The 72,089-nt window shown below is 38.9% G+C and overlaps 3 protein-coding genes and 1 long non-coding RNA gene across 5 annotated transcripts; all 4 read left to right on the top strand.

The window, feature by feature from the left end:
* Positions 1–18,910: 18,910 nt before the first annotated feature.
* jun (Jun proto-oncogene, AP-1 transcription factor subunit) lies at positions 18,911–20,876 on the top strand. The gene is made up of 2 exons (XM_059513113.1): positions 18,911–19,136; positions 19,290–20,876. The coding sequence occupies exon 2, from the start codon at positions 19,294–19,296 to the stop codon at positions 20,197–20,199; it is 906 nt and encodes a 301-aa protein (XP_059369096.1). The 5' UTR covers positions 18,911–19,136; positions 19,290–19,293; the 3' UTR covers positions 20,200–20,876.
* Positions 20,877–24,590: 3,714 nt separating this feature from the next.
* Positions 24,591–28,635, top strand: caiap (CARD- and ANK-containing Inflammasome Adaptor Protein). Its single transcript, XM_059513551.1, has 2 exons — positions 24,591–26,022; positions 27,426–28,635. Exons 1-2 carry the CDS (start codon positions 24,622–24,624, stop codon positions 28,275–28,277), a joined length of 2,253 nt encoding a protein of 750 aa, XP_059369534.1. The 5' UTR covers positions 24,591–24,621; the 3' UTR covers positions 28,278–28,635.
* A 1,049-nt stretch (positions 28,636–29,684) lies between these two features.
* LOC132106992 (uncharacterized) lies at positions 29,685–32,771 on the top strand. Its single transcript, XR_009424218.1, has 2 exons — positions 29,685–29,791; positions 32,027–32,771. It is a non-coding gene; the product is annotated as an uncharacterized LOC132106992 (long non-coding RNA).
* Positions 32,772–41,871: 9,100 nt separating this feature from the next.
* faslg (Fas ligand (TNF superfamily, member 6)) lies at positions 41,872–44,303 on the top strand. 2 transcript variants are annotated; one of them, XM_059513114.1, is made up of 4 exons: positions 41,872–42,505; positions 43,271–43,320; positions 43,420–43,476; positions 43,566–44,303. In XM_059513114.1, the coding sequence occupies exons 1-4, from the start codon at positions 42,210–42,212 to the stop codon at positions 43,970–43,972; spliced, it is 810 nt and encodes a 269-aa protein (XP_059369097.1). In that variant the 5' UTR covers positions 41,872–42,209; the 3' UTR covers positions 43,973–44,303. The 2 variants fall into 2 exon arrangements, with proteins under 2 accessions (XP_059369097.1, XP_059369098.1); XM_059513115.1 differs by having other exon boundaries at positions 41,874–42,506; positions 43,275–43,320.
* Positions 44,304–72,089: the final 27,786 nt, after the last annotated feature.

The following is a 72,089-nucleotide window of genomic DNA, read 5'->3' on the forward strand; positions in this document are numbered from 1 at the left end:
GTCAAAATGAGTCAAAACAGCTGGTTAAAAAAACATCACAATAATCCACAAGTAATCCACATGACTCCAGTCTATCATTTAACATCTTGTGAAGAATCCTCTATCTATAATGCTGCTTTACAGTAAAAAAAAATAAAATAAAAAAAGGAAAAAGTGTTTAGTATGAGTCAAGAGAAAAATATGCACAGATCAAACATTGTTTACAAGTGAAAACAATCCAAAGCAGATACAGACTTCCTCTCTGTGGAATTTGATCTGAGAAGACAACAGTCCTGAACGATGGATTTGTTTCTTAAAAACATGCAGGTTTTCACTACACAATATGTAAACTGATGGACTGGAGTCGTGTGGATTACTTGTGGAATATTGTGATGTTTTTATCAACTGTTTGGACTCTCATTCTGACAGCACCCATTCACTGCAGAGCATCCAGTGGTGAGCAACTGACGTAATGCTAAATTTCTTCAAATCTGTTTGATGAAGAAACTAAACTCATCTACAACTTAAATGACCTGAGGGTGTTCAAAATTTTAATTTTGCTGAATACACAATAAATGTTGATATGAAACAGTAAGCAGTCATATGCTAACCTGTTCAAGCTTTTGACATCATAATGATGGCAATTACTGAAGAGGTCTGCTTCTGCAGTCAGTTTCCATAAATAGTCTAGAGAGAAAGCGTGTGCTGAATGTGTAAATATGTCTAAATAGTACATATATCATATGGCAAGGGTGTGTATATGCATTTCTGTGTATGTCTTAGCATGAACTAACTGACAATAGTCACATAATGTCCAATAAGCCAGCCAACATCACTCCTGTGCAACACACAATAGATGGAATGCATCCAGATCAGGTCGCCGCTGGGTTTCATTGGGTTTCCAAGACACAATTAAGAACACGTAGCAACACAGATAAAGTCGAACTCTGTAATAAATGAATATGTGTTAAATGATACAGCCAGAAAGTTAGCCACTAAAAATGTTAACAATATTCACATCACAATAGTGCTTCAGTAGCAGTGAAAGGCACCGTTGTTTTAAAAACAAGGTTTTATGACAGTAAGAATGTCTCATTCTGCAAGGTGGGGCTGTTTGTATGTTCCTATGACTATAAGCAAGCTGTTCTAAGTCTGTTCTGTTTTGAATGGACAAGCCTTAAATACAGTGGTTGCTATATAGTTGTTTCCACCAAAATACCAATTATAATATTCTAAAATGAATAGATTTTAATATTTTCTGAAGAAATTGATGTTGCAGCTGGTTGTGTGGGTAAAGCCGTGGCTGTTAGGTGTTTTCAATTGTTTTTTAGAATATATATGCATTTTCCAAGGGTGTTGATGATGTCAGAATTTATAACATTTTTTAAAATAAAAAGTTATAAATGTCTTTTTAATTTGTATATATTTTATTGAAAATGTATTTAACTTTATGTATTATTATTATTTATTTAGTTTTGTTCTATTTTATTTATTTATTTATTTATTTATTCATTTATTTAGTTAGTTATTAATGTTTATTTTTATTTTTTACTTTATTATTATTTTATTTATTTATTTATTTTGCTGTGGACACCATTGTAAACATGATAAAATAAATGTATAGGCCTATCTTTCTGTTTATCCCTGTTGCCTACATACAGAAGGACAAAGCTTAGGATTGTTCTTCTGAGAAATAGGTGAGAGGAGATCATTGTACAAGACAGAGAACTCTCTCAGTGTTTATAGGGACGTCCTAAGCCAGAATGTGTGTCTGTGTGTGGAATAAAAGTGTGCTCCTCACCTCAACACTGTTTTCAAGTTCACTTCCAGGAGACAAAGACACCATTCTGCTGAGGAGAAGAAAAGAAGGGGGAGCAACGAGGAAAGAGGGGCCGAAGAGAAAGACAGTGGAACTTTCCAAATCATTTGAGTTTGGAATTTTGTTAGAAGGTGCTACATAGCTGCAAATATTTGTTGTTTCAGTCAGCATGGCAACCAGTACACAGTCCAGCGGTTTGATAATGAGACTTAACATTGAAACTGCTGCCTGAGATTCTTACACGCATACACACAACGTGAGAGGCTTGATTGTGAGAGATTTCAAGACTCCTCTTGCACGGTTTCTTTTTCTCTTGTTCTCTGGATTGCTCAGATTTCACTGATGGCATGCTCAAATGACAAATGTTGATTGACAACATCTCTCAGGTGAAACCAGTGACCAGAAATGGAAAAAAGAACAGAACAAACATCCTTCACTCAATTATTAATCTCTCTTGGCCTCTGGCCACTCAGGCACACACACACGCACATCCAACACTAAGGTGTATTTGAGAGTCTGTCCCTGGGAGTCTAAAGCCACTGAACCATTTATATTTCAAGCTAATCATTGAAGGGGCAAGCAGCTCAACAGTTACAATATTCTTATTAATATTACAAGACTAAATGAATTTAAAAAAAAAGTAATTTACAAAAAGTCATTTACTCACCCTATATCGTTGTTTTAAAAGCTGTATGACTTTCTTTCTCCTGCATAACAGAAAAATACATTTTGTAAGAAACTATTCAATTTGCACTTTTTTGAGATGTCAAAAATAAATGACAAAATAGGATCTTAAAGGAGCATAATAGATGTTTACACAAATTGTTTCTTTCATGAAGAATAGATACAAATTTTATTATTCATTCAAAACCTTGACATCTGCCCTTGTACTAGGGTATGAGAGGAGTAGTGTTTATAGACTATTTGATCCAAAAAACCTGGATGATTTCTTCAAACATTAAAAGTAAATGGTGTTTTACTGCCACTACAGAAACTGTAGTGAATTGTCTATAGGTACATCTTTAGAGCTTTGTAAAAATGCAAAAGGAGGCACATTTTTCCAATGAGCCTATGTTGCGACTGTCAGTGAAGAAAGACTGATTTCTTTACTGAAAGATATTTTCACAATGCATCAGAAGAAGCTTTTTTGGAAGCTTGAAAGCTTCATTCCCCATTAATGTAACTGGATGGAAAAGAGCAACCAGCATATTATTCAATCCTCCCCCCCTTCCTCAATAGAAAGAAATACAAACCATGAGGGTGAATAAATCTTAACTAAACATGTGGGTGAAATATCCTTTTAAATAAAATTGTCACACATAAGCATATGCTTAATTTCACAGAATTGGGAAAGTGGGTAAAATACATACAGAGAAAAGGAGAGGTTGAGAGAATAAAGAACACACAGGAGAAACGTAGATCTGGGAGGTTTATGTATGTTAGAAACAGATGCAGTGAAACAGGCATGAAATCTGATCACAGATCAATACTCAGCTCTGCTCCACAGAGACCAGAAAACATCAGATAGTGGCTTGTGGGGTGGAGCGGGGGTGTCTTAATGCCCTTGGCTTTGGTACATTGCGGGAGGTGCCCACAAATGCTTATCCAAGTTCTTAAAAGCGTGTTTTGTGCTTTGGGTGATGGACAAAATGGTGTAGCGATCTACTTCTGACATTTAAAAAAAAGAATCATAAATAAAAGCAAATGAAGAAAGAGAGAGAGAAAGAAACAAAAACAGATGTGAAAATGCCAAGTTAAAGCTTGGCTCCATATGCAATGTGGCTCACATCAATTCACCTATCATCTATAGCAGATGATGGACAAAACGTTGTGCACAAAGCCATTTGGGCTAATTACGTCATTAATTATTCATCAGTAGTTGACCAGATCGAAGGCAAACCAGAGCTGTACACATTAGACAGAGGAGAAGCATGATTATCTTTAATCATTGAATGCTTAGTGTCATAGTAAGATATGATGGTGGTCTTTTGTACCAGCCCTCTAAACCAAAATCAATTACATAAGTGGGCACACAGCAATAATTGAGTCACAGGATTCGTTAAATGGCCAAAAGTGTGCATGTGTGTTATGGATATGGTGGATGGTGTTATTTGATCACTCATATAATCATTTGTGAAAAGATACACTGTATTTGAGAAAAATACTCAAAAAATGGCTATGAAAGTTACACTTTGAGAAAAATGGAAAACATTGTTTCTGTTCTTGGACAGCTGGAAATTAGGACCAACTGTGATCATTTCTTTCTAAAATTATGAAACGAAACAAATTTCCCTCGCTAGTCTGAGGGAAAACTGCGAACCAGGAACAAGTATCACCATATTTTCACCCAAAGTACTATTAAGTAATGTTACAATGTAGATTCATTTGAAAGTAGCCTATGTATAAGTTTGCAAGAATGAGCAAGAATTTGCAAGAATAAGCACCTTGAATCCCTTCAGTAAATTAGTTGATCACATGACTGAATCAATTGTTTGCAAATGAGACCGATCTAGTTCAAACACTTAAAACGAACTTGAGTCAGTGGTGCGGTTCACTTGAGACTTTCACTTTATCTCCACTTTAACATATTACCCAAATATGTTTGGTTATAATAGAGTACATTTTTCAATAATTTTCAAATTTAAGCAAACTGGTTTCCCAAACACAGTGTAAATGGAAACTGGACTGAAACTAAAGTGGACGAAAAAGAGACATGAGTCAATTTCCAAGGTAAAGAGTAAAATCAAGTCTGTTCAGTCGGTTTGATTTCCTAGTGCGGTTTGTTTTATGTGAAAGCTGGTTGATTAACGTAGTTGCAGAGCCTCGGTCTTGAAGAAAATGAGATAGAAAATGTTACCAATGTAGTTATCCGAACTCAGTATGGTTTACAATTGATACGAAAGCAGTTAAAGGAAATCTGCTTTTCCTCCAGTTCACATTACTGACATATTTTCACAAACGCTGTTCTGTGCATCATAAGTTTTGGTAGCAAAACCAAAGGGACAAACACATGAGTAAAAACATGAAGTGTAAAACCCTTCCCATTTCTGGAGCTTTCCCCTCTTGAGTCATTACTCAGCAACAGCAGTAAACAGCTGCCACTAATGCTCACAGTGAAAGTCTAATACAGCATAATTCAGAGCCAAAATAATACAATACGAAAAGAAACCTAAGGGGGACAGCAAGAGGAAGTGTGTAGAATCAAACCTGCAAACCAACCAAGAGACTGAAGAAACAACCTGCAAGTTGGGCCATTAAAAAAAGACTTACGTGTGAAAACGCCCTAATAAACAATGACTCTATTTTTAGGCTGTAGGTTTCTAGAAAATTCTTCACTAGACTCTTTGAAGTGGTCTTGAAAGTCTCTTTAATCGTATGTCTGTTTGTCCATCTCGGTTTCTCATTGGACCGAGGACATGCACGTCCTTGTAGCTCTTGAACCACAGAGAGATAAAAACCGAAACTCTCTCCTTAGGTCATGCACTTATCCCTCACATCTTAAAGCCTGTAAATGTTCTAGCAAAAACCACCGAAACTGAGAAACACATTCACAGAAGCACACAAGCGCGAGAGAGAGATTTTCGCTCTGAGGTGGGGTCTGTCGAAGGTGCCTGCCACCATATGGGGTTAAATGGTGTGGAACAGGTTTGGCGCAGAGCGACACATTGTTGGGCACCTGTACAAACAGCACAGCCCATCTGAGCTCAGTGACTCGCTGCTGCCTAATAGCTATCGATCATACTCTTTCACCAGACACACACACACACACACACACACACACACATACACCTCTGTTAGAGGCTCTGACACAGGCTGGCAGTTAAAAAATCAAACAGGCCCTCTGAATTATAAAGGTAGCCAGTCTGTCAGATGTCAGATTTAAGCCCAAATGAGCGTCTGGATCTCAGCTGGACTTTTCCAGCTCAGTAGGCCTCTAGTCCAAAGAGAAGGAGGTAATGGGACTGGGGGAGGAGGTCAGGTTGAGAGAACATTCACCTGTAAGCATACGAACTGGATGGGGGCCAGTCGCAGAGGTCGTCAGATTCGGATTGGAGCGTTTGGCAGCCTCACAAAGCTCCACATTGTGGCCAAAAGAAACTGTTGTGTATGTGCGCGCATTTTAAATAGAGCCGTTGAAGTTTAAAATGCCACAAACATAAGGGTGTGGTGGATTTCACGTAAATACTAGTGGACATGTTCGGACTCATGAAGGAAATTAGCGAGACACATAACAGAGCAACATACAGACATGTACATTTAGACGTTACCCATTCTGGAGTAAAGCTATATGCTAAAAAAATTCCACTATTCTGGCAGTAACTGACAGGTATACAGGCCACCAAGAAAAATTATTTTCAAGGATTTGCTATTTGTTTTTTTTTTGTTTTTTTTGTCTTTTCCTGTATTTTGTGTCTCTCTCTTTTCTTTTCTTTTTCTTTTTTAACCCATAGAAAAAAACATTAAAAACATTAACACTCTTTAAAACATGATTTGTCTTCCACAGAAGAAAGTCAGAATGCCATACAGGTCTGAAACATAATTATAATTCCTTTACTTCAAAACATAATCTTAAACATTTTTTTCTTTCAGTAGTTTTGGCTTCTTAAGTGAAATAATTTTAGGGCATTTATTTATTAATGTGTTTAATTAATTCATTATTTTTTAGACGAAACTGATCAAAAACACCATTACCCTAAAGTCTAATTGCCTCTCCACATTTCCTTGAGATCCTGATGTCATAAAACATTTCCTAGCATAAGTTACAGCTCAATGAATGCATCACTGAACCGAAACAATCAACGAGAAACAGAAGTCCACAGCGTAACCCTGAGCCTCGATTAATCAGGATGTTTTAATGACAATTAATTGACAGCACTAATAAACTCACTCTCGCTCACCTCCTCTACGCCTCCGGGGAATCACTGCCTGCTTTATAGCTTTATTAATTAAAAAAAGCCTGCTGAGATAACTCCCAACATGTCACCAAACAGAGATGAACGGCAGCTCGCAGACGTTTTCTCTCGACCTGATGGAGAAGGGCGTATGCTGATGGATGAAAAGTCCTGCTGTCAGACAATACTGATAATGTAACACCACTGTCTGGGGCTATAAAGAGACATGAAGGTGACAAGCTGTAGCGCATCCATCCTGGCAATCCACACACACGCCAATGGCCAAATGATTTGACATAATATTTCAACCTTTTATGTCGCACAATGAATCAGAGATAAAAGGCTGAGATGACGTTTAAATCTGCTTTTTACAATATCTCACTGACATTGACAATTATAAGAAGTCCCAAGAATCCATTTCAAGATCTAAAATATGATCGGGTGTTTAAAACACTTATGTCAGATCATACTTTAACTGGTGAAGAGAAGTCTGCGGGGTCTATAAACCATGAAAAGAAATGTACTCTCAGCTCACTTGATTTTCATTTTAGTGCTTCAGAAAAAAGTCACGGTAAAATAACTCACAGAGCAATAAGGCGCAATCCACTGAGGTAATGCTGACCTTTAGACGTGGCAATTCTGTTCCAGATCTTTCTAAAATGACACCACCATTAACGCGCTATAATCGGCCTGTTTAAAAAGAGTCGGGCGACTCGGACCAGGACCGCTTGTAAGTTATGCTTCAAGGGTATCATCAAACACTGAAATAAAACAAACAACACATAGAGGGAATTAAAAAGTCATTTATTGCTAATTTGGTACTTTAGCAGATTGGTTGACAACTTGACACAATCAATGGCAGAGAAAGAGTCCTATTGGTTCAAATGGGAAAAACTGTTATACTAGTCGTTATGTTGTTTATGTTAATAAGACAGGTTTGGCATCGTGGGTCATTATAATCAGTTCAGGGTCATGGCTGCAGTCAACACAAAGAGTCGTTTCAACTGGGTGGAGGTGGCACACGTCACTTTGTGCGATGGGAACATTTGTCGCGCGTAGCGTAAACAATGCAAGTGCTTTGACAAATTGAATGAGGGTGAGTTGAGGTGCTAATTTCAGCCACAGGGTATGCTTAATTCAGCTGTTTATTTGAGCCCCCTTTGCTCAAATGAGTCAATCAGTTTGTCACTCTCTGCTACTCAATTAACACGTAGAGCTGTCTAGGTTTGTGTTACTTGAGGTTGGTGACACAGCTCTGACTGAAACACTGACATTTTAAGAATTTGTGCTTTTTGTAAAGTAGAAGAAACAACAGTGTTAACAAATTTTTTCCAGTTGAAATGCTGATGAAGGGACGAAATGGTAAATTAGAAAATCTGCTGAGACAGCAAATCTTCTGAGACAAGGTGATGGACTAACCTTTATTAATCCCTGTGCTTTTATGTTACTGTAACAGAGACTAGAAATAACCATTCTGTATTTGGAAAATCTTTGTAATTATAAGTTTGTCTCGATGAAGTAGCAATTTATTGTATTTAAAATATCTGAACTTTAAATATAATATCAAATAACGTACTAAAATTACAATTGTTAACAAAACTAAAATCAAGAACTGTACATGTGCAGTAGTATGTGAGTACTGTATGTGACATCTTACATCTTCTAAAAGCTGACTAAATAAGCTTTCCATTGATGTATGGTTAATTAGGATTGGACATAATATTTGGCCGAGATACAACTATTTGAAAATCTGGAATCTGAGGGTGCAAAAAATATCAAAATATTGAGAAAATCACCTTTAAATGTGTCCAAATGAAGTCTTTAGCAATACGTGTTACTAGTCAAAAATTAAGTTTTGATATATTTACGGTAGAAAATGTACAAATATCTTCATGGAACATGATACTCATTATCCTAATGATTTTGGCATAAAAGAAAAATTGTTAATTTTTACCCATACAATGTTTTTTTGGGGCTCTTGCTACAAATATACCCCAGTGACTTAAGACTGGTTTTGTGCTCCAGGGTCACTTTTAATATGACATCTTTTTTTTTACGATGTTAACTCTTATTAAAGTCCACTTAATAAGAAACATAGTTAAGAAAGTCAACACCTTTACATATATATACACACACACACACACACACACACACACACATACACACACACACAGTAACACTTTATTGTAAGGTGACCTTCACATACATGTTACATGTACTTACTATTGTAATAACAATAAATTATGCATAAATTCATGCAAGTAACTCCTAACCCTAATCATACAGTAAGAACATGCAATTCACTAATATTACTCAGTACTTAAATGCATAATTACACTGTAACAAGGGCACCTTCAAATAATGTGTAACCAAATATACTTTTATGATTTAAATACTCTACAAGTGCACATTCAATACAATTAAGCGCCCATATTTTTTCACAAATGACTCTCTGTCATGACAGTAGTTGACCTTCAAGGTAGGTAACGTTTATGTTAATGCCTGCTACAGCATCCAGAAAATCCTTGCCAATTCAGAGATGGCATTTTCCCCCTCTGATGTTAAACCGAATATTTTAAATGCAACTTCGGGGGAAAGAAAAGTGGTGTGCAAATACATATGCTGTGAAACGCACCAGTGCTTGAAGTTATGTTTCAGGCCTAGCATTTACACAGGAAACATTCAGAATACTCAGTAAAATCATTTAGTATGTAGGCAAATGCAAGCTCACACATTGCCAAGCTGGTGAACTTGACCACAGTTTGAGCATTTAGGAAGTTTAAACTTAAGCCTAGTGATGTTGGCCGCTCATGCCCTGTCACTTTTTGATACAGACGTGCTGAGGACAGCCGAGCGTTGGATTGGCACGTCCTCTCACACTCAAAGAAGTGCTGTGTGACATGCTGAGAAACAGCTGTCCGGTCTCCTTCATAACAGTGCCTTTAATTATGTCTGACCTACAGAGAAAAGCAGAAACCCGCCAAGACCTCAACAGAGCACAGCGCAGTCACTTTCCCCAAAAACACCAACCGACAATTTTATAATTCAAAGGAACAAGCTGGAACAGCAAATGAATATTAAGACTTGGTACGATGTTTTCACAACTGCTTTCCTGTTATTATTTTTTGAGTTGTTGTAAAAGCTATAAAAAAAAACATTATGTCCACAAGGACGCAGCTGGATGAGAAAACAACCCATAAAGGAACCTGCTTCTTTTTTTTTCTCCGTCAGCAGCTGAAACAACAGCAGTTCTTGGAGGGAAAGCCTTTGTGTTATTGGTAATCATTTTGACACCCAGCCAAGCAAAAGAAACTGAACCATGCGTCATATAGTCCCAACCTCCAACCTACACACCAGCGGCCCTCTCCCTCGGCACAAGACCATGAGCCCACAAAGACTCGAGAGAATACACTCGCTTTGACTAAAACGAGGCATTGTGCAGCCAAAGATGACGTTTCTTTATAAAACCAGAGATTTCTCAAAGAAAAAACCCAAGGTAGCAAATGTATCTGATACATATAGGCATACTTCTGCAGTTGATTGATTATATTTAGAAATGGGAACATTTGTTTTATATTAAAAGTTCTCTGAATTGTTATGTTTAGATATGCAAATGACTCATTATCTATATGCATACATTTGCATATTATTCCAGAACAGAAATCTCAACTAAAGTCAGGTTCAGAATTCTTTAATATATATCGTGACAGATTGCTGTATTGTCTCAGACCAAGCGACATGTGAACCGATTGTCTTTTAATATTTACTGAAAGCATGAAATGAACATGAATGATCATCATAACATAATTTTTCTACTTTCCCATCTGATTTGCTTGTCGGGAAAGATGGTTGATTCTGCGTTTTGATTGGTCAGATCGCCTGTCAATCAAGCACTTTGCAAATGATCAACTCAGTGGTCTTTTTTTTCAGAATTGTGAGTTTTTTCTCTTTTTTCTTAGAATTCTCAGCAAGAAAAAAAGACAATTGTGAGATAAAAAGTCACAATTTATGATTTATCCCATGGAGGAAACAGACTTCCATAGCTGAAGTGATTACAGCCACAGTGTTCACATATGAGTGGTCCTGGAGAACTAGGGCTTCCAAACAATGAGTTATAGACAAGTGTGTGTGTTACTGGGTGAAAAAAGGGTTGGGGGTTGGTGGTGTGTCCTCACTGTGTGACAGAAAATGCTCAGGAAGTTCACTCCTGTCACGTGGGCTTTAGGTTTTTCTGGAAAGAACAAACGAACACAATGGCGTTCCACTGAAACTGTTTTGAAGGCAACGGATTTCCTGCCCTGTAGTTATAGTAAGGATAGCCATACATAGATTGTATATGAGCGTGAGTGTGTGCACAAACAGATAATGAAATTGATAGAAGGCTAGTGCTGAACAACTAAAAGTCAAACACAACATTCTGTCTTATCAGAGTTAGCCTGAGCATAAACAGGCTCTGTTGATAGGAACAAGAACACAGGATGGCGTAGGTGGCAAAAAGAAGAGGAGAGAGGGGAAGAGAGTCCATATTCTGCACAAACACAATGGCACGGGTCACACCCCCACTTGTGCCGGTTTAATTCAGCTGGGCTGCACAGAAGAATATGAACAAGAAGAAAAAAACATCAGAATAACAGCACAGAATGTGTTTTACAGTATGAAGGTCAATGAAAAATAAGAGTGCCCATGATAAAGAAAAGGACAAATCTAGTATAAAACACATGTTCCAGGTTACTCTTTGTAATTTTTTAATACTCTTTGTAAAAAAATAAAAAAAATAAAATAAAATAAAAAAAATTACAAATTCTAATTATTGGATATCTGGTATTTCATTGGCCTTTATTTTATATTAATTTAACTTTTTTATTATTTTATTGTTATGTTTTCTTTCTTTCTTTTATTTCATTTTTTCTTTTGTATGTTGGCAGCAAATGACTTACTAAAATATTAATGTGCTGTGTACTACAGACATCTGCAACCCTGTACAGTAACAAGGGTCTTATATATATATATATATATATATATATATATATATATATATATATATATATATATATATATATATATATAAATGAGATTTCCATTGATGTATGGTTTGTTAGGACAGGACAATATTTGGCTAATAACTATTTGAAAATCTGGAATCTGAGGGTGCACAAAATCTAAATATTGAGAAAATAGCCTTTAAAGTTCTCCAAATGAAGTTCTTAGCAATGCATATTACTAATCAAAAATTAAGTTTTGATATATATGCAGTAGGACATTTACAAAATATCTTCATGTAACATGATCTTTACTTAGCATCCTAATGATTTTTGGCATAGAAGAAAAAAACGATAATTTTGACCCGTGTATTGTTGGCTATTGCTACAAATATACCCGTGCTACTTCTGACTGATTTTGTGCTTACACACTTACACATACACAAACATTCATATATACGTATATTATAATTATTACGATTATTCCTGACTATTTTTCTTTTACAGAATATATGAGGATAGTACAACCCTACTATTTTTTACTTGAAGGAACTTAGCAATTTAAAAAGTCACTGCATAAATATGAATTGCATTTTTTATTTATTTATTGAGTACATTACCACATATATGTGAACCAACCAATATTTTTTTCTGTTTAGTTTTTTTCTTTTTTGGAATGAAAGTTGGACTAGGCACAGTGTAAATACAGAGTTTAGGACTCAGACAACCTCAGTGAAACCACAAAATCCTGGACATCACAAAATAACAAGCGAGCCGTATCCCCACTTCCACCCATGGCAGAAGGAGATGTTATCATACACCACATTAGCTCAGCTAGTGTCTCATACCACTGCCAACTATGTGGTGGGCACAACGACTGCTAGAGTTAAGCTGTGGGTCTGTGCGAGTGTTTTGTCAGTCCCTAGTAAAGAAGTACAAAAAATAGAGATTTCAAACCACAGTCCACCAAATGTCCGCCTGGAAAACAATCCATTTAATTTTTCGTAAAGACTGTCCTAAACTCCATGTCAGAATAAGTACTAAACCATGTGAGAAGCATTTAGTGGAGACACTACACATCATCAATGGGTAGTCAAAATGAAATACTTTTAGGGAAGTGTTATATTTATTTTATTTGACCTTTTATAAATGTAGTTAAAAATCAGGAAATTTTAAACCAGTTAATAAAGGATAAAAGGTGATTGAAAGTTGCAAAAAAAAAAAATAATTATTTCTAATTTAAAGAAGCTAAACTAATAGAAATATATCAATAATTTATATTTACACATATATTGAAATATTGACTTTAACTTAAAATCTTTATATTGAAACATAATGCGTATGGACATGTTAAGGATAAATGACATTTTATTTTCCATTTTATGACTGCAGTGGTCCATCTTTTCGTGCAAGGTTTTATTGTCTGCGATTTAAGCATTAAGTAAAAACACTGAACATGGAAGCAGCGTTCAGCTTTATCTCCCTCTCCACCTGCTCCAGTTTGTGTTTTGTTTTTTCCCAAGGAAATGGTTATGAATGAAAAGCCACATGCCTTCATAATCAGCTTGCTTTATCAATCTTTCATTCACTGTAATTCAAAATTAGAGGAGTTTATGAATAGATGAATGAGAAGTTCTATCAATATTTCAGTTGGTTTAAAGTCACAGTCATGAACAAACATGCATCTCGAAACATCTCTGCCTTTGTCCCGATGGAATGTGTTATAAAACACATAAAAAAATTAATTAAAAAATGATTGAGAGTGAGGTAAGATTTAGACCAAAACTGTCAACGAGAGGCTCGACAAAGCAACCTGAGGTGAGAGATGACTTTCCAAAACTGGTTTAGATGACCAGTCTCTTATCAGCTACTAACTTGGAAATATAGTGTCCTACAAAGACAAAACTCACTATGCATTTTGTGAAAATTGAATTTCTAGGTCTCTTGTGATTTGACAGGTTTGGCTCAAATTTGCTCAGATTCAGAGGAATGGAGTGTGAAAATTGGTATCAAATCAATAACAAACTCAATTAAAAAACCTTTATGCCATTTTCTTCTGTTTCAGTGTTGGCATACTAACTGTTGAGTGGTTTCTAAGGTGTCGCAAGGTTATTTTAGCATTATAGTCTATATCTTGAAATAGATTTTGAGTTTCATGTATTTACATTTTTTATTTATATTTATTTCTGTATTTCAGTCACTTTTATTTTAACAGTAATTTTGTTATGTTTTTGTCATTTTATTACTTTTTTTTTAAATGTCCAGTTATTATAACATTTTTGTTTATTTCTTTTCAGTACTTAAATTTAAACTAAAGAAATATGAGAAATATTGCCTTGGCAATAAATGTTTAATTTGTTTTTATATTTTAAGTTCATGCTTATTTTATTAAAAGCAATTATGTATATATATATGTGTGTGTGTGTGTTTGCGCGCGTGTGTGTGTAAATATATATATATATATATATATATATATATATATATATATATATATATATATATATATATATATATATATATATATATATATATATATTGTGTATATACTTTTTTTGGTAAAATAATAATCCTGGGTTGAAGTTGGAAAAATGTCAAAGACCAAAATCACAAGTCCATCCTACAATGTCTATTTCTATCATTTTATTATGGGTGAGAAGTGAAAATCATAAGTCTTAAAAAGTAATAGGAAATTTCTACTCGACAAGCTGCAAACTTTAATGTTTCATTTGTGTCTGTAGCTCAATCGATTTAGGACAAACCCATGACCCTAATCATGAGCAATAAAGGAAGCGTCCCTAAAAATTAAGATATTACTGAGCCGTGATCCATAAAAGCCCTACGACCCCCACAGGCTTACCTGCCCAGTGTGCTCTTTGAGTCTGTCCCGCTAGCGCCAGTGCTCTGATTTAGTCTGAATCTGAGGCAGGAGACGGCGTTAAGATGGCTGTGGACTCCTGACAATGGCTTGGATATGACAGGATTACTCTGTGACCTTTGCCCAGCCCTCCATTAGGACCCTAGTCATTTCTGAACATGGGCTCGAGGGCAATGAACTACAGAACACTAATTACAGACACACAGTGACAGGCCTGGGACCACAATGGGCTTTTATGAGGGATCGGACAGACTGGCATTAAAACAGAGCAGGGCGCAGCGGGGCAGAGGACATGACCGGGCAGCTGCTCCTCAAGCTCCGCTCGGCTCAGATATAACATGATTCACGAACTTAAATGCACAGTGGCTCTGGTGCTAAACGGTTCATTTATATATAATAACTATTATATTATTATATCATTTTACCTGAATATTCTCTTGAAGCAACTGCTAAGAAGAAAAAAACAAACACTGCAACGAGTTCACAGGTCTAATGTTAATAATCTCTAAAACGTTAAAAACTGGGACTCAAGATGACAGTTTGTTTGTGTGAAATGAGACTCAGTACATCCGTCAAGAGATGCAAGCCACATAAAAATAGCACCGGTGTCCTGAAAATATATGTTATCATGATAAGAAGTCTGATTTTCCTACACAGCCTCAATCCAAATAGTAATTATTTTTTATCTTTGCAAGTTGGTTACTTCGTATGAATTTGTAGAATCTCATTCGCATGATTTTCAGGTTGGACACATGGACGATGGTTAGGAAATGTCAGACTGCTGAATGAACCGACTGACCAATTATAATTGATTATTCCACTGCACCTGGTAATAGTAATTAATATAATTAATAGTTTACATATCCTGGAAACACTTTACAATAAGGATTCATATGTTAAATATATTAGTTAACATCAACTAACAATGAACAATACTTCAACAGCATTTATTAGTCATAGTTAATTTAAATATTTACTAATGCAATTTAAAATGAAAAGTCGCATATGTTAATGTACTGTGAACTAACGTGAACGAACAATGTACAAATGTATTTTTAGCTAACATTGACAAAGACTTAAATATTGTAAATATATATATATATATATATATATATATATATATATATATATACACATACATACACATTGTTTAGTGACAAATGAGACAACACCAATATCTTTTGTAAAACAATATCATATTTCTAAGTAAAAATTAAGAAAACGGATCAAAATACCTATCAAAAAAGGAATATTAGGTGTGCAAATAAAACATTATAACAAGAATGCACGTAGCATTTAATTACAATACTTTTGGATTTATTTCCTGACCAAGAACAGAATGTAACTGGATGTTACATGTGACCCTGGGGCACAAAACCAGTCTTAAGTCACTGGGGAATATTTTTAGCAATAGCAAAAAAAAAACACACATTGTTCGGGTCAAATTTATTGCTTTTTGTTTTATGCCAAAAATCATTAGGATATTAAGTAAAGATCATGTTCCATGAAGATATTTTGTAAATTTCCTACCGTAAATATATCAAAACTTAATTTTTGATTAGTAACATGCATTGCTAAAAACTTAATTTGGACAAATTTAAAGGTGATTTTCTCATTATTTAGAATTCTTTGCACCCTCCGATTTTTTTAGTTATATCTCTGCCAAATATGGTCCGATCCTAACAAACCACACATCAATGGAAAGATTATTCATTCAGCTTTCAGATTATGTCTAAATCTCAATTTCGAAAAATTGCCAAATAAACCCCAGGGTAACATATATGGACGAACAAGTTCTAGTAAAACAAAATGTTCCCATTCTACTAATGGTAATGGAAAACACGGCTGATTTAGAAAGTCTAGCGAACACACCCTTTAACAAAACTAAACTCTTTTTAACATGATTAACAACACAGCAAATTACAGCTGAGTGAACATGTATGTTTGTATGAATCCGGCGCTATGTGTTCAGTTTTCACAAATTCAGCATGTGGCGGAGGGCAATTACTACAACACCGTCTCAGAGGAGGGTGACTGAGCCATATTTACACAAGACCCTCCTCACAGACGGACGGACCACTGCCGAGATGACTGAGCGGCCAGAGGCTAAGTTACTGCAAATAACCACAGGCTGCATGTCAAAGAAAACACACCATGCACAGTCCATGGATATCTGATATTAACCCAACAGCCATATTAAAGACTACAGTATATACACTGATGTATAAAGAATTGCTTTTTCCATGGGTGCAAGGGCACCATCCATGTACCAGCCTCTACCTGGGTGGCTCAGAAACTGAAAGATATAAGCAGTAATGACATAAACATTAGGATTCTTGTATATACAGAAAAATGTATATAAAACTATAGAACATTTATGTAAGAGTTACTGTCTACACTATAGATGTAACTGCTCTACACTGCAGTTCTAGTATAGTTTATGTCCAGTAAAGCAGGTGATAGTGACGAACTGTCACTTTAAGATGAACAGTATAGACTGGATGAAACTGTACACATCAGGCTTAAAAAGGAAATCATAATATACCTAACATGTAACAAAGTAGACTAGTAAGAAAGGTGACGAGGAAAGCTAAAAAAGGAAAGAGGCGAGCAAAGAGGAACTGGTTTCACAGGCAAGCTGCAGTTTCTACGTCTGGTCTGGTTTGGTGGTGCTGCCCAAACAAGTTTCTGTGTAGTACAAAAACAAAGATGACTTCTCTCTGTCATAACTCTGGACATCCCCTGTCGACTGCATTAGTGATGCAGACATGTGTTGTGATCAGAAAGAGGATGCAGGATGCTTCGATCTGGTCATGACCTTTAATTTACAATAAAACCCTCATCTGACCTTTGTGCATTTGAACTCGGCCTATGAATGATAAAAGATTTTTAAAAACCCAATAGAAATTCCAATAAATCTGACCGTAAATATAGCATAATTTATCCAAAAGCCACATCTAATTCCTCTGATTCATGAAAACTGAAGTACAAATTGATATGAAATTTAAATAAAATTGTAAAAATTTATAAATAAAAAGAAATCTAAACATTAAATTATTAATATTTACGTTCATTATATATATATATATATATATATATATAAAATATTATTTGTATCTTAGATTTGCTCTAAATGCACAGTATGTTCACTAAAATAAGGAATTATATTCTAACAAAACGGATGTTTTATGTTGAATTTGAATAGAAATAATATCAGAGTATCAATGTATCCATATATTTGGACAAAATAAATATAGTGAGTTTTAACTAAACTAAAGAGAACAAGTATAGTCTGTGCATTAAAGTCAATAATTTGTTTTGAGTGACGCTTAATGTCATTTTTACGTGCTCGACCACTTGATCTGTCGCAACCAAGTGAAACGTGCCAGAGACAATCATCAAGAGGTCAGTAAAAACGATCTTATCCCTGTTTTATATATGCACTATCGCTCAGAATGCTTTCCTAAATGAAATTGTAGAATCAGAGATAGTTTTATGTAATTAGTTACAGTAACAATTAAATCTAGAAACATACAACCTCCATCGCATTGCTAAATGCAAGTAAACGTGTAATTTCATATTTGCATAGGCTTAAAAAAACTCATGAAAACCAACTGAAAATATCCCAAAGTAAAATGAATCATTCTTTGGTGTCACTTAGCGATTGTCACGCTGAATTCGATCAGTTTGCTGTTCTGGTTTGAACAGTGACGTTTGAGACGGGTGTGTGTACTTTTGAGAGGATCTCTAGGGACTGTCACGGAGACGGCCGATGGACCTTGTGGCACGCTGTCACTCCACAATAAGACACGCCCCTTTTCAAAACCATTGGCCGACGGAACAAATGTGCTTTGCCATGAACCACCAGACTATTGCCCTGTTTTTTTTCGCGCCACATGAGCGTGTATCTTAACTTGTCTAAACAACTCCCATTTATATCAAAGCTGACAGTTCACATGTTATTACGGGACGGACAGCTGAGTCTTGTGAAACTCACGAGTGAAATTGCCCAACTCCCAAACGCACGCACTCACTTCTTCTCAAACAAGACCTCGTGACGTCTATTAAAGTGAAAGTTTGCGTTACAAAAGTAGCACGCTATATAGATCTCGGCTTCTTTGTATCCCACCACGGTCTAAAACAGCTAACGTTAAGCGGGTAACCAGATATTCAAAAACAATACGTAATCCCACAATGCACCGCATCGTCGATTTACAGCATTACCTCATCCCATCAGCCACCGCGAGAAGAGGGTGGTCGTCAAGGGCAACGAGCCTTATCTGAAATTGCGGAACGCCCAGTAAATCGCCTCCAGCCAATAAGAGACGGCGCGCATGACATCATTGCTATTTTTAGTGGGGCAGCGGTAGCAGATAAGGTTTGCGTCCACGCTGGAGAAGCTCAGAGTATACAGAACTCGCCTCAGTGAAACATCTAGACAACACAGCTTGAGCTAAAATAAACAAGAACACTTTTCGGCTCAGCGCTGTTTATCCACTGGCATCTTTGAGCTGCGCGGCGGTGGAAGAAGACCGCTCTGTCCGCCAGAAGAAGAAGAAGAGCTCGGGACGCTGCGCGAGAACTTTTACGCAGTAAGTTTCTCGCGGGACGGGGAGTTTACGAACTTAGCAATCCCTCTCGCTTTTGTCTCTAAAAGCGCGGCGCTCGTTTCTGAAAGTGGACATTGCTTGAGTTTGCGAGACTACTTTTGAACTAAAAAGTTTCGTTTTCTCTTCTATGTCTAGCAAGATGGAAACTACTTTCTACGATGACTCTCTAAACAGCGCTTTCTCTCAGCATGACAGCGCTGCTTTTGGATACAACCACAAGGCTCTGAAACGCAGCATGACGCTGAATCTGACCGACCCATCCGGCAACCTGAAGCCCCACCTGAGGGCCAAAGCCAACGACATCCTCACCTCCCCGGACGTGGGGCTGCTCAAACTGGCTTCTCCGGAGCTGGAGCGGCTCATCATCCAGTCCAGCAACGGCATGATCACCACGACGCCGACTCCGACCCAGTTTCTGTGTCCCAAGAACGTGACGGACGAACAGGAGGGCTTCGCGGAGGGCTTCGTGAGGGCACTGGCCGAGCTACATCACCAGCACATGCCCAACGTCACCTCGGCTCCCCAAACAACCATCAACAACAGCATGGCACCCGTTTCGTCCATGGCAGGCGGCGCGGTGTACAGTTCCTCCATGCGCTCCGACCCGCCCGTGTACGCGGACCTGAACACTTTCAACCCCGCCATCAGCACCGCCAACCCCGCGATGAACTACACCAGTGCCCCGCCGCAGCACACCGTCCAGCACCCGCGGCTTCAGGCGCTGAAGGAGGAGCCCCAAACGGTGCCCGAGATGCCCGGCGAGACGCCACCTCTCTCCCCCATCGACATGGAGAGCCAGGAGCGGATTAAAGCCGAGAGGAAGCGCATGAGGAACCGGATCGCCGCGTCGAAATGCCGGAAGAGGAAACTGGAAAGGATCTCCCGGCTGGAGGATAAAGTCAAGAACCTGAAGTCCCAGAACTCCGAGCTGGCGTCCACCGCGAACATGCTGCGCGAGCAAGTGGCCCAGCTCAAGCAAAAAGTCATGAACCACGTCAACAGCGGCTGCCAGCTTATGTTGACGCAACAGCTGCAGACGTTCTGAGAAGAACCGAAGGACATTTGAGTTCACTTTAATAGACGCAAGGGACAAGGTTAAGGGGCGAGATGTCTGCAAGCCCGCGCGACTGCTGGCATTAGCCCGCTCGGACCGGCCGCGTGCCGTAAAAGGATGTCCTGACTGAACTTTTGGGGAGTGCAAAACTTCACGAACTCGGTCCGACAGAGACAGCGACAGAGTGCATGAGACTCACTCTGTTACACGCTTTACTTTCTGACGAGAAAAGAGACTTCTCCTTGTTCACTTAGACCAGGTTGTGCATGGACCCATACGCTTCAGAGGAGCGCTCAGTATTATAGGAGTAAACCGTGGACGTGACTGCCGTACAATAGGGATATAAATGTCTGGCTCACCAAACAGGAAGTTGTGTCCGCTAAACTTTTGATAAAAGCTGCCTGACTTCTGAGTTACATGTTGTACTTTTTGTTCTTAAACTGAATGGAATTGACTTTTTCTTTGAGTTAGTCCCAACTTCAGCAGTTTCTTTTTCCGAAAAAGTTCATTAATGAGGTTTCACTCATTGTTATATGTAAATAAGATCAACCACGAGTACTTAAGTTTACCATTTGTAAAGTACAATATAATTTTCTATGTTTGTTTTCTGATCACCTCAGAAACTAATCAATATTTATGAACTGTAATAAAGTATGTGAAACGAAAAACTGTCTCTGTTGTCCTAATGGAGTCCGGGTGTGTGTATGTGTGTGTGTGTGTGTGTGTGTTCACCAAGACAGACTAGTAGTCAGGGACGTGGGAACTATATTGTGGGAGGGGGGGTCGGGATTCTTGGGGGGGGGGGGGGGGGGGTTGGTGTAGGCCTATAGTAGGCTGTGTTATGTATCCTGATTGACTTTATGATTAGTTAAATCTGTTTTGCACGTGCATCGCCACAGAGTTAACCATTTCAGACAGTACAGGACAGCCTCTGTCTCGTTCACTTCACGTCTGTGGGCGTTACGCACAGCTCAGTGTGGCCCAGGCACGGCGCCAGGATTCCAGTTTTGGATGGGCCAGACCAATTGTGGGTGGGCCTTAAAAAAAACACGTTATCCAATCACTGCTTAACCTAATAAAGAATATTGACTAATGTAGCCTACTGTTATATTATCTGTGTGTATACATCATATAGATTTTAATAGTTTGATGCTCTTTAAATATTTTGTTGTATTGTTAAAAGTTGCGGTGCATAGGACAGACCTATCCGCGATAGCCATCCATGGTTCTGACCAAAGAAGAGGCTTTGGAATCTCCATTACTCATGAAACGCAACATACCTGGGCTGCGTTTCCCGATAACATTGTCTCTTAACGCGATACGAAGACTCTTAAGGTATAACTTAACTAAAGGTATACTACCACTAAAGGTATATCATTGCTAGGCGTCTTCAGTGCTATCATCCAATCGCCCTCTTAGCAACGGCGCTGTTTTTCGGTAAAACATGATTTTGACGACTTCATTAAGTTGTGTTTTATAGAAAACTCTTTTCAAAAGTAATTCGTTTAGTATAAATTGTATTTTAATTTTGATCAATGTTTTATCAACCAATTGCCCGTATTTAATAAATAAGAAGCAAATATATAGCAGACAATGTAATAACCTTAGTGTAATTCATAGAATTACAAAAAAATATTTTGCTACCTAAAAGTTAAAGATTTTTTGTGTCACGCATGCATCCATGTCTATTTTCTCTCATATTAAATATAAAACGCATGTGGACTGATATTTTTCCAATGTCTGGACTCCTTTATTAATGGAGTGTATAAACAGACGTTTCAATATATTGGTATTAAATGCATTTTCTGAGAATTTATATGTCTAAGTTTTCTAAGTTTTTTTAAGGTTTTACTGCAAATGTCGAAATGCGCGCTCTTTGGTCCATCAGTGCTTGAGTCACTGATCACATTAGAATAAAATATCTCATAATAAAATACAAAATTGACTGATTTATAAATGTATATGCATAGTTCTCATCAGTCGGAAATACATACATACATATACATATACATATACATATATATATATATATATATATATATATATATATATATATATATATATATATATATATATATATATATATATACCCCCTGTTCCAACGTCTATGCTAGTAGTGACATGTTTTGGGAGAGAATGCTTGTTTAGCAAAATCCACATACAGGTTGGAATATAGCTACAAGCAGAGGATGTAAAAAAAAAAAAAGAAAGAAAATGAATAAAAAAACACAATTGAACCCATAATAGTTATTCAACAGTAGCCTAATAATGACAACATGTATTCTGATTATGAACGGGCTAATATATATATATATATTAAAACAGGAAAATGATTAGACCTAACTTTCAAATGCAATAACACAGCATCTAACAAACAATCATCATCATCATCATCACAATGTAGAAGTAAATCGTAGAAACAAAGTATTAATTTCTTTTATCATGGGCATATTATTGTGTCGTGTTTGCCTACAAAGGTGTTCATAAAACAATTTCAGCAGCAATCCTTGCACCAGAAGAGGGCGCCGTCGGCTTGCATTCTATTAATCTGAACCAGTTCTTTTTTATTAATACCAAGTTTCGTAAGATAATAGTTCATGAAATATCAACATTACGTTCAAAAAGGTAAGATTACATGCAAAGCACTATTTCGATTTTTTTATTTTATATTTATTATTATTAAAACAATAAATGATTTTGATTGAATCTACCGCGGTGAATATGAAAGTTTGCAAGAAGTAATAATAGCATAATAATAAAATATTCATTAATTTAACCTTTTCGTATATTAAAGAAGCCAAACAGTGCATCCTTAAAAAGCAAATAAACCCTGGGTTTCTCTGAAGAAGCCCCTTGGATAAACGACGAGTTTCTTTTGTGATTTCAGTTTCTTGGATTCTGCTCAGAGACTTTACTTCTGCTTGAAGAAACCAGTCTTCTCTGAATTCAATACACGACAGGAGGTGAAACATATCAGAATTTATATTCACCTAAAATATCTAAAATAAAAAAGTACATTAATTTAAAGACTATAATATACATGCATAAAATTATCATAATTGATCTCTCCTTGGTCAAATACTTATTAAATGTTTTAATTCCCATTTATGATCGCAAGCCTGTATTGCCTCGTTTTCTTGTTCTTTATTTTTGACGTGTGTCACCACACAGAAAGGAGGCAGATATAAAACTCTAATTTCATATTCAGGTCACCAACACAGATTAATATTTAGCATCTTTTAGATCCTCTTATTTCACTGCCCAAATTTAGTAAACGATGACATCATACCGGAAAATCGGCACCTACCTATCCATATAAGGCAAGAGCGCGATCGGAAGACCTACGCCATCTGAAGGTGAGTGTGTGTTACTGGAAGAGGAACTCCTCGGCTCGGACTGATCTCCACAAGATTGACTGACAGACCTTTATTGCACTTTTAGTTTTGGGAACAAGGGTATTGATCATTGAACCAACGCATGATCAAAATACAATAACGCAAAGTCAAGCAAGGACTTTCCTAGAATGCATATATTTTGTTTACAAGAAACTATGAGCAAAGTCACTGAAAAGCGACCTGCTTTATAGCTACTTAAAGTACAATTAGGTTACACAATATCATGTGGTCATACACATATCATGTTCAAGTTTAACAAGCCTAAAGCTATACTAAAGGCAGTAAATGTTCTTTTCAAGATGACAACACCATAGCGAAAATAAAGAAATAAATTATATATATATATATATATATATATATATATGTGTGTGTGTGTGTGTGTGTGTGTATTCTATTATATGCAATTAGCTGAACACTCAAGTAAATGCATTTGTAGTTACACGCAATGATGAAGTTGCAACTTACACAAAATAAATGCAAAAGTCACAAAACATGATTTAAAAAAAATAAAAGTGTACTTTAAGTACACTAAGATGGCTTCTTATATTTGATTAATTTGAAGTATTATTACCAGTGCAAATTAAACACAATAGAGCTCACTTCTTTTTCACAAGGGTGATAATCTGAAAAACGGCCCTGTTGTTCTTACACTATAAACTCAAATACAAAAGATAATCTGTGTCATGGTTACAGTATCCATGCAGCAGGTCTCTTGTAAAATTAGATACGGCAGGAAATCTAAACAGAGAAATTGACTGTGCATTTTATATAAAAAAATAAAAAAATAAAATGTAATTACCAAGATAAATTACCAATGTTCCTTTTATTGATTGATAGTTTTAAACATTAATCATTTGTATCAAGATGTTACAAATCGTTATGCTGATTTTTACTTTTGTTTACTTAATAGCTTGTTGCCAAGATACAATTTGTTCTTAGTGATAAAGACAAGAGAACTAAGTTCTTTCAGGAACAGCTCTGCTTTTCCAAAGCTCACTGCTTTCCTTCAGAGGCTGACATGGGTTCAACCAGCTTTACCAATCCTTATGCGATTGAAGTTATTCAGATGAAGAAGAGCGAGCTGGTGAGTGGCATTTTGAATACAGAAGATTTGCTGGATCTCCTCATTTCAAATGGAGTTCTTCAACCTGACAGCCGAGCGCTGATGTCCAGCATCTCTGCGCGAGAGGAGAAGAACTCCAGGATGTTGAACGTCTTGATCTCAAGAGGAGAGCGTGCCTGCCGCATCTTCTTCTACCCTTGTCTGAAACGAGTTGAACCTGACCTTTACCAGTACATGAGAACGTATGTAGGTGGAGTTAATGAGGGCATTAGAGATGCACGGAGACAGCTGATAGGATATCTGCTGGAGAAGGACAAGCAGGGTCTTGTCAAATACTCAAAATCCAACAAGGACCCAACTCCCGAAAGAATCCAACCGAAGTCTCTGACGAATAAGGCTACATCTTCAACAGAACAAGTCAAACAAACCCCCAAAACTGAAAGTGAGCATGATGCCATCATCAAAGCTGTAACCTCAGGGGATCTACATCTCCTCCAGGAGCTTCTCAGAGGATTGGATGTCAATACTGTTTTCTCATCCACTGATACTCTGCTGCACCTCGCTGCTGAACATGGTAAGGAGGCCATTGTGTATTTTCTGCTCAGACAAGGGGTGAAACTGAACCTGAAGGACAAGGAGGGTCGTACTGCTCTGCACAGAGCGTCAGAACGAGGCTGCACTGCTGTTGCTCTGGCGCTTGCGAAGGCTGGTGCAGACATCCATGCTACGGACCTAATGTCAAAGTCTCCTTTGCATCTGGCTGCTCAAAATGGACATGAAAATACGGTTAAAGCTCTAGTGAATGAGGAAAAGAAAAGCCTCAAGAATCAGACAAAAGTTCTGCACATGGTTGCCATTGAGGATGACGCAACACTGGCAGAGGTTCTTCTGCGAAATGGCGCTTTAGTAGATGCTAGAGATGGCCAAAGGAAGACGGCTCTCTATCACGCTGTTCGACACGGAAATGAGAAAACTGCCAGTGTGCTGTTGAAGGCCGGAGCACAGGTGGACTCTGTGGTCATGGACGCTGCTTTTGAGCTCAACAGGAAGTCTCTGTTGTCTCTGTTTTTGCAGTATGTCCAGAAGTCCATGTCTCAGAATGAGATCACCGCTGCTCTTTTTAAAGCGGTACAGAAGAACTTGGATGGGGTTGTGGCTGCGCTAATTGATCATGGTGCGGATGCTAATATTTGTAACGAGCTTGGATACACACCTATGCTTCTAGCCGCAGAGCTGGGGAATGCTGAGGCCTTCAAAGTGCTGGTCTCAAAAAAGGCTAGACTCGATGAGAGACTGCCAAACCAGATCTCTGGGCTTCACCTGGCTACCCAAAGTGGCAGTATGCAAATAGCACAGGTAAATGACTTTTTAAAAAATTTAATAAATAAATAACGAGTCCACAAGGGGACTGCATTTGGGTTCATTGAAGATTTTAGAGGAAAAACACAATAAGCTGGAAAATAGACAATAAGATTTCAAACATATATATATTTTTAGGGCTGCCTAAATTAAATGTATGTTAAACAAATAATTGAATGCTTTATTTTTTTAAGTTTACTGAATTTGATATTGATACTGATATATTTTATTTTAGATTTACTGTTTCATTCCGAAATAAAGAGACTAATTATCATTAGTCTCTTGAAACTGACAGCCCAGACCAAGTCTTTCATTTAAAACTAAAAAAAAGGCAATAATACAATCAATATACCATTAAGTAATAATACTACAATAAATTATTACTTAGTAGAGGGAAAATATGATGCAGCTTACAAGATAATCATTTTCAGGATTATATTTTAATATACAGTACAGACCAAAGTTGGACACACCTTCTCATTCAAAGAGTTTTCTTTATTTTCATGACTATGAAAATTGTAGAGTCACACTGAAGGCATCAAGGGCTATTTGACCAAGAAGGAGAGTGATGGGGTGCTGCGCCAGATGACCTGGCCTCCACAGTCACTGGACCTGAACCCAATCGAGATGGTTTAGGGGTGAGCTGGACCGCAGACTGAAGGCAAAAGGGCCAACAAGTGCTAAGCATCTCTCGGGGAACTCCTTCAAGACTGTTGGACGACCATTTCAGGTGACTACCTCTTGAAGCTCATCAAGAGAATGCCAAGAGTGTGCAAAGCAGTAATCAAAGCAAAAGGTGGCTACTTTGAAGAACCTAGAATATGACATATTTTCAGTTGTTTCACACTTTTTGTATATAATTCCATATATAATTCCACATGTGTTAATTCATAGTTTTGATGCCTTCAGTGTGACTCTACAATTTTCATAGTCATGAAAATAAAGAAAACTCTTTGAATGAGAAGGTGTGTCCAAACTTTTGGTCTGTGCTGTATATACTATAAAATATTACTATTATATTATAACAATATAATATAAATAAATATAATATTTATTTATAATGGCAAACAAACAAACACAAAATAATGATCTAATTTAATTTAAGGAAAAAAAAACTTTTTTTTTTATTATTTAAGAAATTATACAGCTGCCTTTACATTTTGGGTCCTTTGCAGGGGTGCATGTAAACATTATCTAAAGCATATGGCAAAAATAAATGCAATTTTTATGGGTGATGAAAGCTGATGTCATCATACTTGGGGGCATCATCCTGGGCAACAAAAAAAGTTTGAAAACCCCTGAAACAGAGAATTAGACTAAAAAAGATCCCTTTGGGACACTAAGCTATGTTAAGTGATACTTATTTTAATAATACATTTAAATCTTCTGTTCTACCCCAGATATTGTTGGATAAGGGTATAGACCCCAACATCAATGGCCCTAAAGATCAGACCCCTCTCCATCTAAGTGCATTACATAACCAGCCAGCGTTGATGGCACTGTTGTTGCATGTGGGGGCTCAGATTAACGCCATCACACAGGATGGGTTCACTGCCCTGCACCTCGCCAGCCAGAGCGGCCACACCGAAGCAGTCGCACAACTGCTAGAGGGCAAGGCCGACATCCACGTCAAGGACAAACAGGGAAGAACAGCCCTGCACTGGGCGGCATCGCATGGTGAAGTGGGCGTCATACAGCTACTACTCACTTCTGGGAGTGACACCAATGCCACTGAAAAAGAGAAGAAGACCCCACTGCACCTAGCTGCAATGGAGGGACACACCAGGGCAGTTTCAGCGCTGCTGGCTGGTAAAGCTAAAGTCGGAGCTAAGGACATGGATGGCTGCTCTCCTCTGCATTATGCTGCTCGAAACGGGAAGGAAAGAGCAGCTAGAGTGCTTCTCGCATCTGGTAAGCGCAAGATTGTGGATGATAAGAACGTGTGGAGGAGGACTCCTCTGCATTTAGCTGCAGAGCATGGTCATGAGCTGCTGGTGGATCTTTTACTGGAAAACGGTGCCAAGATCAACTGCCTGGATAACAATAAAGATACACCGCTGCACTACGCATGCCGTGATGGGCATGTTGGAACAGTACAGAGACTACTAAACTGGACAAATGGAGAACGAGCGAACCTACAGGCAACTAATAATGTGAATAAAAAAGTGCTTCAGGTGGCAGAGGCAGAGGACACACAGGCTCACCAAAACATTAGTACCCTGCTAAAGAAAAAGATGTTCCTTGTGAAATAAAACTAAACATATACTGTAAAACTGGAGAATCTTAAATATGTTTGTCAGAAAGTCAAGTAGAAGTCACCTCAACCAGTTAGCAGCTTCTACTATTTGCATTATCAGACTGATTTTAGAAACATTAAGTTTAAAGTGAAACTGTCATTAGTTTGATGTAGCTATACTAATATTATCTAAATGATTTAATGGTTATAACGTTTGCTTATCAATGATAATCTAATAAAGCATTTCATAGTTTCGTCAACAGGTGTCACCGAAACACAGCATTTAGGAACTTCGACATGAACATGATCTACATTTAAAGTTTTACATGGTATACATCCAGCTAAAAGTGTGTTAGAGAGGTTTAAGTTAGAGATTGATTATTCATGTCATTTTTGCTCAATGGAAAACTAATCTATTGTCCATCTGTTCTGTAATTATATATACACAAAACATTTTCTGGGTGGATGTGGAAAATGTAATTAGAAGGAAAACAAATGTTATATTTAAATTAAATAATTTTGATACACACACACACACACACACACACACACACACACACATATATATATATATATATATATATATATATATATATATATATATATATATATATATATATATAATTCCAATTAAAATAAAAATAATAATAATAGTTTTAATTTTATTGTACAACTGTTTATTATTTTGGGGAAATGTAATATACACAAGAAGAAATGGTCAGGATCCAAGCCAAATTTTATTCATTTTCTTCAGAAGACAAAGGACTACTGCACCAGTTTGGAGAACATTGTAAATAAAAAAGCAAGGAAGACTTGTCAATTTTTTTTAAGAATATTTAGTTTTTTGATGAATCAATCAATGGTTTGTCAACTCTGGCATGTTTTTTTTCTGTGCCTTAATATGTAAATTTCTGTTTATTATTGTATATTTCTGGTTTCTGGTTAATAAAAGGAATAATAAAAAAGAGACATGAACATGATCTTAAATATATGGGGAAATGAATGCAATTTCTGACGTTAGATTTACGCAAAAAGCGGTAGAAAAGGTTATGTAGATATGGTCACATATTTTACTCTAATAGCGTATATTTTTTTTTGGAAGTCAGTTTCTGTAAACACATAGCCTAACTTAAAGTCTTGCTAACAAAAGCTACTTAACATTAATCCATCCATGCCTATAAATGTCAGTTTTGGAGACAGAATTCACAAAACTATTATACTTTAAGATGGTTCTGTTGAATCCATAAAACGACACTTTTAGAGAAAACACACGTTTGCGTTATCGGACGTTTGGCTGAAAACCTTAGTTACTCAAATGGTTCTTGTGACAACTACACTTCATAAACCGATATAAACGTAATATTATATACCTTTGGGGTTAAAAGACTGACATAGGTTGAAATACCGTGTCACGTGACCGTCGCCTTCCTTGTCACGTGACTCTGTGTTGACGGAAATGCTTCAGGAATGGCGAGAAACGAATAGAAGCAGTTTGGAAAACTGAATCGACTGTCGCTCCAGAAAGAGAGAGTAGGTATGAGACGCATTTCTATGACCCCGCTTGTCATAAATGACAACAATGTCTTATTAATGGACTTCTTGTCACGCAGGCAACATTAAACTCCGTGGCAGCAGTTAAGAAGTGGATGCATCAAAAAGGAGATTACTGTCTGTAGATACTGAACATACTGTCAAAAGTACTGAAAAAGTAGGGAAATAGTACCATCTGTCGGCGTAGAAAGGACTAAAGCAAGGCACAAAATAAAGATAAAAAAAGAAATACTACTTTTGAAACGTCTAAATTATTCAAATTAAAGGAAGGTGTTCAACCACTGTGTGCATTACATGAAATAATAACAACTAATTTCCAGTTAATATACATTCAAATTCACTGATTAAATTCATAATTAAATACAAAGTAATTTTTTAATAAAGTAAGTTTTTAATACAAAGTAACTGAGAATAATACACATTTTAAAATTTATGGTTCTGATTCCTCAAAACAAGTCTGGTTACTCAACAATATTACTAATTATTTTAGTACTTATTCTGAAACAAACGCTGTTCTTGTAGTATTTACTGCCCTCAGCAGTCTCTTGGCAAATATGATATGATTTTTTTTTGTGTGTGATTTTAACAGAACAGATTTTTTCAAAATGACAAATACATTCAATACTTGTAAAAGGTATTTTAAAGGTATCATAAATATAATTAATTCATTGTATGCTTGTAAACAATAAATGTAAACTCTGATCTGCTGATCTTATCTTCTTAAACCAGCCCAGTCAGAGCAGCTCAAACTAATTGCATAAAGAATATGATGCATTAATTTTTATTTATTTTTTGGGATAAAAGTTACCCAAAATCAATGTTTGAGCAAGTACATAACCAGCCAGTATTCAAAACTTTCACCTCACTTTAGCCTGATCCACAACGGTAAGTTTCTAATAATATTTTGTAATTTGAGTGGTACTGGTGGGAATTTGTGAAAAATTCGAGCATGCCACCGCATCATTTCACACATGCTGCAGGTGGCTGATCGTTTAGCAGGGGTGTTTAGTTCCAACCCTGCTCCAACACACATACAAATATGCCTAAATGACTTGACTAGCTGGATCAGGTGTGTTTAATTAGTTACAGTGACAACATTTTTGTATCCTGGTTATGTAACTGTTACATTAGGGCTGTGCAAATAAAAATCGAATGCGAATGTCATGCACATCAGTAAAGCCTGTTTCATAGCTTGTCTGTGAACAAAGGCTCTGTGTAGTAAATGCTGCTCCGTGTGACAGCAGGTGATGGAGATTTACTGCTAGTCACAGAACCGGCTTTACTGATGAGATGTGCATGGTAATCGCATTCGATTTTTATTTGCACAGCCCTACATTACATGTATTCCGTTGGATATGATGACCTATGGTGGACAGATAAGAGGTTAATTCCTAACATGGTAACGAGCTTGAAGCCTTACAGTTCAGTACGCACAGTGTTTCCCATACATTGATTTATAAGTGGAGCCCAACAAAAGTCTTGGACTTTTGGACTGAAATATCATGAGCACAGCATGTTTCAAAATCAAAACACAGCATGAGTGTTTTTAATATCACTGTATCTCTGAAGGAAACTTACTGTCTTTAGAAAATTTTGGATGTCATGTTCATTTAATCTTGCATGTAATGCCTGATAAAGCAGTGTTTGTGAGCGGAGAAATGTTTTGTGTACAGCCATTACCGGGGAAACCACAATTTTTACCGCTTCAATAGCACCTCCTGCTGGCAGAGAATGAATTTGCACACACACACACACACACACACACACACACACACACACACACACACACACACACACACACATACACACACACACACACACATATATATATATATATATATATATATATATATATATATATATATATATATCCCCTGGGGGAAGTGTGTAGTACTGTAGAAAGTGTAGGTCTGCTGGAAACTCTGAAATAGGAAGATTTTAAATTACATCAACTGGGTCAACCCAATGTGCATAAACTGTATAAATGATGTGTACTATATCAGTTATATTATATGAACTTTGTGGTTGTACAAATACAGCCTAAGTGTTTGATACTGATCTTGCACATTTATTGCATGTCATGCACAATCCAAAAGTGGAATGCATGGTTTATTTGATCATGAGTCTCTCACATTTGGGTAGGAGAAAACTTCTATCTGTTGATTTGTTGATAATAGTTGTGAATATTTACAGCTTTGCATCTGTATTTTGCAGCAGTCGCTGTTATCTCACTACCCAGACAGGAAGATAGATGATTTCCGTCAGCATCATGATGAACTGGAGACCCAATAAAAATGTTTCCTAAAGAAACTATGCTCCCTGTACCCTACCTGCAAATGCAAGCCTTGGAAAACTCGAGCATTTGCCAAGAGGAGGCAGGATTCAGTCCGCAATCAAAACACCTGTCAGTTTATGCTATTATAGTCCCAGTCTTTGTTTGACAATGCCAAAATTGTATATTTAAAGGAGTAGTTCACTCAAAAATGAACATTTGTTGAAAATTTACTCACTCTTAGGCCATCCAAAATGTAGATGAGTTTGTTTCTTCAACAGATTTTGAGAAATTTAGCATTACATCAGTTGCTCACCAATGGATACACCGCAGTGAATGGGTGTCGTCAGAATGAGAGTCCAAACAGCTGATATAAACAGTAATCCACAAGTAGTCCAGTCCATCGGTTTACACCTTGTGAAGTGAAAAGCTGCGTGTTTGTAAGAAAGAAATCCATCACTAAGGCGTTTTAACTTTAACCTCTTGCTTCTAGCTAAAATGTGAGTCCATAATCCATAATAACACTTCTTCCAGTGAAAAGGTCCATCCCCTGTTGTCCTCTCATCCCAAAATCGTCCTTCAAATTTCTTTAGAACTACAGCTGGGCGATAACGATAATTATCGAAATATAAATTTCCTTGATAAAACGATAACAGTATTTCGTTAAATGTTTGATATAATGTTTATGCACCAAAAGCTGATCGAAACAGCACTACTCATTTGAGATGCGCGACACGGACCGTCTATTCACTCGGCTCGAAGTTTAGGCGGCGGCGCTGCGCAAGCTCACTAGAGGTAAAACGTTTACTTGCTGATGATGAGTAAACAGCATTGTGAGATCCAGTGTGAAGCACTTGACATGGCTTAAAGTTCTCCGGCACCGTGCCAGATTTCCGGCGTGCAGCGTCTGGGAAAAAAATGATCCTACATTTTAAAAAAAGCCCTGATGAAGGGAGAAGCACAACAAAAAGCTGCGAGGCGCAATGGTCAAAGATGTCCATCTAGCGCATATTTACATAGAAAAGCTAATTATAAAGCAGCAGAGTTTTGCAAACAGTTCAAAGTAATCATCTCATCTCCATAAGAACGATATGATTGCCAGAACATATTTACCAGGATTTTTGAAAAGGTCCTGTTCACATGAGCTATTAATGGTTACTTAGCAGTAATTTACCAGTGAAGATTGCATGTGTGAAAGGGGCTAAACTCTTCCTCTGTATATGTAGTGAATTTTAATTAACATTCATCTGGAAAAACAGTGTGCATTATCTCACTAAATTTGTAACGTAAATCATTTATAAACCTTTGCCAACACAAGAGAATACATCGCGATTTCTAAATAAAAGTTTATGTCTGTGGCCAAATATTAAAATGTAATTGATTTAAACATCCTTTTTAATCATGCTGTAAAGTGAAACATCACCAGGCCGTAGGCGCCCTCTGCAGGTATTGTTCATATTATGTTTCGTAGTTTAGCCATATTACATTGTGTATTTTAACCGTATTGTTCAATACAGTCGTGTAATTTCTTGGTTTTGATATTTTATTTGATTTTTATTTTGATAGGTTTTGGTCTGTTTGTGTTACTAAAATATATCAGATTACTCAGTTATCAAAATAATCAGTAGATTACTTGAACACCAAAATAATAATTAGTTACAGCCCTAAATTAGTTAAAATATTTCTAAATACAACTGCATTATTTTACTTTTTGTAATTAAAAGACAAATATTTTGTTATATATATATTTTTTAATAGTATTAAAATATTGTCTTGTTCTAGTGAACCAAGTATCTCTATATATATATAAAATGGAGAAAGCAATTTATTGATGGAGGACCTAAGTCGTCAGAAATTAAAAAAGCCATAATGATGGATTTGTTTATTACAAACATGCCCCTTTTCACTCACAAGATTTTAAAGGGGTCATATGATGTGATTTCAAGTTTTCCTTTCTCTATGGAGTGTTACAAGCTCTCTGTGAATAGATAAGATCCATAAACTTTCAAAGACTAAAGTCTCAAACCCAAAGGGATACTATTTATAAAAGTCCACGCCCTCCTAAGATGGCTCAATCTAACACGCCCCCACATGTTAACATCATGATGTGGGAAGATTTGCATAACTCCGCCAAAATGTTTACGCAAAGAAAGAAAGCTTAACTTTAGTGTCGCTGCCAACACCATCGCCATGTCGTGGAGTCGCTGTGTGTTTCATTGTAAAATCCTAATACTTTGTTTAGCCTTCCAAAAGAGGAAACAACTAGAAATCAGTGGTTAAGTTGTATTTACAACACTTCAAGAACAGTTCAACTGTAATATTCAGATGTGTGCAGCACATTTTATGGAGGACTGTTTCCTGATCATAGGAGAGTAGATTACAATTCCAGCTGTTCTGGTTCACAGATTTTTATAACGTTTACATATTTAAAGGATTTGCCACTGATGATTCAGACGTGAGTTTTGAGCAGTGTAGAGTAGCGCTTGTTGTTTGACGTTTCTCCGATCACAAATGCAGACATGGTTTTATGTTTACACGGTCTTATTTGCAACGCAATGCGAAAAAGACAGTATAAGTCATTATAAATAGTAATTAAGTCCCCACTGGATGCAACAAATGCCTTGTTTGTAATGAGTTTTATTGGTTTTGTCTCTTTGCGCCAGGACAAGGTATCACAGGATTGTGAACGGTGTAACATTTCTGTCACATGCTTGAGGTATTCGACCAATCACAACACACTGGATAGCTGACCAATCAGAGCACACCTCAATTTTCAGAATGAGGAGCTTTGTATAAATCGATGCATTTCAAAAAGGTGGGGCATTGAGAGGAAACAATAATGTAGAGTATGTGGAAAATAATGTGTTTTTTTAACCTTAAACCGCATAAACACTTTTCATTACACCAAATACACAAAATAATGTTCTTTTTAGCAACATCATATGATCCTTTGTTGTGACATTTTTATCAGCTGTTTGGACTCTCGTTCTGACGGCACCCATTTACTGCAGATGATCCATTGGTGAGCAAGTGACGCAATGGTAAATTTCTCCAAATCTGTTCTGGTAAATAAACTAACTCATCTACGTCGTCGATGACCTGAGGGTGAGTAAAAGATTCTCATTTTTGGGTGGACTATTCCTTTAAAAGTTACATCATGACCTACATTTGTCCTGATGTCATGATGTCAGTACGTATGCTGATTGTATGTACGCAAGCATATTCAAGAACCTGTGGTTAATGTAAATCATATAGATGTCAGAATTAATGTACACCTTACTATAGCCCAAATATAGACCTAAATAGGGAAATAATGTGCAAATAAATGTAATAATGTGCCTTCGCAGTCCAAGCGGCCCTTGCAGAGAGGAAGAGGATGTTAATGAGGACATCAAACCAGAGGAAGCAGGAAACCGCATATCTCACTCTAAGAACTACGCACCCCATCAGCTCCTGCTCCTACCCCCCAAACCAGGACCTCCCGCTGTGCTTCGAGCAGACCCGACTCGCTGTGGCCAGTTCACGTGTGGCTCTCACCGGGCAGCAGCAGGACACCGTTACACTGGCACGAGTGCTGCCCAACCTCCAGAGCCTCCCGCTAGCACAGACAATAGCAAAAGAAGAAATACGTCAGCCTCCCAGTGCTGAAACAGCCCAGAGTACAACTGAACATTTACTGAGACTCAGCTGCTACTCCTCGTCCTCAGATGAGGAGAGATAGTTTAGTGAAATGAAACTTCAGTTCTTGAAATTATTCATTATGCAAATTAGCTTATTTTATTATTATTATTATTATGGTGCTGCATATTTAAAGGGATAGTTCACCCATAAATGAAAAATTGTTATCGTTTACTAACCCGTAAAATTTGGATCATGTATGGAAACACAAATTAGGATATTTTTAATGAGAAAGTCCATTGAAAGTCCAGGTAACCAAAACCAGAATCGACCAGCTTAAATATAAGTATTTTTGTGGATGAACAGATTTAATTTGCACACACAAGAACCAGTGAGGTTTGTTTTTAACCTGTGATGCACAAAAGTCTGTGTTTATCATATGGGATTTGCGATATGTTTGTATGTTTTATAAGTAAATAAAAGCCTATATTTACTCTGTTCATCAAATAAGGAGTCCCTTCAGAAGGCTTGGATTAATCCAGTCAGTTGATATGGATTTGTTTTATGTATTCTTAATATGGATCTTTTTAAGCTTTGGTTACCTGTGCTTTCAATTTATACACAGAAACCTCTTATTAATTTGACAGAATTAAATTTTTTTGGGTGAAGTATCCCTTTTAACATTTGATATTTGAAATATATCTGATGAAAGCATGGAAGTGAAACTTGAAAGTAAAACATTTTCGAGTGAAACCTGAAAGCTGTACATAACCTGTGTTTGTGTGTTTATACTATTTGTCTTATTCCGGCTATGAATGTGTTAAGCAGTTTTACGAAGAGAACGGAAATGGCTGAGATGTGGTTAAGAGCAAAACTCTGAATGGGATATAAGTGATAACTTGTCAAAAAACAAAATATGAAGTGTTTACAGTTATATAAATTAATCTGAGAAGTACGTCGTTGATATCCATAAAGTTTCAATTTCAACCACAAAGGTTTTTTACAGGTTGATGCCACATTTTAAGTGACATAACAAACATTCTGTTCACATTATATTCACTTGTACCAGACAAAATAAGTCATTTACTAGTGTTTTAGAAAATACAGAATACAAAACACTGATCTGAAGACCTGTTAATGAAATGGTTCAAAAACAGCCTTAAAAAAAAAAAAAATCATTAAAGCACCGTAAAGTCAATTCAAGAATCCTATTAGCTGAAAAATGCTTTGAACTTACAAGTGTACAGACCCATTTATGTGAGAGTATTGCTATACAAACCCCAAGGTTTCAGATTGACATGAGTTTTGATAATGCGTGCACCACAACAGGCCTGATTAGAATGACTGCAAGACTTTTAAAAGTTCAGTATTTGCAAAGACGCTGAGTCAGAGAGAGACAGAAAGATATCTGTGTTCACCCCAAAAAATACATAATTTTTCCAACAGTTTGGTAAGAGAACTAGAGCTTTGCGCTGCAGCCCACGGTCCAACCCCAAAACCCCTCATACATCAGCAGCAAGAATTGCTTAGGGCGACACTTCTGGGAACTGAGCAAGAGCAGAGCGTTGTTACCAAGCAGCAGTGGTGATGTCTTACTCATTCAGAATGCCTTTGTGTGACTTCTAGCACCATTTTGTGCTACATTCACTCACACGGCAGACAGGGTTTCCCATACCTGTGAGGTGAAGTAAGAAAACTGATGCAATACTGATCACGTCAGTTGTCAAATTGAGCAAATGCTTCCACTGTGGAATTTGCAACAAAGATTTTTTGTCATCCATGACATTGAATTTCCTTGGAAAAGGCTTTGCTTGCAGTATACGTTTTGAATTCCCCACAATGGTGCGTGTGTAAGTGTGTATTTGAATACATGTTTTACTATAATCGAAACATGGTTATTGTATCAGACTCACTGAGTTCTGTATTGATTCATTATAGTTAATCTTAAAGCTGAAAATTTGGACACATGTATGTGCTTATTAAGATAATTACAAAAAATGGGTAATAACTAGGTACTAACCTTGAACCACCCAAACCTAACCATAAAATATTTAGTTACCTTATATTATCCAGTAATTTCTTAAATCTAAACTATATAGCATTTGGAAATATTCAACTTTCAGTTTTAATTTGAGTTATTTTAGTACCCCAAGTTAAACTGAAAATCAGAAATGTTGCCTTAGCAGATTTTTGTTTATTTATTTATTTATTTATTCTTTTTCAATTAAAGTTTTCTTTAAGTAGTTTTTAGGCTAGATATTTAATTGAATATTTGTATATAATAATTGTATTATAAAAGTTTTTAGTTTAAAATGTTTCACAACATTCAATAGTAATCAGACCTCAACAATTATGGTAAGTTCTTTAATTACTGGCTTTTGCAGCATCATGTGTGCGATATGATCACAATATTCCATTTGACGATTTTTGTGGCATCACAGATATGGGAAATCATAACTTGATCCACTTTTGCTTTTGCTCATGGCAGTAATGCAAATTTCCACTGTTGGGGAGTTTACACTGCAGTAGCTGAAACTCCTCGAATGCAAACAAGCAATGACATGATACATATCCATGGACTTAAAACAGTAAAAGAAGGGAGCACTTTTGGGGAAAAGGAGCACAGAAAGGTACATGTTGACCAATTTATGACAATACTAATACTTTAACATTCTTCATGATGAATAGCATGAGAAGTGGGTATATGAGATTGAGGCCAAGCTACTGACAAAAATGGCAGATTTTTCCGGGAAGGCCTAACAGTGATGACTTGCAAAAGGTTATGCAGCAGGTTGAGGGGTTTAAGGTGATGCCTTTTCCTGTCTCGCTTGGTTTCAACCACATTATTCACCTCTATGTCATAGCCTTAACCATTCTTATACAGACCCCTGAGATTGCATACTGCAAGATCGAAAGCGCACGAACACAATCATATGCGCAGACAGACCGTTTCATGTGGCAGCTCCTGTTCTTTAGTGGTATCTCAAATTGGGTTTACTGAAACTCATTTTCCGCTGCATCACTGTTTACAAACACTTAAGCAAAACTCTAATGGTTAGATAGCATATGAGATGGAAAGTTATTTATTTAATAGTTTTAGATGCATGTTATTATTGAAAGTAAATGGTTCAGTGTTAAGCATATTTTCAATTCAGTTTTATTACTAGAGAACCTATAAGGGGGGGTTTACGCATCACTGTTTTCAACTAAAAACTAAATCTTTTTAGCATTTTTGGTCATTCATTTACACCACAATGCCAATTTGGGAGCTTGAAAACAAAATTTTGAAAACCATTTTCAAAGTTCCGCTGACATTTAGCATCTACATGTAAACAAACTATCACATCAGGCACGTGCAAATTAAAAGGTGTTGAGTCTATTCGCTTGTTAAGTCTGACGTCACGTGTCACCGCTTCCGTGTCCAAACGCTCTATCAGATGCCACGAGAAAACAACAAAACGTGCTAATATACAACCAAATTGGTTTATACAAAAGCACAGTATTTTTCTACCAAGTGTTATTGACATCTACTGGTCTGGCATGCATAATACAGTATTTTAGTTGTTTTCATGGATTCAAGTGAAAAAAAAACAAAAAACTTTTTCATGAGACCACAACTTTATTGGGAGAATGCAAAACTTTTGCGAGTAAACACAAAAGCATTAAAGGGATAGTTCACCCAAATGACCCTTATGTCATTCCAAACCCATAAGATCCCATCTTCTGAACAGAAATTAAGATATTTTTGATGGAATCCGAGAGCTCTCTGACCCTCCATAGACAGCTAGGATATTACCACCATCAATGCACAGAAACCTAGCAAGGACATTGTTAATATAGTCCATGTGACATCAGGGGTTCAACCGGAATTTTACGAAGCTACAAGAATACTTTTTTTTGAGGGTAAGTAATTAATGACAGAATTTTCATTTTTGGGTAAACTAATCATTTAAAACATAAATTGCTTAAAGGGATACTCCACCCCAAAATGAAAATTTTGTCAGTAATCACTTACCCCTATGTTGTTCCAAACCATAAAAGCTTTGTTCGTCTTCGGGACACTATTTAAGATATTTTGGATGAAAATTGGGAGGCTTAGTGACTGTCCCATAGACTGCCAAGTAAGTTACACTGTCAAAGTCCAGAAAAGTATGAATGGCATCATCAGAATAGTCCATCTCAGGGTGACCAAACATGCCATTTTCCCAAGACACATCCTGGCCAGGATTTCTATATTACCTAAAATATCCACCTTCTGGCTTTGTTTGCGCTGCGCAGACCAATTGTTGTATGACAAAGTACAAAGAACTCTAGACAGCAGACGGCTTCTTGTACTTTTGAATTACTCTCATGGTACTTTGATTTCACACATGATGTATAATCAGTGCTGCTTCAAGTCGAACTCTATGTACACGTATTTGCATCGCTTTGAACGTTCTCAGTAGATCCCACCTTCTCACGCACCACGATTGGTAGATTGCATACAATGTCTGCATGTTATGGGTCAAACGTTTATTACCTTCATTAGTATGAAAACAGGAAACCAAAGCCAAAACCTGGATATTTTAGGCAATATAGAAACTCTGGCCAGGAAGTGTCCTGGGAAAATGTCACATTTGGTCACCCTAGTCCATCTGCCATCAGTGGTTCAACCGTAACGTTATGGACCGACGAGAATAATGTTTGTACATACAAAGCACCATTTTTGCGAATCTAAGCTGTACGCAGGTGGCGTATGCTTTACTGTGTCAGCCTGCTTACTGCTCAGAATGCTGTAAGTCACCATTTCTTTTAAGTTTAACCATGTTTAATATCTAATAAAAGAAAAATACAAAAAGCCAAGGCAAAAAAATCTGCACACCAAACAAAGATCACAGTTCAAGGTCCTTGGAACTTTCATTTATTCCTGAAGATTTACACAGAGGTGACAGCAAAAACAAAAAATTGCACAAGGTCCCCAGATAATACTAATCCCGGTGAATAGGGCTGTAGAGTTGGAATCTTAGTTCAGCCAGGAATGAAACGTTAACTTTTTTGAATGTGTGTGCACAGTCACTTTTTTTGTTTGTGCACTTTAGTTTTTGTTGTCATCTCCATGCAAATCTTTAGGAATAAATGATAGTTCTTAGAACCTAGAACTCAATTCTCTATTCTCCATTCTCTAGGCTCTATGCGTTTTGGTGTGTGGATTTTTTGCCTGGGCTTTTTGTATTTTTCTTCTATTAATTGAATCTACACACCCAAATATAAACTTACTTTTTTACTTAACCTTACTTCCACAGAATTTTTTTTTATACTTTTCATTTAATATTTAATAAAAAACAAACAAAAAAATCCTTAATGAATGAATCAGACCGTTACTGAGTGGTGGGTTTGTCACAAAGTAACCCATCTGACAACTTGCTCTAAAGTTTCTATTTTCAGTCATCCTTTCTTTGTACATTATGTGATGGGTGACAGGAAGCTGGTGGTCTTTAAAAAGACATGTGACCCTTCTGAAGAACTCTTTCTAGGTCACAGGCAATCCTTTGCTTAATATGCAGATGATATGCAACACTGACCTATAGAAGAGCCTGAAACTTACAAGAAAGCAAGTTTGGATTTGTTTTACATCAACGGATGAGTGATTGACTGCATGAAAAACTGCACTAAAGCTTTTAACCAAATGGTCAAACCAAGGAAAGGCACAGTTTACTCTCAAATTACAACTATTCATTATTTTCTTTCTTCTATGTAACAAAAGATTGGTTTTAAAGAACTTTCACACACGCCTTTTTATACAAAATCACAGTTTGTTAGGGCTGGTTCAGCTACAAATATTAAAAAGCCCCATAAATGTAGTCCATATTACTCCAAATTGTGATTGAATAATTCAGTCCAGTCTATTGAAAAGACCCCATGTATTTACTGATCCTATTATTAATGATTTTTTTGATTTTTTTTGGATTTTTAACAATAACTTTTTTATTGTTACAGAAAAAAAACTTTAAATTTGAAACACATGAAGGTTAATGTAAATTGCAAAATTCTCATTTTGGGCTAAAGGGTTTCTTTAAGAAGTAAATCATAAATCTTATACTGTAAATCTTTTATTCGTATGCTACACTTAATTATAATTGCAAGAGCAGTTCTTGCCTGCAAGTGCAAAAAAAAAGTTTCCTGTCCATGATGTCACTATTATACCCTCTTCAGATACGACTTTATGCACATTGGTTTGCCACAATTGCATATGAATGCTGACATACCGACCATAAAATTCATAATTATCCATCCTGTGCATCAGTGTGCATGAGAGAAAGGAAGAAAGGATCAGAGACAGAGAATGAGAGAGAAAGACAGACATCTTGTGTGTGTGTGTGTGTGTGTGTGCGTGTGTGCACGTAAGTGTGGGTGGGAAGTCTTAACCACACTGAAGGACCTTTTTAAAACTGATGTTCAGCAACAACCTTTTCAAGACATACTCTCTCGTCACTCACACCTTCACACACACCTCTGAGCTCTGCAGACATGAGCAGTCACTCTGGCCACCCGTCCCGGCCGGTGTTCATGGTGGATTCTGACAGAGGTCACCCTAAACAACATCGTTATTACCATCAGCAGATGTCCAGACATGCAGAGCCACAGCTGGTGCCTTGCTGGACGTTCCCCCCTGCCCGAACTGAGATGAAGAGAAGGGGCTGGGGGGGAATGAATGCTGGGATGGCTTGGGTACTCACACTGATACTCCTGATGGTTTTTGCAGCCCTGGGACTGGGAGCCTATCAGATCCAGAGGTTACAGACTGAAGTGCAACAGCTGTCACAGGTAAGAGCTACTCAATACTGTATTATATTGTGATTTTAATATATAGATCAACTTTTTTATATACATCTGTATCTATAATACGAAAATACATCATTTAATGTATTCAATGACATTTAATTTCAAGAAAGATATCAAAAGTGAAACATTTCACAAAAAGAATAAACAAAATCAATAATACTTTATTAACCATTATGACACTTTTTGGTTAACAAATGTCACTGGATCATGCTCATAGTTAATGTGATGAACTACACCTGTGTCCTGGACACCTGTGTGAAATTAAAGCATTAAGGAAATACATGCAGAGAATTATGCTCTTTTACTTGAGTGGAATTAAAATCCATTTTAGGTGCTTAAATGCTTTACAGTGTACTCACATATGGACACATCTCAATTTTTAAGAGGTAAAAGCCTTGATAGTTACTCATACACCACCTGGAAAGCAGCCAAGAGCTTTATTATTTGTTTATGTAATCTGAATCTCTTTGACGTTCTGGAGAGTATAATTTTTCAGTTTCCATTCCATTGTGTGCACACGACTGAGTAGGACACTACAAGTGAGAAAAGAAAAATTGTGGTCACTGGTCACAAGGCTACAGGAAATCCTCTGCTTCAACAGTAGTGAAGTCTAACACCAACCTTTCTCATAACTAATAGTCAGTTCACATTAGTACATCTATGTTTGCAAAAAGACCCGTTTGAGAATATTTTTGAATGCACAATATGTGTGAACCATTTGTGACCCTTTCTTCTACCCTCCAATGGCAGGGAATGCCCGCACAAATGCAGAGCATCGCTCCACAGAGACAAGTTGGTGAGTTATGTAACCAAGTTACCAGTTATCAGCTTTATCCTGTGCTAAATCTTCTCTGGTTAACATGATGACTTGATTGCTCACTTTATCATTTGACAGGCCTGAATCCTGCTGAGCTGAACAGGAACAAACAAAAATCTGCTGCACACTTGATAGGTAAGATTTGGTCCAGAAGGCATTCTAAAGAAGCTTCTTACATTTTTTTTTTGCTACAAAACAATATCTTATCAGGATATATTGTTCAGGCCGTGCAGAACAGAGCACATCATCTGGTATTCTGAAGTGGGAAGCAAAATACGGCGAGGCCTTCACAGAAGGCATCAAGTACATCAACGGCGGCCTTCAGGTCAACGAGACCGGTTTGTACTTCGTTTACTCCCGCGTGGAGTTTTTCTCACACAGATGCCACCCCAAAGACTTTTACGTTCACAAAATGCATCTGCAGAGAAACAGCCACAACCGGACAATCATGGAAGATCACCGAGAGGGCTTCTGTTCTGCAGTGAGCGGACAGTCGTGGATGACCGGGAGTCACATAGCCTCGCTTCAGCATCTCAAGGAATCCGACTGGCTGTTTGTCAGTGTCTCACACCCCAATCTACTCAGCAAAAATTATCACAGCAACTATTTTGGCCTGTTCAAGATCCACTGATCAGTTAGGGGATGCTTAGGACATGATTGTGAGTTCAGATGAAGAGGTCAGCAGTCTCTGGACTACTCTGAGATCCTCAGAGCTTCATTGCAATGCAATCTGTCTGCTTGGCATTGTCAAATCACATTTGATTTTGAATGTATCGGTTGCATGTGGCTGTTAAGTTCTTTTGGAAGGTTGTGCAGAAGAGTTTCAGATTGGACGAACACTAATATGCTTCTGTATCAGGAGAAAGTAGATTCAATCCAAATATTTATTTTCTTTAAAAGTATGATTGTATATTAATATGATAAATTAGTAATATATCCATAATCTGGTCAATAAAGGTTTTAACTGCAAAAAAACTGTTGTTGATTTCAACTTTGAATCGAGGGAGGATGTCTCACTCTCGAGTGTGTCGAGGTGTTTCCATGGCCACTAGTATTTGCATGTGACAGTGGGTTGGTTGTCACTGGAAATTATGTTGATTTTTGGCTGAATGTTTCCAGAGCTATTGATTCTTAAAAAAATCTAAATCTTATTGTTGTATTCTAAATTAGGGACAGAGAAGAGCTCAGAGGTGACTGTGACTACAAAGAGTTTCTAGCCAGCTGTTTTTGAATATCCTCTATGTACCACAAAGGCAACTTTTTGCAAGGTTGCGTCATTTCTGCAAAAGACCCTCAGGTTGGCTTCACTGCAGGGTTTGCTGAACCACACATGAAGATTAACGGGTTCTGTGCAAGCAGTACACTTTGTACTTTTGTTTTCACACTTCCTTCCTGTGTTTAGTTAAAGCGTTAACAGGGGTCAAAAAGCTTTGATGAGAAATGAAAATGAAATATGCTTCTATCACTCATTCATTCAATTTCTCATGAGATACAGTGTTAAAGTTCTCAGTGTTGGTCTTAGTTGCCAGTATATTAACCATCTTAGTTGCCACACAATTTGAGTAGAAAGATCTCATCTCAAGAGTTTGTGCTTGAGTATTTTGTTGGGTTGGAGCATCAATGAAACTGTGTGTTATGCAGTACTGTGTTTGTTTTTGCCTTGTGAATCCATTACACCTCAATATTCCACTTACTATGAGGGGGAGTGGAAACAAGGCCTACTCTTTCATCACCTCCAACTCTTTTGGACACAGGCAAGCATGCCCACATTCTCTCTCTCTCACACAGACAAACACACACACACACACACACACACACACACACACACACACACACACACACACACACACACACACACACACACACACACAATCTACCCCATATGCCCCACAGAAGGTGACCACTGGAGAATAATCACTCACAATTCATCCACTTTCCTAAACTCTGCTTCAAATAAAAACTAAAGGACACAGATAGCACACAAATGGATATTTCACAATTCAGAATTACAGTTATTTATATCAATTCCTACTGTGTATGTTGATTTCAGTTTCTCACATCAGGTCAGTTCCAACCCTACAAAAAAGCTTTTAGCTCTACATGGAGTTAAACAATGCATAGATCTTGCATCTATAACCTACTGGATAAAAATTTGGACAATAATTCATTGATCTATTTTTTTTTATACTATCATTAAAATTCAAGAAAATTCAAGATTCTTATGATCATATTATGAAATATTATTGCAATTTTTTGTTTTAACATTAGTAATAGGAATATTTAATATTAATAGCATCCTTGAGTCACCAAGACCAACTGAAGGTGGTATAAATTAGCTTAATAAGTTTCATAATGAATCACTACTGCTCACCGCCCAGCATTAGGTGATAAGAAATGGCCAAAAAAAGGTTTGTACACTACACCAGTGGCATTGTGGGCTTGAGTTTTTTCACTTTAAGTTGGAACCACCCTTCCACTTTCCACGGTGTCCAACAAAGGTGCAAAAGAGGTGTCAGTCTAAATGCTATGAAGCCATCTGTTTTACCACATATTTCAAACATGCTCTTTTTCTAGGACATTTAGTTTCAAAAGATGGTATCAGTCCTGACCCCAAAGAAAGTGCTGATTGGCCCAGTAATATACAGTAGCCACAAAGGTGCATGCATCTGCTCATGCTTTTGCGATTTTATCAAAGGTTTTGCAGAAAAAGGAGCCATTTTACATAGAGACAAATGTAAAATTCTCTTTAGGACCACAATGCAAAGAGACTGTGCTGGTTAAAACAAGGTTAAGTATTAACATTTTCTTGTTAATGTGTAAAGAAGATCCAGAGACAGGCGAAATGTTAAAGGGTTAATTAACCCAATATTAAAAATTATGTCATTAATAACTTACCCTCATGTTGTTCCAACCCAGTTAGACCTCCGTTCATCTTTTGAAAACAGTTTAAGATATTTTAGATTTAATCCGAGAGCTCTCAGTCCCTCCATTGAAACTGTGTGTACGGTATACTGTCCATGTCCAGAAAGGTAAGAAAAACATCATCAAAGTAGTCCATGTGACAACCAGTTCACCGAATCGAGCTAAATCGTTTTAAACGGTTCGCATCTCCAATAAGCATTAATCCACAAATGACTTAAGCTGTTAACTTTTTTAATGTGGCGGACACTCCCTCTGAGTTAAAACAAACCAAGCTTTACCTTTTTTTCAGGCATACAGCTGAACCATGGGTCCATAAAGTTCCAGTTTGTTCTCATTAGTCCATAAAACATTATTCCAGAACAGGTCTATCCAAATTCATTTAACACTATTCAGGTCTGTTCTTCTTGGTCAAAAGTGGCCTTCAGCAAGATGTCCCAACATGAAGGCCATGTTTGTTTAGTGTTCTTGCTATACTCTGCATTGAAATGTTGGGTTACACTTAATTGTAGATGCAATTGTTACAGTGTAATTATAGATTTATTTACTGAGCAATATTAATTAACTATATGCACATTACTTGCATATAATTATGCATAAGTAATTGTTATTATAATAGTAAGTACATGTAACATATAACCAAGACACCCTAAAAATAAAATGTTACTAATGTTGCTTCCTGATTGAATAATATTGTGCTTTTCCTTCAACACCCTTGTTTTTAATTTATGTATAAGGCTGCAGCTGTGTCTCTGGAAACCTTTACAGAAAAAAATTCTCATAGCCATAGACTTAAAACCATATAAAAATAAAAACCAATAAAAAAACAGTGATCTGGAAGCTTTTTCAAAGCATAAAAGGGGCCATGGATTGCCGCACATGTAGCATTGATTGAAGATTTAAGAATTAGTTTTAAGAATTTAGATTTAAGAATTTTTTTTTTTGAAAAATTGCATAATGTGTATCTAATGATATATGTAATCAAGTCACTGTTATCATTAATTTTTACAGCTGGATGACCACCAAACTATTACCTATACCCATATGGTTTATTTTTATGCCCACTAATGGTTTAATTTTATGCCCATGTGGTTTATTCAGCCCTGATTATGACCTGACGTATGGTTGTTCATGGACTTCCTATAAAGGAAGAGAGAACTTTATTGAAGGCCCCAATCACGCCATGTCTCACTACTAATATAATAGACATCCTGTGTCTGTGTCTCTGAAAGCGGTAGCAATGCTATGGCTTTTATGTATGTTCAACCTCACAACCTCATGGGAAGACCTACTGTTCACCACACCATCACCACAATGAGGAAACATTATACTTTCATTTAACTTGTAAATGCCCTGTGGACAGATTAATGGGAATTTTTTCATAAAATAAGGAATTAATGATGATTAAAGATTAGAAAGACTTTCTAAAATGTGTAAAGTTTGACATATGCAAATTGTATGTACCTATCCTTTAATTTAAGATCAAATTAGATGGTATTATGGGCTAAGGGGGTTATTGATGGAAACTGAATTTTTAAGAACGTTAAGGTGTAGTGCCATTGACAAACTTAGAAAAATTTCCATTCCAAACCCATATGACTTTGTTTGGAAATTTAAGAAAATGTAATTAATGTTGGTTACCAAACAGCTGGTTTATTTAGACACAGTCGCCCCCTACAGAAAGCATGCAACAATTTCTAGTAACTTTGCCCTGTTAGTGGCAAGTTCAGATGGATGGCCTTATATGTCTAAGTCTAAGTTCGTAATGATAACATGATAAAGTTTATTGGAGATCATAATGTTTCAACCTCCATGCCAACATGCCCCACCATCCTTTTTGACATGGTTCACGGAAAATATGTCTCAACGATGAGCTGTGATTCTAAAGACTACCTTATAAGAATACACAATCATCATTTTTGACAACAATGTCAGAAAAACAGCACAGTAATATTTTCCCAAATATGATGCTGATCACACCTAAGCTTTTAGCAATTAATGAGTCAAACTGGTCTCGGTGGTCTTTGCAAACATTTGCCCTCTCTCAAGCTGTTTTAAGATTACCACAACAATGGTATTGGAAATCTTTGCACAGACTTGCAAATAAATTGTCACACCATTAAATATTTAAAACGTGGTGCAGTTCTTCCAAAGTTAAATACCAATTCAGGGAACATGAGCGAACCATCAGAACAATTAACTTTTTCTTCTTCATCTGAACATAATTATTAATACAAATTATTGCAAAGCAACTTTGCAGAAAATAAAGTTTCTAGAATATTTAGTAGTATCTTATCAGTGGTGAGTGTCAGTTTATGTGCATATGATAGAATTTTCAGAAAAATTAATACAAGACATAGTCAACCAGGTTATGAACACTATTAAGAGCGATTATTATATGATGTAACCACACTTGTAGCAATATTTGTTAGTTCTGTTTGTTGATTCAGGGTTAGCATCATCTGGGGTCCTCTGAGGGGTCAGCATCATCTCTTCTCAGGTGTTCTGGATCCAGACTGGAGCTTGTGTAAATCTTAGTTACCACGCGATGTAAATCCTGTGGCAAAACATAGAAACAAATACAGACGTCATTAGGGTAGCTGCTGTTCCAACAAAGTAAAGTTAAATAGTTTAACCCAAGCTAAAGAATAATAATGCGCATTTGATCAGATACAACTGCAGTCGTAAGAGATGTGTTTTAAATCTAGCTTTAAACAGAGAGAGTGTGTCTGAACCCCAAACATTATCAGGAAGGTTATTCCAGAGTTTGGGAGCCAAATGCGAAAAAGCTCTACCTCCTTTAGTGGACTTTACTATCCTAGGAACTACCAAAAGTGCAGCGTTTTGTGACCTTAGGGAGCGTGATGGATTGTAGCATTGTATAGGGCTAGTTCGGTACGCAGGAGATAAACCATTAAGGGCCTTATAGGTAAGTAATGATAATTTGTAACTGATACGGAACTTAATATGTAGCCAGTGCAGAGACTGTAAAATTGGGGTAATATGATCATATTTTCTTGACCTGGTAAGGACTCTAGCTGCTGCATTTTGGACTACCTGTAGCTTGTTTATTGAAAATCCAGGACAACCACCTAGAAGTGCATTACAATAGTCCAGTCTAGAGGTCATGAATGCATGAACTAGCTTTTCTGCGTCAGAAACATGTAACAATGTTTCTAAGATGGAAGAATGCTGTTTTTGTAACATGGGAAACATAGTTTTCAAAAGTCAAGTTGCTGTCCAATTTAACACCCATATTTTTGACTCAAATGATTAATTTAAGTACATAGTAGTTAAGGCCACCTAACATAAAGAGGGACCATGGTTAAATAATGGAAGGGTTATTTAAGTAAAAAAAAAAAAAAAAAAAAAAAAACCTATTTAGTCCACTCTGTCATACAATCTAATTTCATCTTAATTTGAAATGTTTGAAATGCTATTGAAATATCAACGTATACTTATGCATACAATTATTGCCAGTCAACTCAAAATAGATACAGTTTCAATCTATAATTAAGGAAGCACAGAACTCCGCTAGGCACCCGCCTTGTTTGTCCCATTCAAATAAATATGTCTGTCTGTGTGTTACGGATCACTCGGGAAGCTAAGGAGTAACATAATGAAGATGTTTATTGTACACAGACACAAGCAGAGGAGCAGGTAGTGATGAGTGACAATGAGGATGGATCCGTGAAGGTAGGGTGAAGACTTCTTGGAAGGACGGTGAACCACACACACGCACCGCTCCTGAGGGCCTGGGACCCCGACGACGTGGTGGGTGTCCTCTTCCCCTGGGAGCTGGTCGGTTGGGATGATTGGAGTGGAAGGTATCGAGTAAGGTGGGATCCAGGATGTCGTTGCGTGGGACCCAAGAACGTTCCTCTGTACCGTAACCTTCCCAGTCCACTAGGTATTCCAGCTGCCCACCACGCCGCCGGGAGTCCAGGATGTCCTTGATTGTGTAGGCCGCACCATCATCTAGGAGGAGAGGAGGGGGGGCTTCGGCTTCGCCAGGTTCTATGGAGGGAGAGACGGAAGGATAGTGAGGTTTAAGGAGTGACACATGGAATGTGGGGTGAATCCGGTACTCAGGGGGAAGCTGGAGTTTGTAAGTGACCGGATTTATCTGCTGGGTGATGGTGAATGGGCCAATGAATCTGGGACTGAGCTTGCGGCAGGGTAGACGCAGGCAGATGTCCCGGGTGGACAGCCAGACCTTCTGACCGGGTTGGTAGTTAGGAGCCTCGGATCGGCGAAGGTCAGCTGTCGTTCTGCGTCTGCGAAGTGCCCGCTGAAGTTGGTGATGTGCCGTGTCTCAGACCCTCTTGCTCTCCCGGAACCAGTAGTCGATGGCGGGGACATCCGAGGGTTCACCTGACCAGGGGAATAGAGGTGGTTGGTAGCCGAGTACGCACTGGAAGGGAGTGAGTCCGGTGGTGGGTTGGTGGAGGGAATTCTGTGCGTACTCGGCCCACCCCAGGAATTGATTCCCGGAGTTCTGGTGGCCGTGACAGAAGGTATGGAGGAAGCGTCCGATCTCCTGGACCTTCCTCTCCATCTGCCCGTTTGATTGAGGATGATACCCGGAGGACAGGCTGATGGCCACACCTAGGAGGGAATGGAAGGCTTTCCACACCCGGGAGATGAACTGGGGGCCTTGATCCGATCCGATATCTTCTGGGATGCCGAAGTACCTGAAGACATGGTTGAACAGTAATTCAGCCGTTTCCATGGCTGTAGGTAGGCCCTTTAGAGGAAGAAGACGACAGGATTTAGAAAATCTATCCACTATAACCAAAATACAGGTATTGTTATCTGAAGGCGGGAGGTCAGTAATGAAGTCCACCCCTAGGTGTGACCACGGGCAATTAGGAACGGGCAGAGGATGGAGCTTGCCAGATGGTAGATGGCGAGGACTTTTGGACATGGCGCAGCTGGTACATCCACTCACGTACCTCTTGACATCCGAGGCCATGTTGGGCCACCAGAAGCGTTCCCTTAGCAGCGAGAGGGTTTCATTGACCCCCGGGTGACCAGTGCCAAGTGACGTATGAGTGGAGTGGATGAGTGGGGTGCGCCGTGTCCTGGGGATGTATAGGTGTCCCAGTGGGTAACCCGGCGGGGTGTTGGTAGGAAGCTCGGCTGGAGGAAGAGTGTCAAAAGACCAAGTAATTGGAGAGACAATGATATTTTCTGGGAGGATGGTTTCTGGAGTTTCAGATTTCTCTTCGAGAGCGTAGCATCTCGATAGGGCATCGGCCTTTACGTTTTTCACCCCTGGGCGGTACGAGATGGTGAATTGGAAGTGGGTGAAGAATAACGCCCAGCGGGCCTGTGTGAAATTGAGTCTCTTGGCTACTCGAAGGTATTCTAGGTTCTTATGGTCAGTGAGGACTTGAAATGGGTATTTGGCTCCCTCTAGCCAATGCCTCCATTCCTCCAGAGCTAGTTTGATGGCTAGCAATTCCCGATTTCCGATGTCGTAGTTTACCTCCGCCGGGTTGAGTTTCCGGGAGAAGAAGGCGCATGGATGGAGGCGGCTGGGATTCCCCTGCTGCTGAGATAGGACCGCTCCCATTCCGGTGGTTGAGGCGTCCACTTCCACCACGAAGGGCTGATCGGGTTTAGGATGGACCAGGAGTGGGGCGGTCGTAAAAGACTGTTTAAGGGTTTGGAAGGCTTCTGTGGCGGTTGGAGTCCAGGAGAAGACTTAGGTTTCTGGCGGAGGAGATTGGTAAGAGGACTGGTGATGGTACTGAAGTTGCGTATAAACCATCTTTAGAAATTGGCGAAGCCAAGGAACCGCTGCAATTCTTTGATGGTGGTTGGAGTTGGCCAATCCTTGACTGCGCTCACCTTCCCCTCGTCCATCCGGATGCCACTGCAATTGATGGTATAGCCAAGGAACTGCACTGAGGGCTTATGGAAGGAACATTTTTCGGCTTTGAGGTAGAGCTGGTAGTCCCTCAGGCGTTGCAGGACCTCCGCAACGTGGCGTTGATGTTCTGCCAGGCTCCGGGAATAGATGAGGATATCATCGATATATACCAAGACGGACTTGTGGAAGAAATCCCGGAGCACCTCGTGGATGAAATCCTGGAATACGGAGGGGGCGTTAACAAGCCCATACGGCATGACGCAATATTCGTAGTGACCAGTAGGGGTAATGAAGGCGGTCTTCCACTCGTCCCTCTCACGTATCCGGATGAGGTTGTATGCGCTGCGGAGGTCCCACTTGGTGAACACAGTGGCACCACGGAGATGTTCCAGGGCAGCTGGGATGAGGGGAAGTGGGTACCGGAATTTTACAGTGATGTTATTGAGTGCTCGGTGCTCTACGAAGAAAAAGCTTGAAGCAGCAGGGGAGGTAGATGGACGAATATACCATTGGGCCAGCGTCTCCTTGATGTATTCCTCCATGGCCTTCTCCTTGGGAATGGATAGGGGATATATCCTTCCCTTTGGCACTGGTTCACCCGGCAGCAGATCGATGGCACAGTCCCACGGCCGGTGTGGAGGCAGCTTGGAGGCCCGTTTAGGGCAGAAGACGTTGCTGAAGGGGGCGTAGCATTGAGGAATGGTGATGGACTGATTTTCAACTGGGCTCTCAATGGACGTGGAGTAGACTGGGAGAGGTTCAGGGGACGGTGTGACTGGAACCGGACAACCGGAGATGCATGATTGGAAACAGGCTTCGCCCCACTTCAGGATTTCGCCCATCTTCCAGGAAATCACGGGGTTGTGCTGCTCCAGCCACGGGCGCCCTAGAATAACGTCAGCGGTGGATTCCTCCAGAACCAGCAGATGGATCTCCTCGTGATGAAGTAGTCCAGTTTGGAGGGATATGGGGCCCACACTATGGCGCACGCACTTCCTGCTTAGCGGCCTGCCGGTGATTGTGTGGACCTGGTAGGCTGACGGCGTGGCCGTGGTAGGGAGTTTGAGCTGACGGCAGAGGGTGCCGGAGATGAAGTTGCCGGCTGACCCAGAATCGAGGAGGGCGGAAACTGGAAGAGACATGTCAGCGGCAGTAGACAATAGTGTCACAATAGTGGTGAGTGGTTTCATTTGGTATCTTGAAGGGAGAAGGGCACTCACCATAGGACGAGGAGGACGGACGGGGCACACTGCTATAGCATGCCCCGGGGCTGCACAGTAGAGGCACAGATTCTGGGCCAGCCATCTCTGACGCTTCGCCATAGTGAGGCGGTAGGAGTCGAGGATCTTAGGCTCGCTGGCTGGTTCTCCCCACGTTTTCTTGTCGGCAGAGTGGTGTGGAGGAATGCGACTGGCCCTGGTGCTCTTTTCTTAGCACGACTGCATACGAGTGGCGAAGCGGATGGATAGCTGGATGAATCGCTTGAGTCCGATGGTATCATCGTATTCCAATCCTTGACGGTAGGTCGTCAGTAAAGCCTGTTTGTTCCATCCACTGGAGGCTGCCAGAGTCCTAAACTGAAGGGCATATTCATTGATAGACATTTTCCCTTGTTTTAGATTATACAGCTTCTCACCAATGGAAGAGTCCCAAGCTGGTCTGCCGAAAACTTCACGGAAATGGTCGATGAAGCTAGAATAAGACTGGATAACTGGGTTATAAACAGATTTTGACGTTGATGACTGCACAACTCTCTAAAAAGGTTGAGACAGAGGAATTTTTAACACTGTCACATCATCTTTTATTTCCAATGTTGAATCGTTTCATTTGAGAATTGAGGACACTAACTGTTAAAGTTTTGCAAGCAAAATATTTGCCTAATCCCATTTGATATGAAACTTCAGCTGCTCATCAGTCCATGGTCATTATTGTCAGAGTATCCTTTTTATGATTGGCCATACATTTTTAATAGGAGACAGAACTGCAGGCCAGTCAGTCACATCCATCCATCTACAAAACCATGCTGTTGTAGCACATGCAGAATGAGACCTAGCATCATCTTGACCTAACAGCCATGGACTTCCCACAGAAGATATCTCGATGGCATTATATGTCTCAGTACAATCCCAATATATATGTCTTTATTTCAACAGTACCTTTGTACATATTACAGTCACTGTATTACACTGTATTACAGTCACATTTGCACTGATGTACCCATAAACCATTACAAACATTTCCTTTTGCATCAGCCTCTGACTGATGTCTGGATGGTCTCTTTGGTCTTTGGGACTGAGAATTAGGGCTTAAACAATTCCTCGAGTAACTCAATTACAAAAAATGATTGAGGCAAATTCCTCTGCATCGAAGCTTCTTTTAATTTATTTTAAATCTCACGTCAGGTTCTTTCGCAATGATTTTTTTAATGTGACATAACGCGTTTACGTCACGCACAAAGTGGAAGGAGACAAGCGCTGCGTGCGAGATCGCATACTGCAAGGAGTAAGCCGTGTTTTGATTTGAGGGCACGGGCAAAGAGTATAGAAGCCCAAGAGGTGAAACTCTGTTGTGTTATGGGTAACAGTCTGTAGATGGCGCTGCGGAGGCACGGCCGCCATTATGGACTGAAAGCTGCTGAAATCGTTAGTGCCAGTTTGAGTGTAGAGGTTTTGCTGTTCGTTTTTAGAAATCTATACAAAACTTGAACTGGCTAGCAAGTAGCTGGCTAGTAGTACACTAGTTTCCGAAAGATGGTCAGAGTTATTTTTTGTTCATGTGTGCATTTGCTAGATTATACACCTTTTGGACTAATGCTTCCATTCTATGTCAATGCCTCTTCTCTCACGAAAAGAAAAAAAATACAAACAAACTTCTCATAAAAAATGCACAAACAATAGATGGTGGTGTCTGATTAATTACTGAGATCTTATGGCACCACTTCCATTTTAGTACTGTTTATAGTTCATGTGTGCACTTGCTAGATTGCACATCTTTTTTTTGTACCTTTCCGCCTGTAATAGGACATTCACAGATTGTTTTTGTTCTTGCCATTGAAACGTTCACTATGTGCACTTTCACTGAAGATGTTGAAAAACAAGTTGTTAATATTTTTGTGATATTCTTGTTAAAGGTGAACTGTCTTTAGAAATGCTCATTTATAATTTTATTTATTTATTTTTCCAAATCATATATATGGTGATGGTGATGTTCACTAATGTCAAAATCAACATTTGAATAAATCTTATTACTGTGTGTCTACAGTCGTGGCCAAAAGTTTTGAGAATTACATAAATATTGGAAATTGGAAAAGTTGCTGCTTAAGTTTTTATAATAGCAATTTGCATATACTCCAGAATGTTATGAAGAGTGATCAGATGAATTGCATAGTCCTTCTTTGCCATGAAAATTAACTTAATCCCAAAAAAAACTTTCCACTGCATTTCATTGCTGTCATTAAAGGACCTGCTGAGATCATTTCAGTAATCGTCTTGTTAACTCAGGTGAGAATGTTGACGAGCACAAGGCTGGAGATCATTATGTCAGGCTGATTGGGTTAGAATGGCAGACTTGACATGTTAAAAGGAGGGTGATGCTTGAAATCATTGTTCTTCCATTGTTTACCATGGTGACCTGCAAAGAAACGCATGCAGCCATCATTGCGTTGCATAAAAATGGCTTCACAGGCAAGGATATTGTGGCTACTAAGATTGCACCTAAATCAACAATTTATAGGATCATCAAGAACTTCAAGGAAAGAGGTTCAATTCTTCTAAAGAAGGCTTCAGGGCGTCCAAGAAAGTCCAGCAAGCGCCAGGATCGTCTCCTAAAGAGGATTTAGCTGTGGGATCGGCATGCCACCAGTGCAGAGCTTGCTCAGGAATGGCAGCAGGCGGGTGTGAGCGCATCCGCACGAACAGTGAGGCCAAGACTTTTGGAAGATGGCCTGGTGTCAAGAAGGGCAGCAAAGAAGCCACTTCTCTCAAAAAAAAAACATCAGGGACAGATTGATCTTCTGCAGAAAGTATAGTGAATGGACTGCTGAGGACTGGGGCAAAGTCATATTCTCCGATGAAGCCCCTTTCCGATTGTTTGGGGCATCTGGAAAAAGGCTTGTCCGGAGAAGAAAAGGTGAGCGCTACCATCAGTCCTGTGTCATGCCTACAGTAAAGCATCCTGACACCATTCATGTGTGGGGTTGCTTCTCATCCAAGGGAGTGGGCTCACTCACATTTCTGACCAAAAACACAGCCATGAATAAAGAATGGTACCAAAACACCCTCCAACAGCAACTTCTTCCAACAATCCAACAACAGTTTGGTGAAGAACAATGCATTTTCCAGCACGATGGAGCACCGTGCCATAAGGCAAAAGTGATAACTAAGTGGCTCGGGGACCAGAATGTTGAAATTTTGGGTCCATGGCCTGGAAACACCCCAGATCTTAATCCCATTGAGAACTTGTGGTCAATCCTCAAGAGGCGGGTGGACAAACAATAACCCACTAATTCTGACAAACTCCAAGAAGTGATTATGAAAGAATGGGTTGCTATCAGTCAGGATTTGGCCCAGAATTTGATTGAGAGCATGCCCAGTCGAATTGCAGAGGTCCTAAAAAAGAAGGGCCAACACTGCAAATACTGACTCTTTGCATAAATGTCATGTAATTGTCGATAAAAGCCTTTGAAACGTATGAAGTGCTTGTAATTATATTTCAGTACATCACAGAAACAACTGAAACAAAGATCTAAAAGCAGTTAAGCAGCAAACTTTTTGAAAACTAATATTTATGTAATTCTCAAAACTTTTGGCCACGACGGTATATATTATTTCATGAATTTCTGTTATTCATATAATAAGGAAAATGCATAATAGAACATAAATATTGATAGATTAAAGGTTTGCAATAATTTTATAATTGTATCTTTGCACACCGTAAGGGGTAGGCTAATGAAGCCGATTCGGTGGGGGACATACCCTTACAAAAAAGTGCTATAGGAATCTTATATTATATAGGAATCCAAATTTTATAGTAATCTTATAGGAATACTAGGCCTATAGTAATCTGGGACACACTACAGAAGTACGATAAGACTACTATAGAAATACTATAGCATCTTTAAAATATTATAGAGGTATTACAGAACATCACAGAAGTATGTTATGTTCTGTAATACCTCTATAATATCCTAGAGCCGCTATAGTATTTCTATAGTAGTCTTATAGTACTTCCATAGTAATATTTTGTCCCAAAATACTATTTTCCTAAGGGTAATTAGGCCATGCATAACCAACACATAGACGTATATTTTCTGTCATTTAACGTCATTTAACGTCGGCCATCCTCATTAATGTATTTTAAATTGTTTTCATATTTAGATATGAAGGCCAGAAAAAAATTAAGTTCTGTTAAGTTTTTGTTATGTTAAGTTTTTCAGTGCCATTGACTCCCATTATTTCTCGGCGTTTTCCTTCAGTTTTCAGTCCATAATGGCGGCCGCGCCATCACGTTATGGGGGCAACTGTTGCTATGGAGCGTTCTATTGAGTTTCGCCTCTTGGGCTTCTATACTCTTTGGCGCAGGCAAACGTAAATAGAATATCGTGGCGTGTGTCCATTGCTAGATAGAGCTGGCAAACCACAACTAGGGCCCTATGATTTCCGCGATGCAGAAAACGCGGAGGGAATCGCGGAATCCAGTCATAAAACCGGAATTTACAGTTTTACGTGGAATGGCATGGAATTTGCCAAATTTTGAATGAATTAATCAAAAATAGGTCATTGCACTTACATCAAATCACAATATGGACTAATATCTGTAAATATTAAGCCGGAACAGTCTATTTAAATATAAATCCTGCATGTTCTGCGTGTCTCTGTTCATGAATGGAGCAGAAGCGCATCTTCCTGAAGCGCACTGAAGCGCACGTGACGATCCGGTAATTTCAGCGTCTGCTGTCTCACTAAATAAGGATGTGAACACATGAACAACATCTCCAGAACTGCTCTGACAGTCACTTCATGAGCATTTGACCATTTGATTTGAGTAAAACTAGCGTCACATCACCAACAAAGAACTGTAAAGGTACGTCAACCCGTCAAAATAAAAGTCCAGTTAAAGACTATTGTTCCGCAGAATGTACATAGCCTACCACTAAAAATCAAACTTTTATTTTTTTAAGGTTTAATCACACAATATTTCTTCCATGTTTTATTTTTAATAGTAAATCCCCTTTGTTTACCAAAAAGTTAAGTTAATTTTCAATAATTAAAAGATAAATTAAATTAATGTTTATGTGTTTAATGTTTAATGTGCATCTCAGAAAATGCTTTATTTAAAACCCCAACTGAATGGCACTTAAATGCACTTAATATATCTGTCAACTTTCTTGTCATTGTTCACAGTACAAGTACAGACAGAGAAACAATGGGTAATAATTAAATGTTTATTTTTGATGTATGCATTACATTCTATGCATTTAAAAAATAAAAATATTTCTTTTCTAAAAAAGGAAACTTAGTTGTTCATTTTAAGAGACCTGTGACGGTCACGGAGGGACCGTGCGTTCAACATGGACGTTAATACGCACAAACACACACCGAAACTGTTTGGTGATACAAGAGTTTATTGTAATTATTGATCAGAGAGCGAATAAAATACCTACAACCCTCATGCCACACTCTCCACTGCATGCAGAAACAAACACAGACTACCTTCCATTACAAAGACATTCACATTTATACTGGTGGCCGGCACCATTACCACATGGGGAGGGACAAACTCACAGAAATCACTTTACACATGTTCCCTTAAATATACAGAGTCTGAAAGAAACATATTGGCATGATGTTCTACTTAATAAACCTACTTTGATGTTATTAATTCATTCACATTAAACAGGAAATAACAGCAACAACTCGGCCACGTTGCCCTTGAAACCCCCACGCTCAATTAATACATGGTAGATTCCCACCCTAAGCGGAACCAATAATTCCTGCCATTGTTTCTTACCAGGACTCTAAAAATCACGGGACAAACGCTACACGGGAACAATACACATATTTTACAGGTATTTCATTCACTCTCTGATCAATAATTACAATAAACTCTTGTATCACCAAACAGTCTCAGTGTGTGTTTGTGCGTATGTGTGCATATTAACATCCATGTTGAACGTGCGGTCCCTCCGGTGACCGTCACAAGACCCAGGAGTCTTATTTTCTCTTGCATAATTAATATTGCACTTTAATTAAGCAAAAACACATTTTATCTGATTACTCGATTAATTGATGGAATTTTGGGTAGAATACTCGATTACTAAAATATTCGATAGCTACAGCCCTACTGAGAATACAACGTCCATTTTTCCCAGAAACAAGTTGAAATGTGGACTCATCTGACCACAGCACAAACTGTCATTTGTGTCATCTGAGATGAGCTCTGACCCAGAGAATCCCACTAAATCACTGCATAGAATCAATGAATTACTTTCTCCTTGTGTAACAGAGAATCAAGTTGCATTTCTTGATGCTGCAGCAGACCATGTAAAGTGACAGTAGTTTTCTGAAATACAATGTCAATGTGTCAATGTGCTTTCCTGTCCTACACAGACTGAGATTTCCTGAACCTTTTCACAATATTTTGTATATTAGTTAGGTGAAGACCTGAGTTCCTTGCGATTTTGCATTGAGAAATTTGATTATTGATTTGCTTGAAGCTTCTCTCATGAAATTTGGAGCAAAGTGATGAGCCTTGATCCAGCTTTGCTTTCAAAGACTGAGATGCTCTTTTATACCCTAGCATGGTCCCTCGCCTATTATCAATTCACCTGCTTATTGTGGACCACGAAAACTGTTTAATATGGATTTTCTGTAAACTTCAAAATTTTATTTCTGTTATCCATGTGGTGTGCAAAAAAGCCAAAAAAAAACCCAAGACGGAGTATAATCAAAGAGTCCTTTTAATAATCCACAGGAGACAATGGACACAACCAAACACAAATCCAAACGAATAGCAGACAAAAGTAACATAGGGGAACACAGACTTAAGTAATATAAACTTAATTTGGAGAAATGAAACAGGTGTGGAGCTAATTAAATCAAAAACCACAGAAACAAACAATGCAGAAGAACGGAAACACAGAAAACTACACCAAAACAGATCATAACCATAACAGTTCGTCCCCTCCCGGAATGGCACGAGCTTGTGTCAACAAAAGTCCAACAGTGGAGGGAGGGTGGGGGTTCAGGAGGCAGGCGTGGGGCAGGCAATGGAATGGGAGCATACTCCATATGGCCAGGGCGGCATGGTTGGAGGGATGAGCCAGGGAAGGGCCCAGAGCAGGAGGAGCCAGATGGAACTCCAGAGGCCCCATGGTGGAGTTGATGGCAGGAGTCTGACAAAACCTGAGGGACTGAGTAACGTGGCAAAGCCAGAGGAGTGGAGTCCCGAGGCACCGGATGGTTGACAACTGACCAAGGCGCAGCAAGAGGGAAGAGGGGACCTGGTGGAGCTGGTGGGATGACAGGCCACAGTGGAGACGAGGGAGCCAGGAGCCAAGGTGGAGCCGATGATTCGGAGGACAGAGGTGGAGTGCAGGTCTCGAAGGCTCCAGCAGAGATAGGGCTGAGTAACTGGCTGGTTTAAGAGAAGGCGGGATAGGGAGGCTGGAAGGGAACACTGGAGGACAGGAGCTGGGCGGAACCAGTGGAGACACAAGAGTTTCAAGGCTGGGCGGAATCGGCAGAGACACAGGAGAACTGGGTAATGCCTCCCCAAATAGGTCTATTAGATCCACAGTCCATTAGTTCCTCATAATGTGGTCCTGTGACCAGTTGCAGCTCACCCTCAGTGGCGGGAGTGTGGCTGGGGCTTCCCTGCAAGCCCTCGATCTCCACCAAAACTCTTTCAGGAACAGATGATATTGCCGGCTTATGCACCTGGTCAGACGATGATCGATGCTCAGGCACCATGTCGATGCTCGGTTTGGTCGCAATGGGCTCAGGCTCTCCATTTACAGGGCTCAGGCAGGATGGAGGATGGCTGGTCTCTGGTTCTTGAGTGGGGCAGGAAATGTCCTCCTTAGCTGGGCAGATGGATTAATACAGTCTATTTCTCTCCAGCACCCAGTCCATGAATGTGGTGAAAGGTCCCAAGGAGGATTTCATGCCGGTGGGCATGCCGTTTGCTCAGGCCAGTGTAATAAAAAACACAGAGTGAGCAATCTGGAAAGTGGGTGAGACACCCAGATCGAGAAAGTCTTTGGTGTGGTCCTCCATCGTACATTCTAACTGCTCCAAGAATAGGAGCTGGATGCCACAAAACTGTACTCACTTTTGATGGTCTGCTAATCTGTTACATGTGTGGTGTGCAAAACAAAGCAGACTACGAAGACATTTAATCAAACAATTATTTTAATAATCCACAGGAGAGAAAGTGCAAAACCAAACACAAATCCAAATGAATAGCAGGAACATAGGGGAACACAGACTTAGTAATAGAAATAGAAATAAATAGGATAGAAGTAATAGAAACTTAATTGGGAGAACTGAAACAGCTGTGGAGCTAATTAAATCAAAAACCATAAAAACAATCAAGGGAGGCCAAGCAAACATAGAACGTTCCCTCAATGTTAGTTTTTGGTTCCCGTTTGTTTTTTGGAGAAACAAATACTAACGTTAGGGAAAAGTTATTTTTGGGTTATATTTTTTGTAACCATAAAATAACGTTCCCAGAATTAGAATGCTGAGCCAGGGTTAAGTGTAGAGTTATAACAGAAATAAAAAATGTGGGTTTGTTTAAACTTCATTTACTGCAAGCCTCTGATCTGCATGTGCTTCTCCAGTGTGCTCTCAGAATATAAAAATGTATGGTAATTTAGCATTTTACTGGCTGACTGACTCGCTCGTTTATTGATCTCTTTATTAAATTATTTAATATTACAAAAATTAAAAAAGTTGGGACAGGTAGCAATAAGAGGCCAGAAAAGATAAATGTACTGTACATATAAGGAACAGCTGGACCAACTTATTAGGTCAGTTGGCAACATAATTGGGTATAAAAAGAGCCTCTCAGAGTGGCAGTGTCTCTCAGAAGTCAAGATGAGCAGAGGATCACCAATTCCCCCAATGCTGCTGTGAAAAATAGTGGAGGAATATCAGAAAGGAGTTTCTCAAAGAAAAATGGAAAAGAGTTTGAAGTTATCGCAGTGCAAAATATTATCCAAAGATTCAGAGAATCTGGAACAATCTCTGTGTGTAAGGGTCAAACCCGTAAAACCATACTGGATGCCCGTGATCTTCGGGCCCTTAGACGGCACTGCATCACATACAGGAATGCTTCTGTAATGGAAATCACAACATGGGCTCAGGAATACTTCCAGAAAACATTGTCGATGAACAAAATCCACCATGCCATTCGGCGTTGCCACCTAAAACTCTATAGGTCAAAAAAGAAGCCATATCTAAACATGATTCAGTGGCACAGGCATTTTCTCTGGGCCAAGGCTAATTTAAAATGGACTGTGACAAAGTGGAAAACAGTTCTGTGGTCAGACGAATCAAAATTTGAAGTTCTTTTTTGAAAACTGGGATGCCATTGTAAGGGAAACAGGTCAATTTAGCTCAAAGGGAATAATTTAAGATTTTAAAGGGAATTTGAACAGAATCACTGTTTCACGGCTGATCACTGAGACGCCCTGCGATTCACTGAATGAGCTGTTTAACATCAAATCTGCGCTGGATATTAATATCCAAAGTATAGTGAAAACACTATCAATTAGCACAGTAACAAGATCGGCAGTTTCAGACATTAACTTGTAAGCACAAAACACAAGATACTTCTCTTTTCAATATGAATAAGGCTTTATTAGATAAATCTAAGACATATAAACTAATCTAACACATAAACGCATGCACGCACACATTCACACAAGTTGCAGGAAGATCGAAAGTTAGGGAAAGATGAGTTTAAGAGAATGGAAATGTGGAATCCCAAGTTTACAGCAATACGTTAAATTGCCTAGACATGAACAGCCATCAATCACTTAATTAACCATCGCATTGAGTTCCTCAATGAGGTTAAAATTATATTAGATACACCAGTACAAATGTCTGAAGGTACATTGCCTGTGTAAAGGTGTCCCTTTGATGGCGTTGAAACGGGGTTTCCGATGTCGGTGATTGGCTGGAAGTTTAGTAGTCGCTGAAGTGACGTCTTGGGAAGCCCGTGGTTGGGCGTTGGCTGAAGATGCAGAGTTGTGTGGCTGGTTGAAGTTGAACTCGGCATTACAAAACTTAACTTAGAACACGAAACTCTCAAACAGAAAAGAAAAGAAGTAAAGTTTGACGAGACTAGGTGGTGTTTCTTCTCATCGTGGCTAAGTAGCAGCAGGCATGCAGGCTGAAGCACGCTGGAACCGCACTCAAAGAACAGTGATGACAAACAGCATGGCTAAAAGCTAAAGCTAAGAAGCAAAGCTAAAAGCAGGCATGACTGATAGCAAAAGCAGAGCTAAAACTAAAAGCAGACATGACTAATAGCAGAAGCATAGCTAAAGACTAAAAGCAAGATTTTATGGTGTCCTAAGTATTTAAACTGGCCTGTTGGCCACACCTCAAATGTTGTCTTGACCAATCAGATATTGTCTTGGCTCGGGGGTATAATAAATCATATGTTATCTTTTCAAGCATGTGGTCCGAATTTTACCGCTCTTGCAGGGTCTAATTTTGGACATGATTCCTATAACAAGAATATGATACATTTGACAAATAACTGATGGTCAGGACTGTTTCAAGCTAACAGATTCAAACCCCCCCCCCCCCCCCCACTTAGGAATTTCAGTCTGTTGTATTCTCGTCACCAAATGAAGCCAGGTGCAACAAGTGAATGGGTTATATGTTTTCTTTATTTCTCACTATCTTTAACACACACAACTTGGGCTCATCTCTCTTCTTCTTCCTTCCAGTATCTCCCTCTCAAATGCTACTTCCCCCTAGTGGTCTCAGTCAGAATTGCACTGAATAACAGGACACCACATCTCCCCCATTACATAAACAATTTCACGTAGTACCAAGTAACTCAAAGCAGTTCTAAATTTTGATATGAACAGATAAGTGTAAGCTTTTGCCTTATTACAACTAAGTTCCTTTACAGTAGTTAAACAACTGTACTTACATCTGTTAAATTCTCAATTTCAAGTCTTCCTCATAATTCCAACAGAATTACAGAATCATAACATGACTATATTGAATCTCCAACTGGCTTTACCTACATACAGTCAGTAATACAAACCACTTTACACTCTTATGTAGTTTCATAGTCCTTCAACCACAAAGGTGGTTTGCACTGGCGACCAGAACGTCTTTCTGTGCTTTGTTCCGTGTTCGGAACATTTCCAACTGAAACATCAACAGCAGACTGATCTGAGGTCGACTTCAAGACCTCTGGAACCAAAGACAAGTGAGAAGAGTGCCACAGTCTTCCATCTGCCAATCTGTACGTGCTTGGGCCCACTTGGTTCTCTATTTCCACTGGCCGTGTGTACTTTGAATATCCTTTGGGAACATGCGTTGGTTTGCGTATACGCACTTTATTCCCCACCTGAAATGTAGACACCTGAGCCCCTCGTTTTGCATCAGTGTATTGCTTCATTTAGTGTTGACGAATTGACACTCGTTGTCTGACTTCCTGGTCCCGTATGTGACTGGAGTGAGATGTGAACACAGTAAGTTTGGTTCTCATTTTCCTACCATACAACAGTTCAAATGGTGAAACACCAGTCATGGCATGTGGAGTGGAACGATACGTTTGCAAAAAGTCCAAGACTGCTTGTTTCCATGGTTTCTTTTGCAAAATGGCCATTTGCACACAGTCCTTAAGAACCTTATTGAATCTCTCCACAGCCCCATTGGCTGCAGGATGGTATACGGATGTTTTGGTGTGTGCAATGTTTCGTTCATCCAAGAAGGCAATAAAGCCTGAAGAAAAAAGTAAGACATTCAGGGTTTCCATGCCTACTGAAAACAGAATTCAGGAATCCAATGACTACAGGTGTTGTAATGGAAGGCGTGAATGCTACTTCATGCCATTTTGAGTAATAGTCGGTCAGCGTGATAGCATATCTACAGTCATAAACAGCTGTCTCAAAAGGTCCTACTATGTCCAAACCTAACTTCAACCATGGACTTTCAGGAAGAGGTACCGGCTGTAATGGAGAAGGAGTAATCTTAGCCGTCCTATCTGACTCCTGGCACAACGAACATGTTGCAATCTGAGTTTGAACCATAGCATCTATTCCTGTAAACCAATACAGCTCGCGCAACCGCTGCTTGGTCCTCACTATGCCCTGATGATTCTCATGTGATTCACATGGTTCTGTGCAATGCCACGGGAACAACCAACCGTGTACCTCTGAATACTAGATTGTTCGTCACGCAAAGTTCATGTCTCATTTTGAAGTACGCTTGCAGCGAGGAATCCAGAGCTTTCGCTGAAGCTGGCCAACCCTTTTCAATCTGAGCACGCGGGGCAGAAAGCTCAGAACAGGCCATAGAAGCACACTCAAACTCCTTTGGAGTCACTGATGTAAGAGACATTGACAGCAATGCAACTAACTCAGGCTCTGCATCCGAGTACATGTGTGTGGTAGATGGCAAGGGTAGTCTTGAAAGACAATCAGCTGTACAGTTTAACAAACCTGCATGATAGACCACGTCATAATTAAAGCATAACAGGCTTGCAGCCCATCTAGCTATGCGCATTCCCGCCCCGTCTGCTCCTTTTGTACAGAGAAGTGTCATTAGAGCCTGATGGTCAGTTCGTAGTGTAAACTTACGCCCCCAGAGATAGGTCCTCCACTTTTCCACCGCCCACACACATGCCAATGCTTCTTTCTCCACTGTTGCATACTTCCTCTCAGTCTGAGTTAAGGATCTGGAGGCAAAAGCGACTGTCTGCTCTGTGTTGTCTGGGTGAATCTGGGTAAACACTGCTCCAAGACCATAATCTGATGCATCTGTAGAGATAATGGATGGTAAATTAGGGTCGTACAATGCTAATGCTGGACTGGCAACCAACAATTTCTTCAAAGTGACAAAGCAGTTCTCCGTTTCCTCACTCCACTGAAATTGTCCCTCTTGGCGGAGTTATGCACGTAAGGGTTCAACTACAGTAGCATAATTGGGTATAAATTTATTATACCATGAGAGCATACCCAGGAATGAACGTAAAGTTGACGCATCCTTAGGAGCTGGAGCTTGTACAATGGCCTGTAAGTGCTCAGTATCTGGCTGAACTCCTTGTGCTGTAACCAAGTGTCCCAAAAAACGCAGGCTCTTTTGCCTAATCTGACATTTTTGTTCGTTCAACCGTAGACCAGCTTCCTTTAGTCGGCTCAGTACTGTGTTCAGTGCAATGTCATGTTCCGCAGCTGTGCGTCGAAATCAAATGATTTCATCGAAGTAGTTCTGCACATTCGGTACACCTTTAAGTATGCACTCCATCATCTTTTGGAATACCGACGGTGCTGACGCCAAACCGTACGGTACCCTGCAAAATCGGAACAGTCCTTCATGCGTGATAAACGCTGTTAAATCACGACTCTCAGGATGTAAAGGCACTTGATGATATGCACTCTCAAGATCGATTGTGGAGAACATTGTAGATCCAGCTAAAGCAGTCAATAATTCCTCCATGTGAGGCAGGGGATAACTGTCTATTATTACAGCCTTATTTGGTTCCCTGAGATCTACACACATTCTTATGCCACCAGTCTTTTTCATTGTAACCACGATCGGTGACACCCATGGAGATGCATCAATTCGCTCTATAACTCCAGCAAAAAGTAGTCTGTCCAACTCAGCGGACACAGCTTTTCTCACGGAAAAGGGAAGGCGTCGTAGTTTTTGTCTAACTGGCACAACTGAATCGGACACTTTGACTTTATGCATAAACCCTTCAACACAGCCAACTGAGGGTGTCAATGTCAATGTCACCTTTATTTATATAGCGCTTTAAACAAAATACATTGCGTCAAAGCAACTGAACAACATTCATTAGGAAAACAGTGTCAATAATGCAAAAATGATATTTAAAGGCAGTTCATCATTGGATTCAGTTATGTCATCTCTGTTCAGTTAAATAGTGTCTGTGCATTTATTTGCAATCAAGTCAACGATATCGCTGTAGATGAAGTGTCCCCAACTAAGCAAGCCAGAGGCGACAGCGGCAAGGAACCGAAACTCCATCGGTGACAGAATGGAGAAAAAAACCTTGGGAGAAACCAGGCTCAGTTGGGGGGCCAGTTCTCCTCTGACCAGACGAAACCAGTAGTTCAATTCCAGGCTGCAGCAAAGTCAGATTGTGCAGAAGAATCATCTGTTTCCTGTGGTCTTGTCCTGGTGCTCCTCTGAGACAAGGTCTTTACAGGGGATCTGTATCTGGGGCTCTAGTTTTCCTGGTCTCCACTTTCTTTCAGGGATGTAGAGGTCCTTTCTAGGTGCTGATCCAGCATCTGGTCTGGATACGTACTGGATCCGGGTGACTGCAGTGACCCTCTGATCTGGACACAGACTGGATCTGGTGGCCACGGTGACCTCGGAACAATAGAGAAACAGACAAATATTAGCATAGATGCCATTCTTCTAATGATGTAGCAAGTACATAGGGTGTTATGGGAAGTGTTTCCGGTTCCGGTTTACCTAATTAATGCAGCCTAAAAATCCTTTAACGGATTTGGATAATAAAAGCATATTAGTATGTTATGTGTATGCCAGGTTAAAGAGATGGGTCTTTAATCTAGATTTAAACTGCAAGAGTGTGTCTGCCTCCCGAACAATGTTAGGTAGGTTATTCCAGAGTTTGGGCGCCAAATAGGCAAAGGATCTGCCGCCTGCAGTTGATTTTGATATTCTAGGTATTATCAAATTGCCTGAGTTTTGAGAACGTAGCGGACGTAGAGGATTATAATGTAAAAGGAGCTCATTCAAATACTGAGGTGCTAAACCATTCAGGGCTTTATAAGTAATAAGCAATATTCTAAAATCTATGCGATGCTTGATAGGGAGCCAGTGCAGTGTTGACAGGACCGGGCTAATATGGTCATACTTCCTGGTTCTAGTAAGAACTCTTGCTGCTGCATTTTGGACTAGCTGTAGTTTGTTTACTAAGCGTGCAGAACAACCACCCAATAAAGCATTACAATAATCTAACCTTGAGGTCATAAATGCATGGATTAACATTTCTGCATTTGAGATTGAGAGCATAGGCTGTAATTTAGATATATTTTTGAGATGGAAAAATGCAGTTTTACAAATGCTAGAAACGTGGCTTTCTAAGAAAAGATTGTGATCAAATAGCACACCTAGGTTCCTAACTGATGACGAAGAATTGACAGAGCAACCATCAAGTCTTAGACAGTGTTCTAGGTTATTACAAGCAGAGTTTTTAGGTCCTATAATTAACACCTCTGTTTTTTTTCAGAATTTAGCAGTAAGAAATTACTCGTCATCCAGTTTTTTATATTGACTATGCAATCAATTAGTTTTTCAAATTGGTGTGTTTCACCGGGCTGCGAAGAAATATAGAGCTGAGTATCATCAGCATAACAGTGAAAGCTAACACCATGTTTCCTGTTGATATCTCCCAAGGGTAACATATAAAGCGTGAAGAGTAGCGGCCCTAGTACTGAGCCTTGAGGTACTCCATACTGCACTTGTGATCGATAGGATACATCTTCATTCACTGCTACGAACTGATGGCGTTCATATAAGTATGATTTAAACCATGCTAATGCACTTCCACTGATGCCAACAAAGTGTTCAAGTCTATGCAAAAGAATGTTGTGGTCAATTGTGTCAAACGCAGCACTAAGATCCAGGTGTGTCCACTTGAGTAGAAAGCGGCAACACTGGTTCCGAAGAGTGAAATGCGGAGGTTGTAGCATGATCTGGCAGGATTGTATCTCCTTTAATGCACAGGTTAAGAGCTGTTATGAGATCCATGCCCATTAATTCAGTTCCTTTATCCACCACATAGAAGTTCACTGAGCATTTGCGGCAATCTTTTACTACAGTTGCGTGCAAGCAGCCGATCACATGAATTGGCGTACGCGAATAAGTGACTAAGCGTGCTGCAGGTGGTTTTAGAGGTACTTCCCCAAAGTAATCATCATACATGCTCTTTGGCAGAACTGATACAGAAGCACCAGTATCAACAGTCAGTGTAACAGGCCTCTGAACCGCACCTGCTTCGACTTGAACAGTGCAGTGGAGTTTAGCGCTCACATCACTTCCTTGTAGTAACAGTAGCGTGTACTCAGGCATTACTACTTCATGCACTGTGTGAGTTTGCGTCGGTCTACAGACACGTGCAAAATGTCCTTTTTTCTTGCAAATTTTACAGATTACCTTGGCTGCTGGACATTCTACTGCATTTGCAAGATGTTTATCCGATCCGCAGCGAAAGCAGGTACGTGAAGTAACCATCCGAGGCGATGTGAATGAAGCATTTGAGTGCGCACCAGCCGTTCTATTTTTAGATCCCCCAGCGCCGCGTCCATGTACTTTTGCGTTTCTTTGCACACTCACAGTCTGTACGGGAAAGTTCTGTGTATTTGATATTGCTTTAGCATGCTCTCCAGCAGATTCGACTTGTTGTGCGATTGTAGCAGCATCTGCTAATGTTAACTTATCATGCAGCAAAAGTCTCTCTCGGATACGCGGATTAGTAACGCTTTCCACCAGCTGGTCGCGAATCATATCGTCTGCATTTGTAAACTCACACGTAGACGAAAGTTCTCTCAGTGCAGCAACATACTGGATTATAGACTCACCAGCTTGTTGAGTTCTTTTCCGGAATGTGTGTCTCTCCATAACCACATTCAACTTGGGTGTGAAGTGAGCATGTAAAGCAGTAATAGCAGCGGCCATTGTATCGCCAGTTTCTGGTAACGTGTAGAATATTCTCTGCCCCACCGTGCCCAGGCAAGGTAACAGAAGGGCTCTTTTCCTGGCTTCCGACCATTCCTGTCCGTCAACATCTTGTCAATAATTGTTCTAGTGGTGTTAATGTTGAAAGCTGTTCTGTGGAAGAGTTGGTTGGTTATCTTGCTTGGGACTTGTGGCACAGAATGTTTTATGACCTCCGGTTGCATCCTGAGGAATTTGGCTCATGTTTCAACCACAGCCCTGATCGACTCTTTAATTTGTCTGGTTCGAGTCAGATCGGCTACACCATGTCATCCGGACTAAAGAGGACAAGGACAACCCAAGTTGTTATCAGTGCTCAGTTCAGAAGCCTGCATCTCTGATGGTATGGGGTTGCATGAGTGCATGTGGCATGGGCAGCTTACACATCTGGAAAGTCACCATCAATTCTGAAAGGTATATCCAAGTTCTAGAACAACATATGATCCCATCCAGATGTTGTCTCTTTTAGTGAAGACCTTCCATTTTCCAACATGACAATGCCAGACCACATACTTGCATCAGTTACAACATCATGGCTGTGTAGAAGAAGGATCCGGGTACTGAAATGGCCAGCCTGCAGTCCAGATCTTTCACCCATAGAAAACATTTGGTGCATCATAAAGAGGAAGATGCGACAAAGAAGGCCTGAGACAGTTGAGCAACTAGAAGCCTGTATTAGACAAGAATGGGACAACATTCCTATTCCTAAACTTGAGCAACTTGTCTCCTCAGTCCCTGGACGTTTACAGACTGTTATAAAAAGAAGAAGGGATGCCACACAGTGGTAAACATGGCCTTGTCCCAATTTTTTTTTAGTTGTGTTGATGCCATGAAATTTAAAAATCAACTTATTTTTCCCTTAAAATGATGCATTTTCTCTGTTTAAACATTAGATATGTCATCTATGTTATATTCTGAATAAAATATTGAAATCTGAAACATCCACATCATTGCATTCTGTTTTTATTCACAATTTGTACAGTGTCCCAACTTTTTTGGAATCAAGTTTGTACATATTAATGGAAGATTTAATTTGATTTAATCTTGCATATAATGGTTGATGTGCTCAGATTATTACTTAAACAATAGATAAAAACAAGATGTGGTTTTTATAATACTGATTAGGCATCCAGATCATTTCCAGGACACTTTTACTATACTGGGTCATGAGTGTGCTGGAGGAATACTGACGTGCTGCGGGCTGATCATATCGGAGTAAAGAGGTTAGGGGAACGTTATAATACCGTTCTGGGAACTAAAAGCTAACGTTAGGGGAATGTTAGAATAACGTTATTGGAACAAAAACTAACGTTCCAGAAACCTTTTAAGAACCAAAAACAAACTTTACGGTAATGTTCTGGGAACCAAAAAATGTTAGCTGGGGGAAGCAGAAACACAGAAAACTAAACCAACACAGATCATAACCGTAACAATTTTGCCCGTCTTAACTATTTTGTAGTGTGTATCAACCATTAAAATTTGTTTATATTTACAAAATACATTTAAGTTGGCCAGTGAAAACTTTTGAAATCTTTTTTTTTTTTTGTACATTTGTCACTTAAATTAAGTTATTATTATTTTTTTTTTAACTGGAGTGACATACAGCCAAGTATGGTGACCCATACTCAGAATTCATGCTCTGCATTTAACCCATCCAAAGTGCACACACACAGCAGTGAACACACACCCAGAGCAGTGGGCAGCCATTTATGCTGCGGCGCCCGGGGAGCAGTTGGGGTTTCAGTGCCTTGCTCAAGGGCACCTCAGTTGTGGTATTGCCAGCCCGAGACTCGAACCCATAACCTTAGGTTTAGGAGTCAAGCTCTCTAACCGTTAGGCCATGACTTCCCCTTTTCAGATGATTAATTAAATAACCTTATAAATATCTTTTGCCTAAATTTTAATTGATGATATGACTTAATAGAAACACTATGCAAATGTGATTTTCACTCAGATAGCCTATAGGTTTTAAATGAAAGCAAAATATA

This window comes from Carassius carassius, chromosome 27, assembly GCF_963082965.1.
Source record: "Carassius carassius chromosome 27, fCarCar2.1, whole genome shotgun sequence".
NCBI lineage: Eukaryota > Metazoa > Chordata > Actinopteri > Cypriniformes > Cyprinidae > Carassius > Carassius carassius.

Excerpts from the sequence above, each read along its gene's own strand:
- jun (XM_059513113.1), top strand. The coding sequence starts at position 19,294 with ATGGAAACTACTTTCTACGATGACTCTCTAAACAGCGCTTTCTCTCAG.
- caiap (XM_059513551.1), top strand. The coding sequence starts at position 24,622 with ATGGGTTCAACCAGCTTTACCAATCCTTATGCGATTGAAGTTATTCAG. Across the intron at positions 26,023-27,425 it reads GCAGTATGCAAATAGCACAG|ATATTGTTGGATAAGGGTAT; the intron begins GTAAATGACTTT and ends GTTCTACCCCAG.
- faslg (XM_059513114.1), top strand. The coding sequence starts at position 42,210 with ATGAGCAGTCACTCTGGCCACCCGTCCCGGCCGGTGTTCATGGTGGAT. Across the intron at positions 42,506-43,270 it reads GAAGTGCAACAGCTGTCACA|GCAGGGAATGCCCGCACAAA; the intron begins GGTAAGAGCTAC and ends TACCCTCCAATG. Across the intron at positions 43,477-43,565 it reads ATCTGCTGCACACTTGATAG|GCCGTGCAGAACAGAGCACA; the intron begins GTAAGATTTGGT and ends TATATTGTTCAG.